Source organism: Diadema antillarum, unplaced genomic scaffold (assembly GCF_040938485.1).
Source record: "Diadema antillarum isolate AM-2024a unplaced genomic scaffold, OU_Dant_1.0 seq00000702_RagTag, whole genome shotgun sequence".
NCBI lineage: Eukaryota > Metazoa > Echinodermata > Echinoidea > Diadematoida > Diadematidae > Diadema > Diadema antillarum.
The window spans coordinates 398990-471078 of record NW_027271607.1 but is presented as its reverse complement, the minus strand read 5'-3'; the positions used below and the strand labels follow the sequence as shown (position 1 = coordinate 471078).

General features: G+C 36.9%; 2 protein-coding genes across 2 annotated transcripts in view; both read right to left on the bottom strand.

Moving 5' to 3' along the window:
• LOC139737749 (uncharacterized) overlaps positions 1 to 15471 on the bottom strand; it is a 52689-nt gene extending 37218 nt beyond the window's left edge. Inside the window, exon 1 of the mRNA XM_071648425.1 lies at positions 15253 to 15471. The gene's annotated coding sequence lies outside the window, so the exon portion shown is untranslated. The remainder of the gene's footprint in view (positions 1 to 15252) is intronic.
• A 7831-nt stretch (positions 15472 to 23302) lies between these two features.
• Positions 23303 to 71591, bottom strand: LOC139737745 (uncharacterized). Its single transcript, XM_071648421.1, has 7 exons — positions 71472 to 71591; positions 68356 to 69444; positions 62405 to 62743; positions 61123 to 61482; positions 60514 to 60843; positions 58232 to 58552; positions 23303 to 23877 (listed from the first exon to the last, which is right to left on the bottom strand). Exons 1-7 carry the CDS (start codon positions 71533 to 71535, stop codon positions 23303 to 23305), a joined length of 3078 nt encoding a protein of 1025 aa, XP_071504522.1. The 5' UTR covers positions 71536 to 71591.
• Positions 71592 to 72089: the final 498 nt, after the last annotated feature.

Here is a 72089-nt window from a genome sequence, read left to right as displayed (position 1 = left end):
AGTACCTTTACAATCTAAGCAAAATGGAAGACAACTAGACGGCTAAAGATACGTTCAGAGTGTTTGCGCTGAACATTGGCGCTCGAAAGATCATCAAATTATGTGTGACTATAGGTTTTGAAGGTACAGTCGAGGTGCACTATCACACCTCACGAAACACACCACCAACGGCCTATACCTGTCAAAGATAAGGCAGGATACAGTACACGGGGTGGGAGGTGGTGTCGTAGTGTGTCAGTATAGGTCGCACAAAATCAACGCAGATAAGTTCGGGTTGTAATTGCGTTGGTAAAGCCAGGCTGACACTTGCACGATTTTGTGACACGCATTGGCACGACTCGAGTCGTGCCAGTGCGCAAACTAGTCGTAAACTGGCGTGAAGTGTGCGTAAAACCCGTCGTGACTGCGTGCCATGTCGGGACGAGAATTTTGAAATGTTCAAAATTTTGGTCACGACTTGCCACGACAAAATCGTGGCCAAAAGTCGTGCAAGTGTCAGCCTGGCTCAACAGATGAGCGTAGCATCTGAACATGTCTTTACAGACCTCTTTTTCTTACCGTCAACTTGAATGAACTTTAGTTGTAAAGGAGTTTGGGTTTGTGCAATATTAAAGCATAATATAACAACACAGCAGCAATTCATTCCGTAATAGTTTTTTCTCTTTTCCATCGCTAGAATTAAAATGTTCAGAATGAATACTGTTTAGAGGCCGTTGTCCAAGTCAAGCATTTTGCTTATTGATAACGGTCTCCCCCACCTGTATACACTTAAAGATTTGTACAATACAATTCATGTATTATTTCACGCAAAGATACTTGTAATGTCAAATCTTGTTTATAATGTTCATGATTTGTGAAAAAATATGTTTGATATTGTTATACTTATTTTCTGTTATGTACAAGTGGAAAAATAAAACTTACTGAAACTGAAATTGAAACAAAGAATAACCATCCATGCAAGAATTGAGCCTGCTTAACTTATGTTAAAGAGAAAGAGAGACAGACAGAAAGGATAGAGGTATAGAGAGATAGATAGATAGAGAGAGAGAGAGAGAGGGGGGGGGGGAGAAGGCTGAGTTCACATAATACAAGCTCGAGCACTATTTCGGCAAACCAGATTTCGTGAGCGGGATACAATTACACGCTTTACTGCTTCGGCGTGACAAAGGCGCTGCAAAATCATAACGGCTTTCACACTTCGCTGTGATTCCATCGTGGTTTCATCGTGGGTCTGTCACCGCCTTGAAGAATGATAGAGGGCGCTAGATTGAACGTCACGCAGAATTTATTATTATTATTATTTTTTTTTTTTTTTTTTGCTTGTCAGCTGAAGAAATCCGGAAGTGGCACCCGAAGTTGCGCTGAAGGCCTTTTTTTTTCTCTTGTTAGCTCATATAAACCTGAAAGTGCCCCCCCCCCACTTTTGAAACGTTCCGCCGGCAGTGAATACATTGTCCTCCCGCGATGACGACTATGATTATACGGTTATAACGAAATTCTACCTCACACCCCGGCTATAACTAAATTTTGATATAACGAAAGAAATCTGCCGGAGTAGCAGTGTAAATCTGCCGGAGTAGCAGTTTAAAGCGCCTCCCTCAAGCTGAAAGTACGCCTTTGCCCTTGATGGACCCCCCCCCCCCCCCCCCCCCGGAGTAAACTGCCTCCCTTCAGAACACTCCTTTTCAGGAAGTGCATAAAAATATTTGAAAACCTATTTAGAAAGGACATTCAGAGCAGACTTTGTAGAGATCAGTAGATATTTTATTGAGAAGAAAGAAAAATGATAATTGCAAACAGTATAATGTGGATTACGAACGACGTTGATAATGACGAGATTACCACAGTGCGCTTTCTATGTCGATCATCGATAGCCTGTGGAGTGATCAATGTTAGAGACCCTGAGAGAATACGAAAAAAGACACCCCCATAAACAAACAAACAAACAAACAAACAAACAAACAAACAAAAACTCGAACGAGGCTGGTATAAGGGAACTCGCGTTGCGTTCTGCACTGATCTCTGCTACACAGAGATCTGTGCTCGCAAGGCTTTATGGAATTACTCGTATGAAGAGTATAGATAGCAACGCATCGGCTACATTTTACTTACGATACGAGATTTGTCGATGGATATCCGTAAGAATCAGGTCGATCATGTGTGCCAACGTGCACGTTTTACAGGGCGAATGGACCAACGGAAAAGCAAAACCACTATACGCAAGAATGGTGGGTGCGGTCCACACAGAAGCATAACCATGGGGCAAGCAGTAAAGACGACCATTGATCTTCGGTGAAGATAGAATCGAGATGAAGGATATCCCTTTATACGTTTTAGGGGAAAGCACTCATTCCTGCCTGACCCAGTCTGAGGGGAGGCAACTTCCCCTGAAAACTCTAGGTGGTGATGGCTCGGGAGGCGAGTATTGGCACTTAATCCACATTACGGGGACAGTGTCTATAGTAACCACAAAGTTTGAGCTATAGCAAATTGAAATCTGGAAGAAATACGTCCAGGGAAAAGAGAGCTCTTGCCGAATAAACACAGTCATGTCAATTGGCATCAACTCGAAAGAAAATGGACTGCCTAAGAGATAATACGGAAAATGGTCAAAGTTTACAAAGGTATCTTCATTGTATATTTTCACGATTATGACGTCATCAAATCAAGAAACCATAACATAAACCCGGTAGACAATTAAATACATGTAGCTTACAACATACTAAAATCTGGTTAATTATCGGTCAAGGATATTAGTTAGATACGCTCGAATGAGTCTGAAATCTGATGATGTCATTACGAAATTTCATAGTTTTTTTTTTTCATGCAGGATTTTGATAACATAAGCTCTTATTTTACCAGCCTTCAAGATCAGTAAAATGCTGAAATTATCAGAATCGTCTGAAACGTATGCAAATTGATTTCTAGTTCGATTGGAGCATTTTGAAAATTTGACTCGCGCGTATGCTTTGTATACAAATAGACCATTACATGAAATAATGTACGCGCCAAACTTCATTGCTGACTACACTTAAAAATACATGTACAAGTGTTTCTTTCTTTTCTACTGACGTCATAATGATTTCGCAGTTGAGCGATCACATACACACAAAAAAGTTATTTCATCCTGGACTCATGACACATACAACTGCTGTGAATTTCAAGAGCTTTAAATAGGGGTTAATTAGAGATAATCGATACACAGGATTTGTACAGAAGTAAACAGAGATACAAAGAAATAGAGAGTTCTATCAGAAACAGAGGGTGATCCGTTAGCTTTCAGCTATCACCTAACAAAATAGACAAACATACCAAAGATTCGAGGTTTTACAACACGCTCTTAGACCCTAAATTTTGAATTATTACTATTATTATTATCAATACAGACAGATTTGTATAGCGAAGCTACTATGTAAATATCTACTGCGCTGTGATGTAACAGAGCTCGGCCGTAATAAGGCAAAACAACGTAACTCAGAATATCATGTTCTGAGAAAAACGACTTTGAAAATTCAATTGGTTCCCATTTTTCCGTCATAGGAGCAAAACACTTTTGAAGCAGCGAAGTTTCTTAGGCATTAATAAAGAATATCTCGGGAAAATTTCAGTAAAATAGGACTTCCCGTTTTAGAGTAATTGCCATGTTTAGAATAGATACAGCATTTTACCGAATCACAGCACTGTGCTGATGAGTAATTCTAGTTTGCCAAAAGAGCGTATCCTTACTTACGTTGTGCGAGAATCCTCACGCGGCAACATATCAATTAGGCAAAAGAACGTATCCTGACTTACGGCGCGTAAGCATTCTCCCGCGAAGCTACTTCAGTATGCCAAAACAACGTATCTTGACTTACAAATATCTGCGCCTCAACCCTTTCATCAATGTAATTAGGCAGAATGACGTATCCCAACTCTATGGCAACAATCTCTATGATTTATTTACTTTGACAATTTTGTTAACTGGATGATAAAAGTCCCGTTATGTCTTTTTAAATATACATAAGGAATAGTAAAACACGTTAGCTTGCAAAATGATCGATGCAATTGAACATTTTCGGTTTTTTTTTCTGAAAACTTACCGAGTATGTACTAAAATGTAATTAGTTGTTATCTACCAATTACCGTATATTTTTGTTTTACTTCATTTGCATACACAGTTTATAGTTTGAGATGTCCATTCTTTTTCATTATCTTTAAGTGTATGTTTTTTATCTCTTGATGTAAGATTTTTTTCATTGGGAGCATAATTATATGTGGTTTATCATTCATGTTGTTTTAACAAAAGCATTGATTTGGATTAATATTGACAACTAAAGTACGAGTTTGGGTAAAGTCTGAAAATGGATTTCATTACACTTCTTATGCCATGTGCTACAATTAAGATGAACTTGAAATATGTATATTTTTTAGTATGAAAATGCATGAGTGGTAACTATTATGACTGTATGGGAACTGGCAAAAAAAAACTAAAATAAAATGGGTATAAAAAAGAACTGTATAGACATCTGCACATACACTTCGTTTCAAAGACACATACACGCATGTGTTAATATTGAGACTCCTGTTTTAATTTCTACCTTTTCTTCGATTTATTTAACGATTTCCATTGAGATGAAAGGATTTGAACAGACAGAATAATATTAAGTACTTTGTTTATCGTTATAAGTTGTTGATGTTTGGTTGATTGCATGAATTGTATCCGGAAGGTTAAAATGCCTCAATTCTTTGAACAACAACAATAATAACAATGATTTATCAGGTAAGTATGAATCCAGGTTTTAATGTTTTTAGGTGTAACTTGACCACACACACACACACACACACACACACACGCACACACACAACCAAGCAAGTACAACACACACACACACACACACACACACACACATCTCAGACTTGTCAGAGGTGCAAACATTCTCTCAGTTGAATAACTTTGAGATAGACATGACAAACGTAGATGCAGAGACTGATTTACATTTTCTTAAAGGTTTATAGGGGAAAACATGTGTGTACATCTGTTTCTCAAAGACAACAGCATTACAGAAATCATTCGATTATTTGCAAGTCTTAACAATATGAAATAGGTATCTACGCTTTCTTCTTACAATCTAAGATAGAGTTTAATATGCCATTATGCTTTTATCACATTGAAAGCAAATCAGCAGCAACTATAAACATTATCATGATGGTAACAGAAATAGAAAAAAAAGTAATTTACTTCCCGAGTAAAGTAGCCTTTATTATTACGTACCACAGTTGAACAGAACCATGGGAGCAAAATTTTCAATTTCAATAGAACAGAACATTTTTTTTTTCTGGAGATTAGTTATACTTAGTTATATATTACCATATCAGACCTTTGCATCAATTTTTACCTTGGAAGATCAGAACATCTACAAATTACAAATTATGAATAGCACACAATGTATTTTTAATCCTTACTGTTGTTGAAGATCAAGTGTAGTAAGAAGTAAATACTTGGGTAAAGAACAATTATCAGGCAGCTGAAACGAAGGGAGAATTTGCAACAGTATTCACTTTAAACACATTTCAATAAACGTCTTATCACAACAGCGATTTGCTGTGCTGCAATACATCTGCGTTGTCTGAGAGCTCCCGGAGAGATTAGGCTCAAAATAAATCAAAATTATGCAGGAAATAAAGGTTACTATTTCCCTGGTTTTCTGAAATATGTTGACAAGTTTCAATCAACATGATATTGATTTTGCGGGCAAGCATTTACAACAATATTTACTATGAACAAGTGATAATTTTACCTAAAGTTCATAATCATCATTTCAAAGGGCAATAAGCCCTCATCATATTTTTTTTTGAAATAGAATCTTTAGTTTCATATCAATATAAAAAAAGAAATCTTTCTTGTGCCTTAATAACGTAAGAATAGTCATTAACATTTCACAGTTGAGTTTTGCGAGTTCTTAATTTAACTGTGAAAGATTTACTTGATCCTATATAAACAATCCGAGTGTTATTATTTTTCTTTTAAAGTTGACTGATCTAGTGCACAATCCACTCCATCTTTCATGAGATTCTGACGGGCGTGCAGAGCTGTTCTGAAATTTGTATAGTTGCTCCTTTCTCTGCTTTCGAACTGCTCGGTAGACCACTGCAGGAAAATAAAAAAAAGAAACGCAAGAGAATAATTAACACAAAATAAAATGAGGCACTCTGTATTTTCCATAAAAGAAAGCTAGTGAATTTCAATTCTGCTTTAGTTATGTGATTAGATTCTTCATTAGACATGGTTGTTTGTAACAAATCCTCTCTCACAGACCCCCCCCCCCCTCCTAAAAAAAGCAAAGAATATGAGAATGAGTATTTATGAAGAGTTTGTTCGCAAAACCGATAAGTCCGTTTTTGAAGATTTTGAAGTACAGTCTCTCTCATAAAGTACAATATGATATCTTTTAAATTATATACTGGTCAGTCCATAAAATCGAACATTTTTGAAGTTGTGGTCAAAAGAAGCAAACAATTTCGTATTATTCTCTTTATTTTTCTTGACCCTTAATCGCAAATATCTCCATTTAGCAAATATGGACTTATCGTATTTTGCAAACAAACTCTTCAAATAATGAAATACACTCACAGTATCTATTATTCAACATCATACAAATACCCCTTGAGGATGCACACGGCTGTGTGTTTGTTTTGAGACAGAATATGGTTACCATTTCATCAGTTTTCATTTAATATTATAATTTTTTATCGCTAAGGAATGAACTGTGAAATGTGGTATTCTCAAATTATCAGAAAGTCATCATCATGGATTCTGCCTTCTTTTCTTTTTTTTTTTATATTTTTTTCCAAATGCCGGCTTGTGTCGCTAGTGATAATGACAAAGGTGGGATTAATTTCTGCCCCCTTCTCCTAATACTTTTTTGTATGAACTAATAGGTGATTATTCAACGTGTACCTTTCATTGTACTTGATACACTGCATTCCTTTTCTGTGCTGGTCTAGGCTGGCGGTTGGTGTGGACACTGAAAAGAGAGACAAGCAAAAAGTTCAACACGAATGTTAATATCACCTAAAGTAGACGATTGGGTCTGAATATTTGAACTTTACATAGTATTTAAAACCATCTAACTTGATGATAAATATTCGAATTCCATAAGCTTTTGCCCTCAACATTTTTATGGGGAGGGGTGGAACGTATTAGCATGTATAGGATCTACCATGGCAACAATGCATTATATCGTATCGAAATGAAAAAAAAATGTTTTAAAGAATATGTACAGCTGACTAAAATTGCACAAAGAATTAAAAAGAAAATAAATCAGGCCTCCATAGTTATAGCAGGTAAAGAGTACCATTAAATATTACCTTATTTTTTAGGTTAATTTTAAGTGAGTAAATTCCTGTATGTATGAAAACACCACAATCACATTCTTCATCCTTTCAAGAAATAACAAACAAGATCTAAGACTACTTATGTTTCGCCAAAGATGTAGACCAAACATTCCATTTTATCCCTACTTTTCTTGCCAAAGTAATGCTGTTAATGTCATTATTAGAACATATTGTGTGCCATCAGTTCATGTAGCCACTAAAGACTAAATGGAATTCATCAGTATCAAGCTTTATTGTCATTTGCTTGAAGTCGAGTCTACTGTTTACTATAAAGCTGTTACTTTACAAAACTGAATTTGAGGTAGAAGACCTCAAGTCGAATGTCGATGATCATAACAGTATATTGGGGTCCACTTCCTTTGCGCATAGGTAAATTTCTTTTGACAGTCACTACTTGATCTACTAGACCACTAGTAGTAGTACAAGTATCCTACATTTACATAGGCCTTTAATAGTAGAACCACAACCACACCAATGAGCCACGTTTTGCCAAGCCCACCGACAGGAAAGGCTGTCATACTCATAGATCTATGTTTGCTCTTTATTTTCGTAGCTTGCTGTGTTTTTTGTTTATTTGTTTTTTACTCATTGTTTTCTTAAATCTAAGTGAAAACTATAATTGAAAGTACTGGACCCTACTACTAGCATAGCGTACTGTCGTCCACTATGTACAGCCCAATCGCCGTACTTCGCACGGCGTCTGGTCGGGCTGGATCAAACTTAGACCTGACAAAAACAAAATAAAACTTACCGGTGTTACCGCTGATTTTCTCTTTGTGGTAGCATTAACTGGTCAGGAGAATATCCATTCCATGACTGCAAAACAGAACAACTGGCATGACTTCATAGTTCACACTGCAGCAAAGCTTGCCTGCCAGTCAACCAGTACTCTGCTACAGCACTGCTGCAGGCTGTTGTGGCAAGCGGCCCGGCATCAGCGGCGGCACTACACTCACTGCCGCGGCTGAAATGGATCTGCAGCACGTAGCCGTATGTCTTGCACATAGAGTTAATATGCAGTGTAGCGTGTGTTGTGATGGCCACGATGTTGATACGTTGTTTTGCCGTGCTGACTGTAGCGCGCATGGCCCTGATTTTATACAGCAAAGCGCAGTATGATGACATACGTTCTTTTGCCGTGCTGACTGTAGCGCGCATGGCCCTGATTTTATACAGCAAAGCGCTGTATGATGACATACGTTCTTTTGGCGTCGCAATTTCCTTCTTTTTTCTTGAGAAACCACCATGAAAAAACAGTGTATGTAAAGATACGTTCATTTGCCGTAACAGCGAAAATGCTTTCTTTGTCATTTCTATACGTATCTCAGCTTACGTTGTTTTGCCTAGCTGGAAACGGCAACGTTGTGAAAAAGGTGTGTGAGATACGCTTTTTATCTCTGAAATGGTAAACATTTGGGAATTGAGACATTCACCATTAAAAAGAGCACATTTTATTTAGGAGCCATATGCTCATAACTCAAAATGCCCAAATTTTGAGTTACGTTCCTTTGCCTTATCACGGCCGAGCTCCTGACGTTGTCACTGATTAGACACACGAAAAATAGATAACAAATTAATCAAAGGCTTCTGAAAAAAAGGTAAGTCTTCAATAAAGATTTGAAGACAGCAAGTGATGATGCCTTCCTCAGTTTCTCAGGTAATTGATTCCAAAGTGAAGGAGGAGGACTCAAGATATTCGAATTTGTGTTACTGAATTGTTAAAAGACATAAGCATTTTTTTGTTTGTTTTCAGCACCTATCAATGTCTACTTTGCAGTGAAATTATTTGCTTGTTTCTTCTTATTATTACTTTTTCCCCTATATTGTGGAGAGCAAAAAAGTATACTCGCACATTTATGGTAGGCTCTCATGCGTAACAAACTAAAGATATAAAAAGTGCAGAAAATTATATATACATACATGTTTCTGAAAAGATCTTTACATTTTAAAATCACTTGGTTTTTGTCCCCACGACTTCTTTGATATGGTATATCACATTATATCATCACGATCTTTTAGATGAAATAAGCAGCACACAAAGACATTCAAACATTACAAAAACAGAGCTTTTGCACAGTCCAGTCTTTTAAAGGATTACAAAAGGAGATGGGAAATAAAAAAGAGAAAGAAATTGAAGAGTTTGAAAAGAAAGACTGATATATTAACTTTCATCAACTTGGGATATTTAGAATAAAACAAGGAAAATAATCAGAACATACAATGAATTTGAGCCAAAAAAGTTAATAAATTTGCTCATTTGAGATACATGTATATGCAATTTAAGCTGCTAGAATAGAAAGACTATAATAAAAAGAATATGAGATCTTTCAATCATAAATTAAATGACATTATTTGTAAGGACACAAAAGAATGAGATATCAATGGAAAGGTTTTACTTTGTTCCATCTGATGATGGACTTACTTTAAGATGATCAAAAGTAGAGGTCTTGAACTTAAACTTGTCGTTCTTTTTTTTTTGAGATTTTCAACATTTTTCAAAGTGAATATCATGCATATAGGCTTCTGACCTTATTTTGTTTATATCATATTTCGATATAATTATGTACAATATCTATTATGTGCTTTTTTTTGGCATAATGTGATGTACATACTTATATTCTTTGCTGATGTGAAAACGAATAAATGAAATGAATATAATCATTCAAATAACCTGTTTTGCAAAAAAAAATTTCATGTCAATGATCATCTTTATGAAAAAAAAAATCTTGTCATTTAGTGACTTAAAGACTGTATATATTTCCAGTAGATTATGCTACTTTGATATAAAAAGAAAAGACAAGTGCGTTTATCTTTTTTATTTTTTTGCTTTCAAACTCTTCGAATATATATTTGGAAACTGAGAAGATGACTTGTGCTGATTTTAAGTAAATTGGGTGACATCAATATAACTTGTTGCGTTTGAACGTTTGCTCGACGGTTTATTTTTGTCTGAATCTTAAGTGCAAATGTAAAGGACTTTACGCCAGAAAGTCTTTCACCTGCGTGGAGCTGGAGCCGCATTATGTCAATAATACTGCAGCCCGCCTCATGTCCCGCCTGTGCATTTATCTGAACTAAGCAGATCGATTGCGGTAAACATGCCACCTATTTGGGTGGAAGTGCGATGAAACGAGATCAGCAGTAGACCCGATTCCAATGCCCTCTGAAATTGGTTTCTTTCAATATTGAATCAATTAGTTTTACTTTGTTACACACTGCCGTGTGCGCAGGCGATTGAGAAAAAGAGGAAGAAGAAGAAGAAGAAGAGTGAAGTACACATACATAAAAATAGGGTGAGTTTGGCAGCACATTTCTGTTTAAATGTTATCCTTGTTCTGCTTCAGATAAGCGTTCAGAAATCCTATCCAAAATCGAAGTTACAAACCTATCCGGATTAAAAAAAAAGAAGAAGATAAATTTGTCCGTTTTACTGTCTTGTGCTTACGATCTTCAATTCTGTGCTTCATGTTTTTTTAACGTCAATGTTGACTATTTACGTCCTTTAATCAGTGTTATATCCACAAATTTCTTCATACATCTAGTCAACAAGAAACATTTGGTATCTACCTGCTTGATTCTTAATTGTCGTGCAATAATTGTTGCATTTATCCATTTATTCACTCATAAAGTTAGATGAAAATGGACATGTGAGTGATTGACAAAATATTCCGCCACAGTTACTCATGCAATCTATGAGCTTTTGATGCACGAGATATTGTTAAAATGTATTCACATTATAATATATGAGGATGTAAATAAATTCATAATGTTTGTGAAGATATTCATATATCAGGTATCTATCGCCCTCTGTATACATATATATATATATATATATATATATATATATATATATGAAGAGCTTGTTCGGAAAAACCGATAAGTCCATATTTGCCAAATGGAGATATTTGCGATTAAAGGTCAAGAAAAATAAAGAGAATAATAATATTTATTTTTGCTTCTTTTGACCATAACTTCAAAAATGTACCTTTATGTGTAGTGACCAATTTTTAATTTAAAAGGTATTATTTTGTACTTTACGACAGAGACCGTACTTCAAAATCTAAAAAATGGACTTATCGGTTTTTGCGAAAAAAACTCTTCATATATATGTATATATATGCGTACAAGGAGTCTTTAGAATCAAAAACACTTATTTCCATATCTAAATAATACATTTACAAAGGTAATCTGCTGAAAAAATAAGTGATATATATATTTGATAAATCTAAGGAAATCTTCAAACACACTATTTTTTATGTATTTATGCGCAGTATCTATGACAAGACTTTATTTTTCTCTCTTTGATGATGACCTCACGAAAAAATTGAAAACGCCTGGCTCTGCATTAACATTCATCATAGGAAGGCGAGGAAAATCTGTGTTAAGTGGGCCAGTAGAGTAATCATTCAGATACCAACATTAGACATGCAATCACGAAGTAATTATTGCTCTCAGAATATCTTGTCCTCTTTTGCCTTCGGTAATGTCATTCGTCATTAAAAGAAAAGAAAGAAATGTGTGTCCTACAGTGAGTTTTAGAGGCATGGATTCTTGCAATGCATTATTCTTCCACAATAAAAAAAAATGTATTATGACCGATACTACTGCACAATGTTCTAGAAGCAGATGCTGTTTTCCTGTCTTTTATTGAAATAAATTGGAGGAAACGGAATGGAAGGAGAACAGTAGGCGTCTGTATAAGTTGGAAGAAGGCAAATGAGATAAATCTATTCTCACGAACCGTTGTGAATGCAAATTAGTGAAGTTATTCGTCAGTCTCAATTAAAACATGTCTTCGAATTGAGATAAATGATCAGATATTTTTTAAATAAGCGAGGATGGCTGTTAAAGGCCATTTTATACGAAGCTAAGGCGATCTCAGGGAAAGCCATCACTCCATCCCACCCCATTCCAATTGAGAAGATATTAATGGATCCCGACGTATATTAAGGGCCGTCAGTTCTGATACTCAAAATTGAGATGAATCTTTCCAGAAGTGGACTAATTATCTCGCGGTAGGGGTGCAAATTTGCACGCAGAGAAGGTACTATGCCCGGTGTAAGATCCGTGTTTTACGAGTGAGCACAGTCATGGGACGTTTATTGCCCTGTGAAAAGGCCTTTGCCTGCAGCACAAACAGTTCAGCATCGCTTATAGCTTCATATTCTATGAAGCAGGGCCTATAATTTTGTTTGCGACGAAAAAAAAATGTATTAGAAAAAAATGATGAGGTTCTTCCTTTTCTTATTTGTCTTCGTTTATATTTTTCTTTATACAGACACCACGATGTAATGACTTCTGCTATGGTATGGCTGCCATATCGATTGTTCGTCATCATTATCATGCTACCACATCTGTCAATTCTTTTCGTACTCCTTCCTTTTCGTCATTTTGCTGTCTTCTCTGGGTCTCATGCCCCTTCTTCTTGCATGTCACATTTGCTTTCAACCCCATAATGATTATTGTAATCGCAGAAGGCTTAATGCTTGCATGCTCATTAAACGACACGACTAACAATAACACTCCACAGACTGTCCTTGATGAAGGAAAACAACAGATCTCACACTGATGTCGCGAACAGGTATAATACTACCGGTGACAGCTAACATTAGGAAATAAGCTGGAAGAACAGAGTCGACATTTTGCATTAGCATTAAAAATGAAAATTTTGAGTCTCACAACATTTGATATGTATGATTTTAATATATATAAATCATAATAATTGTTAATGAAATGTAAACATCTCAGTATTCAATCCTTTCTCCACCATGCCTAGGACTTTGAACAAAGTTTAGGACGCTATGGTGTTTTCTCTTCCAATTTTCACTCAAAGCACACTAGGGGCTCAGTAAAGAGGAGGCAAGAATCGCTAAATGTCACTATCCTTGATAACAATTTGTAAAAATAGAAAACTAATATCAGAATCAAAGTATATAAGAATAACAATTCGTCAATCGAAATGTGCCTACATCGAAATAATGATACTTACCTCAAAAACATAACATAACTACAAAACACACACACACACATAAAGACAAAGTCGGAAACAACGACAATTAAGTGACAGGCTTTCCTTCGGGTGTCTCTACATAGAATAAATATGTTGGGGGAAGGGGTGGTATTGAAACCTCGGCAAACTTAATACGGAGCAAAATTGATTACATTCAGCAATGTCTTGAGAGAGATTGCTCTGAGCCAGACAGTTTGCTTTCTTAGATGACGTCATCAAACTCATAGACAAAAAAAAAAGAAAACACGGCACAGCAACATGTTCATCGTTTCACACTATCCTGCAGTATGGACACTTTTAAAGGAGTACATTCATTTTACCTGCGTTCTATTCTATTGGACAAAGAAGAAAACAAAACAACAACTGACAAACTGGGCTTTTCGGGGGGGGGGGGGAGTGGTCAGGATGGCTGAAGGTTTGGGTGCAGGTTGCATGCAGCCACTGAAAACAATTTTGAAAGCCATTTAACTTAAAACATGCCCTGTATGCCTGCAATTCACAGCTAGCCTACAATTTGCAAGGACAAAATATTGTAATAACACAGCAATCTTTTTATGGACTGTGCATATTCAAAATAACACAGACATTGTCACCCCCCAAAACACACACACACACACACACAAAAACAAGAATCATTGCTACTGTCACCTCAGGGAAGACACCCTTTTACATTTTGAAAGTCATTCGACGACCTCCGAATCATTGGGCTTCCGTTAATACTGTGTGAACTTTCCCTGTTGGAAAGAACACAGTGTGAAGCACACTGTAAACACATAGTGAACACAGTGTTACATTATAATTCATCAATCCACAGTGTGAAACAGAACATCAATGTGTGAACTCTTTGTGAAAACCACACCACAGTGTGACATCATATTCACAACTGTTAAAATTCGAGTGTTTTCACATAGTCAACGATTCGTACACACTGTGAACACACTGTGACACACTGTGCTCGTTCCACCGGGGTTACGACACGAGATCTAAATAGCCTTGAGGTAGAATGATTACTAATGTACACTCAAGTTGTCTTCTGTGGGGACCTCTATGTGTGTGATTGCTTACTTTTACCGTTTTATGCATTGAATAGGAATGAAGGTGTTTCGCAATTATGGCACTACCTGTTAACTGAAGAATTAAATGAATATTAATTGCAGTATGAACTTAAAGATTGTGTATTAATTACTATCGTTGTGATTTGATCAATGCGGAAAAGAAAATCCTCTGAAGTGGGAAACTTTATCAAGGAACCTACGCGCAAAATGACCTAATCAATTATCTATCATTCGTCCTGCATAAAGCACCATGTATAGTGAAATGTCATTTCCCTGTAACTATTACTCTTTTAGCAAAGTATGTAGATGGATTATTAACTCATTACTATCAACCCACAAACAAGCACACACGTATTATACAAGCATAAGTTCGTATGTGTATAATCTGAGCATATATTGTGCTCAAATCAAAATCAACTTCAGTTTGGAAAGTAAAAGCAAAAATAAAGTGAGTGAACATAATTCTTTCTCTTGTCCGAGGAATATTATTTCCTCCATCACTATTAATCCACACACACACACACACACACACACACACACAAACACGCAGATATATACAGATACGAACATAAACAATCGTAGTGTAGTGTACTGACATCGAGATCACCTTCAAATTGGGAGGTACAAACAAAAATGATTCAAAGAAAGTAAAGATAATTCTTCCGATTGTCCTGTAGGAACAAGCCGAGGAATCCGGTTTACACAAGAGCGAGATGGACGCAGTGTGCATTGTCTGCGCTCATCTCACTCACAACGCAAATAGAGTATAAAACTGAGATGAAGAGTAGGAAGTGAATTCCCACACGGACTCACCCGACGTGGACCCCAACTTTGCCGGCGGGGGAAGTAAGAAAAAAAACCAAGAATCGAGCCACCAGCAGTGCTGCTCGCAGTTAAGATGTTTGGAAGCCGCGGAAAGCCCGGGTAGGCAGCCAATTTATTAGTAACTTTCGCTCGTTCCTCCCTTTGTCAATTCTTTTGTCCAGCTTTCTTTCCGACTCTCTGTGCCTCCGTCGGGAACTCCGCGTTACATTCGCCTCTCAGTTGAAAATGGACGATTGGCGCCAGTAAGAGAACCTTTTAAAGGAATCATATTAGTGTCACGTGACGCGTGTGTTCGGGCATGCGCACTATACGTACCCCACTTCAGTTGTACACGGAATTTGCACAGTGAACGGGAAGGAAGGAGCCAGCTCACGACCATGAGGTGAAAGTTGTTGGTCTTCGCGATGTTTCAATCAAGAAAGTTCATCGTCGATCCCCCTCCACTTCCTATGTGGTTGAATCTTTTAATGTCATCAGTTATCCTGAGGGGACGCAATATACGGCATCCGCTGTGCTTATGGAATCGCTTTCTACGAAAGCCCCGCATGTTTAATTTGGACTCACTGATCTAATACCTTCATGACGCCAGTGGATTTTTATTAAAGATGAAAACACATGTATTCTCATTCGGTTGACAAATCACTTTTGTGCGAGTTTTATTCTGTACCGTTTTAATGGGTATTTCGTCGTAATCACGGCTGCTCTATGTGTTTCCAGTGATTTCCGACGTGTTGTGACTACGTTGGTGATTGCAGCAGAGCACCTCGGCCTCTGTATCTCCCCTTTTACTCAATTGTCTCCGACTGCCACACAATTGTTTGTCTTTCCCTGTGGATTGTTTTCACTACATCGAACAACAATGTGCAGATGACGCAAACGTTTGATGGGTACCACTCGTAATTATAACGTAATTGCAATTTTCATTCGGTCTCTATGCCGTTCTGATAGGCAGCGAAGTACTGTTCATACGTGAAATTGCTTACAGCTGTAATGGCTCATCATGTGCATTTTTGCGCATTCTTACAGTTACGTAACTGTGTTGCTCGGGTGACAAGGAGTCTTGTATTTCGCTATGCTTTCGTATATTTTATTCCTTTCTTTTGCTCTTTTTGCTCTCTTTTCTTTTACGTCCCTTTCCTTCCTTTCATAGTTTTCTTTACTAGGTTGTTTAAGAAGACCAACACTTTCATAATTATTATATACAGGGACCTATACATTACAAGCTTTGCTTTTTAGTAGGTCCCCACATTTCATGTTTGTTAAATTGTCTTCTCTTGTATTCTTTGTAATTACGACGCTATGTTCAATCTTATGTTCAATCGATCGTATCATGTTTGATGTTTTGAAATGTGGAACAATAAAATCAAATCAAATCAAATCAAATCAAATCAAATCAAACGGAAAAATCCAGAGAACAGCACCTGACTGCTGCCTGAGGATGGGATGTGTCTTGCGGTACTCCTTGGATTCCCCTCTTTTTAACAGCTACATATCTGATCGGATACACCGTCATATTTGAATAGATCGAAGTTAAAAGGGGATGGAAAATATGAATATCTTGTGTACTAGTTGTTGTTGTTGTTTTTTTTTTCAATCTAATGGTTATGCAGGATATTTTTGTATTCTCTTCCATTTGTGTTTTTGTGTCTAAACAAAGATTTTGATTTTGTGCGTGTGTGTGTATGTTCACATCGTTAGTGCTTTAACACAAAGGAAACTCGTTTGATTGTTACTTTGATAGCGCACCACTTCATAAAGCTGTGCCTATAAATCATAATTAGTCATAATTAGTCATAATTGTTATGCAAGTATAACGGCGTCTACCTCGTGAACAATCACGCTGGAGAGATGACTTGCAATCGTCCTGCGATAAACTTTAAGGAGTGGTATAGGCCTAGCTCCCATTTTGCGAAAAGCCATTATCTAATGAATGCTGGATGAGATCAACGCAGGAAATTTCATGTGAGGGACAGAGTTACTCTCTCATTAACCATATGCCTAAAGATTTCGCTATGTCGTATTCTTTTATTCAAAGTGCCACTATTTTGATTGTTTACTATGTTTATAGTATAATCATACATGTAACCTACATTGACATTTAATTTCGAGCGTGTTCAATATTTGACTCAGAAACAGCTATTATCTGAGAAAGAGATTCTTATGAATAAAGGAAAGGAAGTGAAGGTAATTATCTGGTGCATTGCTACATTCTTTCACTAAAATATATGAAAATTATTTTTGACATGTCTATGGTATCTGATTCATTTCATTTCACACATGCATGTTCACATGCATGTTTTTTTTTATTTTCATTTCCAATCAAACACAGGTAATACACTTTGACATGATTACATATATTGGAACATAATAATACATATTGGTTCTTAAAAGAACTTCATGGAAATGGAAATTGAGGGGCTGCTAAAAAGCGAACTTGTAGATTGCAGTCCCCTCACTTACGTTACATTACTACAATACATTAATTATATATGACTTTATAACACAATACAACGATACATGTACCGTACAAGCTAATCATTGAAAGTATACAGTTTTCATTCAATCAAATCGGATGGTTACATGAAGTACAGTGTATACGCTTTCACATGTATACACATACACATAGACATAGACATAGACATAGACATACACATACACATACACATACACACACACACACACATACACATACACACAAGCACACAGACGTACCCACATACACATATGCACACACACGCACGTACACACACATGTATGCATCCACATACATTGTGCACACACAGAAGAGAGTAGGGAAAGAGAGGGCGGGAGGGGGAGAGGGGGAGTAGAGAGAGCGAAGGGCAGGTCAACATTCTCGATACAGGGTGAAGAAAAAGAACAACAATTCCAAACAGTCAAACTAATCATGGGGTACATATGAGCTAATCAAATATTTCTTTAAATTACTAGAGAATGATTTCAAACTAATGGAATCTTTTATATTTTTCTCAAGGGAATTCCAAAATTTTGGGCCACTGTAGATAAACGTGGATTTTGTAAATAGAGTTCGGGTAAGGGGCAAATGATATTCATCTGTTTGACGAGTGGGGTATTTATGAATATTTTTATTCTTATTAAACATATTCTCAAAAACTGAAGGAAGTGACTTATTATACAAACTGTACATAAATTGACCAAGGTAATAATAATACAAATCCCTTACTTTTAAAACCTTATTCTCCACAAATAATCCGTCAGTATGAGAATATTTGGAGGTATTACATATTACTCGAAGTGCTTTTTTTTGTAACAATAATAATTTATCCAAGTAAGTTGAATGTGTATTTCCCCATACTATAATTCCATACGTTAAATGAGGTAAAATTAACGTTGAATATAACATTAGCAACTTTTTAACAGAAAAACAAAACTTTACTTTATTAATTACACCTATGTTACTGGAAATAGTGCGGCATATACAATCTATATGCTGTTTCCAAGAAAGCTTACTATCTACAGTTACACCAAGAAATCTAACAGAATAAACCTGTTTTATCACTTCATTTTCAAAAATTATATCATGTGGCAATTTATCAAGGGTATTACTAAACAACATCACATTTGTTTTCTGCAAATTAAGCGATAATCTATTTGCTCTTAGCCATTGCATTATCTTGTTCAATTCTATATTCATGACATCAACTAATGTATGAGGATTTGAATGAGAAAAGAAAAGATTAGAATCATCTGCAAATAATATAAAAGAAAGAACATTTGAAGATTTGGGAAAATCATTGATGTAGATAATAAAAAGTAACGGCCCTAGTATACTTCCTTGTGGAACTCCACAATCAACTGAGCGCAAAGAAGATTTTTCATTGTTTATACAAACAAATTGTTTTCTGTCTTTCAAATAACTTCTGAACCACTCCAAGGCCTTCCCACGTATACCATAATGATTAAGTTTATAAAGAAGAATGTCGTGGTTAATCGTGTCGAAGGCCTTGGAGAGGTCCAGGAAGATTCCTGCAGTATGTTGAAACTTATCAATTGCTCGAGATACTTTTTCAGTGAAAGATAATATTGCATGTGCTGTGCTATGTTTCTTGCGAAATCCAAATTGATATTTTGACAAAATGTCATTTCTATTAAAAAAATCTATAACTCGAGAATATATTATCTTTTCTAATATTTTAGATATATTAGGCAAAAGAGAAATAGGTCTGTAATTATTCAATTCTTCCCTATTACCCTTTTTAAAAATTGGAACTATTTTTGATATTTTCATAACATCTGGTACCTGCCCTTGTGATATTGATAGATTAAAAATGTGAAACAAAGGATCAACAATATAAGGTATTATATTTTTTAACAGTATATTATCAATATCATCATAACCAGAACTTCTTTTAGAAGGTAAATTATGAACAATATCTAAAATCTCATATACTGTTACAGGGGAAAAAAAGATTGAATTTTGATTACCTACATCCAGATAATCATAAAATTCTTTAGTAGACAACGGAATATTTGCACAAAGATTCTGGCCAACAGTTGAAAAATGTGAATTAAATATTTCTGCTATCATACGTAAATCTTTTATTTCAAATCCATCATTCTTAATTTTAGAAATAACATTTCTTTCCTTATGCTTATTCAATGTTTCATTTATCAATTTCCAAGTATTGCGCATATCATTTTTAAACAAATCTAATTTTCTCATATAATAATTCCTTTTTTCTTTACGCAATACCATAGTGAGAGTATTTTTATATGCAGTATACTTATCACGAGATTGCTGTGTTTTTTTAGCCTTACTTACATAATACAAATTATTTTTACGATTAATTGAACGTAATAATGACTTTGACACCCATGGCAATCTTGGATCACGTTTATAACTACCCAACTTCTTTTTAACTAATGGAATATGTGTATCTAACAAAATAACAATCTTATTTATAAAAATTTCATAAGCTACATTCGTATCTTGCACCACATATAAGTCAGACCAGTCAATTTCCATCAAAGATTCCTGAAACTGGGCTATATTCTGAGGTGTAAACTTACGCCTTCTTTCATAATTCTGAGGTATTTTCGTCTTTAACTGTAAAGATGAACACATATAAATAGCATAATGATCAGATATATCCGTAAGTATAATAGCAGAATCAGGAAAAGGGTTTACATTACAAAAAATATTATCTATTAAAGTGGCAGATTGTTCTGTTACACGGGTTGGTTTTGAAATCAAGGGTGAGAAATATGCAGAGAGCATAATATTGAGAAATTCCTCGGGATAATAAGAATCATTACATTTACTTAAATCAATATTAAAGTCACCCATTAAATAACATTCCTTATTCAAAACTGAATATTCTTGTAATAATTCATTAAAATAATCAAAAAATAATTTTATATTAGCATCAGGGGGCCTGTATATTACGCCTAATAAAATATCTTTCCGATTAGGCACTTTGATTTCTATAAATAAGGATTCAACAAAACTTTCCATTCGACAGATATCTTTTCGAATGAAAAAATCATAATTGGATTTAACATAGAAGGCAACACCCCCACCACTTCTATTATATCTGTCGTTATTTATCAAATGATATCCTGGGAGATTAAATAAAGAGGCAGTATTATCAGTGAGCCATGTTTCTGTAAGCCCAATTACAGAAAAAAATGAGTCTGTAAAATTATCTAAAAAAATACGCAAATTTTCAAAGTTTTTATTTAAACTTCTTATATTCATATGCATCAGGGAGAACTTTTCGCTAACATCTTTGGACTTTAATTGATTAACAGTGACATATGGCGAAGAAATATCTTGAAATTTATCATTAAAAATATCATTTGTATGAAAATTAATATCTTTGGATATTAGGTTGTCAAATGACAGTGAAGCAGTAGCATTCTGATTATTTGAATCAAATACAAATAAATCATGAAAATCCTGTTCATTCAAACGACTGAAGTCAAAATCAAATATCGAATCAGCCATTAAATCGATTCAATGCTGGAAGACCCTGACGGTCGTAACAAAACCACCGCACGTCCTGTAATGAGAAATCTACTGACCTGTTGAAAGAAGAGGGAATGAAAAGAAAGAGTGTACATACATACACACACATGGTACATACAAACACATGCATACAAACACATACACAAACATACACTCAAACACACACACACACGTTCATATACAGACGCACACACATACAATGTACTCATACACATCAACGTCATAAGGGGACTTACACATCTATCAATTTAAGGAGTCACATCGGTCTCTCCAAAGGAGCACAGGAGTAAAATAACCTTATGTTCAAACTACAATCTTAGAATTTGTACCGTTCACTAATTTCATTGGTACTTTCATTACCTATCAATAACTATCACACACACACACACAAAAAAAAAAAATTAATGTACCATTATTACGTACAATTATTAATAACAGATCTTTCCTGGAAGCAACGAAAAGAAGAAAAATGTTGAAAAAAAAGTTTGTAATTAAATCTCATAAAATCAAAATTATTATGGGACAGAGAAAAAAGGATATTAAAAAAAGAAAAAATAATAATAATAATGTTTCTTACTAAATCAATCATAACTATATCCTAATCTTTTATTGCCTAAGAGGCATATTATGAAAATGTCCTAATCTATTACAAACAGAAAAATTAAAATAAACACAGGATTTATGTGTAATGTCAGGGTTACTGCATATTTCCAATCTATTAACATTACAACTATATTTAAAAAAACACAAAAAAATAAAACAAATCTCAATAACAGTACAGACTTAATAAATCGGTTAATTCATACAAAAAAATTAAAAAAATATAACACTATTCTATACTTTAATAAACCAATTTCAATATCTAGACAATAAAAGAAAAAAAAATTTACAACAAAATAACGGTATTCACGTCTCATTAAAAAAAAGAAACATTAGCTAGATATTTTACAATCAATGACACGTTAAGGTTTCGATAATAACATTAAATCATGATCGGTTGCAAATCAGAACGTGGTTACTGAGTAACCCTTAACTTGATTAATACATCGAGCCATACGATTAAAAAACAAAAAATCCACAATCGATTGCAAGTCAAGGTATTAATAAAGATATCGAGCATGGTCGTTTATATATCAGAGCGTGGTTACTGAGCAACTCTTTAAATTGATGAGTAAATTGGGCCATAAGATAAGATATAAAGGAAATAACATTTTGCAAAAAGACAAGAAAAGAACAAAATCAAACTTCGACCGTAAGAAAAAACAAAAACGGAAAAGATATTCCGATCTCACAGCATAGTTGCGACATAATATTCCTTGATCGATTTTAATTCGAAGTGTAACAGTGCCTATCGATTCTTACCATTAGGATACATTATTCAAATACCTGATTTACTTATGGGGGACGATTACAATCAGATTTGTTTAACCTATCCAAAACTAAACAATACAAAACACTCAATCATTCAATGTAATACCTTAGAAAAAATCATTCGGAGATACATCATTATGATGTATCAAATTAGGTTGAGAGAAAAAAAGCTACACTCAACATCATAAACAATGAGCGAACGATCATGATCGAATTGGAACGTTCTCAACTATCGGGGGAGACTGCAGTATTCATTATGCTTGAAACAAAAACAGAAAAAAAGAAAAAAAGAAAATAATCTATACTTATCAAAACACCAAATTTCAGATTTCAATACAACCCTTTACCTAGATCAATTCAAATAAATATAAATTTAGTATATTCATACCGTAAGAGGAAAAAAGAAAGAATGTCAATCCATAAAAAGGGAAAAATCAAAAATATAAAAATAATTATATGTTATTCTTAAAGGTGGGATAATGTGTCAAACATTAATATAATCAGAGCGGGGCAATATAAACACAATAAGTAGAATATTTAAAGTAATATCAAATATCCAGTATCATAATAATTTATACAAACTTTGCATCAATATCAATTTCAAATAATAATATATTCAGTACATTTATCGGATATCAATCAGAAAAAAATACAGAACGTTTACTCAAATACATACGGGGCGCCACCGAGCTGGCGCCACTTCCCGGCGTAGAAGCGGAGTTTTGTTCCCGAACTGTAGAGCTGTTGGACCTGCTTTGACCACCTCTTTTTTTCCGCGAGATCGACTGCTGTTAGATCATCGATGATGAAGTAGTTTTCGTTGTTCAACACATTTCTGCAGCTGCGCATCACATCCACTTTGTCCCGGTAGGACAACAGCTTCACTAGGATGTGACGTGGACGGTCCTTCGATTTAAGACCGTCACGATGAGCGCGTTCCACTTTGGCTGTGATGTTGAATTTGTCGCGAAGGATCTTTTCCGAAGCCTGGATGCAGTCCTCTCGCTCGTCTCCTGGTGGAGCTTCGGGAATCCCGACGATTCTCACGTTGTTTCTCCTCAGGAAACGCTCACTCTTGTTGACGGCGGCTTCGCAGATGACGGTCCGGGCTCGAAGGTCATCTGTCTCCTTCCTCAGCTCGTCGATTGTCGTTTTCATCTCCGCCTGCTGTTTCTCGAGGGTGTCGATCCGCTTCCTCTTGATTAAGACGCTTCGAGACACAATGACTGGATAATCTGACTTTAATAGATACAGATGATATATATCATTAAAATCATTCAGAAAAAAAAATACATGGGGGCTGCATTCACAGTTCACTTATAAATGTGACCGTGAACCACAACGAACAAAATATCGCACCCATCATTTTTACGTGAGGTCTCAAAAAAGGTGAAACAGATCAACCAAGTCAATCTTGAGTTTTTATGTTTTCTGGAAGAACTGTTCTTCTTCTACATTATTACTAAGTTTGGGATCATAAAATGAATGGGAAAGTATATTTTTAGCAGTTTTTCTACAACTTTTTTTTTGCTTGTAGAGTAGTGAGATCAGGTATGTCTTAGATGCCCCTTTCAATTTCCGGAAAATCCTTTGCACACTCTAATAACTGTTGCAAGGATAACGCTACCACTTTGAAAGTTGGCATTAATCATGGACAGAATGCATGTGTAAATGAAGCATGATAATCCCTTCATTGTTGTTGTTCCAGTGGTTAACATCCTATTTTTTTGTCCAATTCATTACACAGCTTGCGCGGTTTGGTAAAGATCAAGCGCTTGAACAGACCATGTACTTCAAAGCCTCTTTTCTCAGTTCACAATTTCCAGAGTGTGTGCTTTCTTTTCAATATTTATGTAGGTTCGGAGAGTCCATATGAATGGAGTTATACATCATTTTAAAGCTTAGAGTCCGCCCTTTCAGAATCTGCTCTCTACTAAAAATCCATATCTGGCGACTTTTTGTCGGTTTTGTGATGCAGGGTCACAAAAACAGGCATGATTTAAATATTTCTAACGCTGAATATGTCATTGGGTGGACTTTTGGCATCCTATTTTACCACTTATTCTGTTGGTATATTTTGCAGATCTTAAAATTTTTGTGAAGGGGATTTGTCAATAAAGTGAAGAAAAAACAACAGCTGCAATTACATCATGTTCTCGGATGTAAATTGTAACCATCCTGTTTTGGTACTGATAATGCGACAATGAGTGCATGAAAAACATCGATGTTTAAACGCGCGACACAAACATTATCTGCATATTAAACTAAAATTATTGGAAACTTCATTAGGCATTATCTTAAACACTGAGAAATAAAGAATTGCACGGGACAACAAAATTGTTTTATCTTTTCTTATTTTCAATAAATAGCATTAACCTAGAAAACATGTTTAACTATTGACTTATGAAAGTATATTTCTAGACCAATTTCAGACAAATTTCATTCAAATTCGTGACATCGTATCTTTCAAATTTGCGACATATTCATGCTACTTTGCGGAACAATACCCTCTAATTCTAAGTTAGCATAAGTGGAGTCCAGGGAATGATAAAGTCATTCAAAAAGAGTTCAATTTGGTTTTTAAGAGTGCCAAGTTCTGATCTCCAGCAAACAAGTGCGTGCAACATTGCCAAAATCCAGCCCTTTTCTTTTAACTTCTTAGTTTTTGTTGTTGTTTTTAATTCTGATTATTCGTTTTATCAACATTTTTTTTTTGTTCACAGCACATGCTCATTGTTATATATGATACCATATATCACTTTTTTGTTATATTATCATTGTGTTAGAGGTATAAGTTTGGCAAAACCACTGATGTACGTGTACTTCATATAATCATCTTTGTAATCGTTATAATTATGTCGCATTCACACTATCACTCCCATGTCAAAATTGCTATTAGAACAACTGCTTGTGTGCAATATGTGGTTACTTGTTCTCATTTTATCATACATATAAATTTATGTGAGAAGAATCTTTTGTACCCCGTGTATCAATAGTCGTTCTATTTTGTTTATCCTTTAGTTTGGTCTTTAGCTGTACCGGTGCTCCTCATCCTGTTCTCCACACTTAGCTTTTGTTGGGACCTTTAACACTCAACAATCCTTGCTTTTTAATAGGTTCCATCGTATTTCTCCATGCATTCTTTACTTTGATTAAAAATGACACATCTACCGCTATGTACCATGTTTGTATTCTTATTTTCTTTTGTATATATCCAAGCTGGACATTCTGTATTATTACATTTTGTTATATTTTATGCATTTCCATCGAGAAATACGAAAATAGAATTGAAAACTAAAAATTTAAATAATGGAGAGGGATGCAATATTGCTTTCATCTTGTTTAACTTTTTTATTTTGAGAAGTCTCTTCTTCCATTCAATTCTTAGGAATCTCGGCAGTATTGTATGTGTGTGATTGATTAAAACATAAGAAATACATAAGTTGGTCAAATTTATTTTTCATTTTCATCATATAAACAGAGAAATCATATGTGGCCGTGCATCACAAAACCAACAAAAAGTCGCAAGCACTGATTTTGTGTTAGGACTAAAACATAGGTGAAATGGGTCAACCCAGCCAGTCTTGAGTATATTAATTTCTGAAAGAGCAAGTCTTCTTCTGCAATATACTTAACTTTGGGATCATAAAATGAATAGAAAATTGGGTCTTTAACATTATTCCCGAAAACTTTTTGGTAGAATAGTGTGATTAGGTGTTTATCATAGAGTCCTCTTTTCATTTCTTAAAAACCCTGCCCATACTCCTCACTTTCAACTCTAATAACCTTACAAAGAATGATGCTACTGCTTTGGAAGTTAGTATTAATCTACAGAATGTGTTAAAAAGTATGCCTAATTTAAGCTTAATCTGATAATCTCTTCATTGTTGGTGCTCCAGTGGTTAACATCTTGCTTTTTGTCCAATTCATCGCGCAGCTAGCACGGCTGGGTAAAGATTAAGCGTTTGAATAGACCCTATACTTCAGAGCCCCTTTTCTCAGTTCACACTTTCCAGACTGTGTGCTTTCTTTCCAATATTATTATAGGTTAGGAGAGTTCATTTGAATTGACTTACACATCATTTCAAATCTTAAAGTTTTCTCTTTTAGAATCTGCTCTAAACTAAAGATCCATGTCTGGCGACTTTTTGTAGGTTTTGTGATGCAGGGTCCTATATGCAGTGTATAAACCGAACATATTTGTAATAATTGCAAAAACATGCATTAACCGGCTGCATTCGCTGCCCTTGCAGGTATAAGTTCAATTCCCTAATATCAAACTATTAAATTTTCCCATTTTAACGTATTGGGATAAACTTTCCTCACATTCGTCTAGTCTATTGACTGTGTGTATGTGTGTGTGTGTGTGTGTGTGTGTGTGTGTGTGTTTTCAAGATTAATGTTGTTTGTCATTCAGTTATATTCTATGACTACCGTAGACAGTGAAACGGTGCCCACCACTGGCCGCTATAGGTATGTTCTAATTTTCCTCCCTAAAAGTCATAGTGATTGCTATGTATACAGGTTTGATTTTGATAATTGTATAGTTCGCATAGTCATGAATACTGATTTGTTGGAACTACTAGTGTACATTCCTGCCGCTAGTAATTACAAAATCAATACCCAAACACAATTCCCAAGCATTGGGAATTTCAGTGGTTTATGATGAGTTAGTAAAAAGAAAACGAAGAAGAAGAAAAGCACTGCGTATCCTCCAGTTTGACCGAAAGCTGAGGCATGACTAAGGGGATGAACCTAGGCTGAGAAAGCCACGGGGGGAATGCAGTACGCTCACTCCTCGTGACCGACCTTCCCACGTGCTATCTGCCCGAGCGAAAGCCGACTGATGCGCTCCGAGGTTCTGCATGGAAAAGTCGTTGGCCTCACTTTATACGTTCGTGTACACGTGAAATTCAAGTATTGGTGAAGTACGCCGGTGCTCGATATCCACAATTCCATGGCAGCCCAACTGGGAAATTACCGCCTGATCAGACGCTGCCCTGGAGCATATCGCGATCAACGTATTTTAAAGACTGTCAAGGTTTCCCCACTGCTTACAGTAAACTCGCTGCATTGATGACGGGAGGGAAGTAATAAGTGGATCATCCGAGCATGCCATTCGTTTATCTTTACGAACTTAAGTGATATCTTTCTTTCGTGTCTGCAACAAATCCTCAGGTACTCGCAAATGACAACTGCTTATTTTACCCCTTGTTGTTAACCTGGATTTTTTATTTTTTCTTTATTCGTAAGCTTCTGGGAGAGAGTCATACGCTTTTCTTACCATTGTTTATTGATCCAACAAATAATTAGATTCTGATCCTACCTTCCTCTAGATGCACTGTCTTGTTAATTGAAGTTTTTGCGATAAAAAGAAAAAAAAAATCCTTAATATGTCTGCAAAATCTGGTTCATTTCAGCGCTTGCGTCTGAACTATTTGTAATATCTTCAGAAAATGACAATTCCATATCTAACCTGCCTGTTAAAGGCAATATTTACCACTTGCAGGTGGAGCAAAACCCAGCTTTAGGGCTTCAGAATAGTTATAGAATGTAAGTTGTATAGGGATAGAAACAATCATTGTAAAAATGTTTATCAGTGTAATAAATGCTAATTATTAAAGTATTGTTGGATATTACAAAATATAAACAATAGTCATATAAATATAATTGTCTCTATAATAAACCATCTTCACTTATGGTTTGTGAGAAAAATAGTAATATCTCCTTATATTTTAGGCTTTATTGCGAACTGTTTATAATTATGGTAGGATGTTTAGTGACGCCACTGACCTACACACATGCAAATGTAATAACTCGAACATAAAAAAAATCACTGCTCCCAATGGTAAACGATGGCTAACGCCCACAAAAAAGAGGAAAAAATAATAAACACACACACACACACACACACACACACAAAATGACTGATGCAGATCTTCTATTTATAAACTTGTTTGTTTGTTTCCTTTTTCTGATGACATGATTTCATACATAAATCAAGATTCTTTTCAGAAATATTGCATAAAATATCAGTATACAGATGACAATATTCATGAATCGAGGAAGGAAAATAAATATGTAAATTAATTCCATTGAACATATTTATCGTATTACCAAATTTCGCATGTTTCTTACACGCGAAACCATGCATAAAAGCCGCTATGTGACGTTCGAAGCCATAACGGCATTCATAAATGTTTAACTTTTGAATATGTTTCATGATGGAGGTAACTCGTTGACCATGGTTGACTTTGAATTCAAAGTCTTATATAATTATAATCATCTCTCTCTCTCTCTCTCTCTCTCTCTATATATATATATATATATACATATATATATATATATATATATATATATATATATATATATATATATACATATATGAAGAGTTTGTTCGCAAAAACCGAAAAGTCCTCTTTTGAAGATTTTGAAGTGTGGTCTCTGTCATAAAGTACAAAATAATACCTTTCAAATGATATATTGGTCACTACATATAAAGGTATATTTTTGAAGTTATGTTCAAAACAACCAATATTATTCTTTTTACTTTTCTTGACTTTTAATCGCAAATATCTCCATTTGGCAAATATGGACTTATCGGTTTTTGCAAACCAACTCTTTATATATATATATATATATATATATATATATATATATATATATATATATAAATAAATATATATATATATATATATATATATATATATATATATGTGACCGTGCACCTCAAAACGAACATAAAGTCGCACACACTGATTTTGCGTGAGGACTGAAAACAAGTGAAATGGGTCAACCTAGCCGAACTTGACTTTTTCATATTTTCTAAAAGAGCAGGTCTTCTTTTACATTATGCTAAAATTTGGTATCATACAACGGGCAGGAAAGTGTGTTTTTTAGCAGTTTATCTCGAACATTTTTGATAGAATAGTGTGATTAGGTATGTCTTCAGAATCCCTTTTTCATTTCTGAAAAACCTTGTCCACACTCTTCACTTTCAACTCTAATAACTTTTGCAAGGATAGTGCTACTGCTTTGAAAGTTGGCATTAATTATGGAAAGAATGTGTTAATGAGACATGCTTAATTTCAGTTTTATCTGATAATCCCTTCACTGTTGTTACTCCAGTGGTTTACTTCCTGTTTTTTGTCCCATTCATCGCACAGCCAGCACGGTTTGGTAAAGATTAAGCGCTTGAATAGACACTGTACTTCAGAGCCTCTTTTCTCAGTTCACACTTTTTCTGAGGTTGTGCTTTCTTTCCAATATTTAGATAGGTTAGGAGAGTCCATTTGCTTTGAGTTATACATCATTTTAAAGCTTAAAGTCTGCTCTTTCAGAATATGGTCTTAACTAAAAATTCATGTCTGGCGACTTTTTGTTTGTTTTGAGGTGCACTGTCACATATATATATATATGTATATATATGGGTGAAAACGTTGAACGATGTACAATTGGGCAAATCAGGGGTCAAAATTTAAAAACGTGACTCACTGATATAAATATATCTCAGTCAAATGTCATTGATATCAGCTTTCTTGCAAACCCAATTATACTGGGATATCTCCAAGGGTGTTGTTTTTATTCAAGGTTAGATAGAACTGTGACATATTGGCGAACGTCTCTGACTAAAATAAACATTGTTTTAGTGAAAATTCAAATGAAGGGTAGAAAAACATTCAAATGAATATATTTTTATCTGGTTCATGCTTTTGAAGACTATGTTAATTTGTTTCTAAAATATTGTTTACCTCCTGTGAAGTTTACAAAAGCTAATACACACGGAAGTTAAAGTAAAAGTGGAGTTTTTGTCATTTAAGCAGAGATTTTTATATTCTTATCTTCACTTTCATCTCATTTGAACAAAACATATAGCAAGGGTCTCATTTGTTTAAATGTTAATGTTCAGTAGATACTAATAATGAATTTAGTGCATTTCGTTTGGTCAAATCACCGTAAAAGCCATTTACAGATGCTGAAAGTAAGCCATGTTTTGATCAGAGACGTTCAGGTTTCACTCATAGACGTTCCTCAGACATAGACAATAAAAACGATGTCCTTTGATAGTCCAGGCTAGAAGGCACCCAACCTTGTCTTGTGATATATACAATGTTTTTTGATGGTTTCTTGTCAATTCGAGGGTGCTGATTCCAAATCCGATTGATGCCACTCGTGTAACCTTGAGCATTTTCGGCAAAATGCAAAAATCCAAAATGGCCGCCAGATATACTAATTCGGCCGTGATAAACATAATAATGTGCATTATATGACAAATTATTCCACCAAACTTTGTACATTTCTGTTCCTAGAGTTACTCCATCTGCATTTGCAAGAGAATTTTCATTTCATATAGGCCAATTTAGTATTTAAAGCTCATTTTTTATTCAAAATGGCCGCCATTCCTATGCTTATGTACTATATGAATGGCAAAACATAATGCATGGAATATAGAACAAATTTACTGTATTTCCAGTCCCGTACCTACGCTGTCATAAAGTGTTGCATATGTAATACAAATATGTTGGGTGTCACTTACAATATAGAGGGCCTACATGTATATTTAAGCATTTAATATTCATAAACCTTACTATGTTTAACACAATTTCTTGTCTATTTCATTTTGTCTCAACAGCGAATAATTATAAGTTCACCAAACGTCTCGCAAGAAATCAATATACGATCATATTCTACATGCAGGTTGAATATAAAAATGTAATACCAACACAATATATAAAGAAGCCTAGATGCATGGTATTTATCAAATAATGTTGAAAATGGAGGGGAAGCTAGAAAGTCAATCTTTATACATTCCCCTAAAACCATTATAACAAAGTACAGAAAAATCCTATACAGGAAGTGCAGAGATACATAGTTGCAGACAAAAACATACCGGACATTAATGACACAACTAAAAACCCTTTACATTGTAGATTTTTTTTTTCCAGCAAGGAGTTGGGGGGGGGGGGGGGGGGCGACGAGTTTGAAATGGATCATAACCTCCATCACTTTGATATGATATAATTTAGAAGTACCGCCTTGATATTATAGAGCAAACTTGATTTTCTTCTTGAATTAAAACAACGACAAAAACTGGTAAAGGCATAAACGAAACTGTCTAAACACAATACCGTATTCATTAAACATCAACCAAGGAGCAATGTGAGATACCTCTTTCAGTTCTCTCACAGTTCCCAGGTGTTCATAATATCAGGGAGGTGTCACCTCCCTGATAATATACACTTTGACATCATGATCTCATTCAGTCTTGTCTTAAAACTAAAACTGTCATTTTAATTGTCTTTAAAGAATCCTTTAATTGGATGTTTGGCAGCAGGTGACATCAGCCCCAACTTTGCAGAATTCTCAGGCTAAAGATGCATATTAGTCCTGCATTTCTTTTAAATGCAACCACATCTGGTGATGTTCAGCACTTCCTCAGGGGTCAGAGGGCGATTATTTGCCATAGAAACAGAATGAAGACATGAAGACTTGCTTGATCACCACCAGTTGAAGCACTATGGCTTTGTTGCAAGGCCAGAGACAGTGTTGTAGGTAACTTAGATGGTGTAAGAGATGACATCAGACCAGCATCTTCACCAACCGGTTTTGGGATCAAAGCTTTCAAGTTACGGGAGGGAAATCTATAGGCTTGAGGGATTTCAGACGCATTGATGGCAGATTGTTCAAGGGGGCATTTCATGAAGCGTTTTGTCAGATCTTTTCTCTTTGACTAACTGTTATAAGCTACAAAAATCCTTGCATCTGATTAGCTGAGAGCAAATTTGTCAGACAAAATTGTCAGACAAAACGCTTCATGAAATGCCCCCATTCTATCGCGTTTGGAAGGTCAGGGTATGCGTTGACAGCACTGGTGACACTTGCCATCCTTTCCTTCCAGCGTGAGGGAGAGTGATCGAGTTCCAGTGAAGGAGGGTAGACTTCCTTAGCCTATGCTTGGAAGGCTTGCCACAGAGGGCTACCTTGAACATAGCATTGGCAAGGTGGTTACTAAGATGGAAGGCATGAGTCGGATGATAATCTTATAAAGGTTGGGCCAAAGTTTCCAGAACGTGAAGAACTCCTCTATTGTCTTGAGATGGGTCAGTACTAGGCTCATGCCATCCAAGGACTTTCTATGAGACGCAAAGGCAAGATCATCTGGAAACTTCCTACGTGAAGGGAATGTTATGTCACCATGTCTATGGTAAAAAGAGCTCTAGTGGAGTTTGTTTACAGCCACCATTAAGGAGGCCATCATTCAGAGTCCTAACACTGCTGGTCTGGTTACCTAGGTTAGAGCAATCCTGAATCTGCAAGTGCTCAGAGACTCCAACCCCAAGTACCTTCTGATCTGGAGATTCTCCCGCCTGAAACCCCTAGCAAATGGGAGACTCCAACTTGATGTGCGCGAAGCGCATATCACGAGCGCGAAGTTCCCTGCGGCCGCGGGGTCCAGGGCCCGCTTGAGCTCTGAAATCTCTGATAGGGTTCTTAATGTTCTCTTGTGCTATCTAAGGCTTATTTTTCAACATATACGAACACACAAAGTAAGAAATCATTTCAAGTGGGAGACACAGAGCCAGGGCAGGAGAAATTAAATCTCAAGAGGGAGAACGGAAGATTTTGCAAAACGGGGGCGGGACATCTCCCGTCGAAAGCTGGAGAGTTGGAGTCTCTGAGTGCTGAAGATTAAAGACAAGCAGTGTGAAGTTGTTATAACACTGCTTTCAGAATGAGGCAGCACTGTACAGATCTCAGAGTCTCTCTTGACATCATACGCAAACACATTCACTCAGAAAAATAAAATGGTAGTAGAATTCATCTACCATATATAGTTCATCTGGGTTAACATGAAAAACTTTTGGGCATTGTTTTCATTTTAGATATTTGACAACAGGAAGTGAGGTGGTCCTTTTTTCCACTTTCCCCTTCTTCATGTTCTTTCTCGGGTGAGGGGACTGAAAAGTTTGTATAATATCGCTTTTAGATAATGTAGAACAGGACAGGTAATTGGAAATCTCATTGTGTCATCATCTAGGATTCAGCTTTTTAATTCAGTAAATCATCGTGAATAATATGATATTGAACACTCAAGGCAAGTAAGTATCAAATTGTTCATGTCTAATAATTCCTGATAAACGATCTTGATGTTGGCGTCAATTCAAGCTTTGGTGGGTTTTTCCAGATTTCTTGGGAGAAATTCAGATTGAGGTAGCAAATCTGGATATTCGCATCAAGAAAAAAAAACAGCTTTTGTTAGTAACAATCCTCTCATTCATAATCAGCACACAAATTGATAAACAGTGTACCTGGGTGACAGAAAAAAAAGGAAATTTGTTGTTTTTTCCATGTACACTTTGCCGCTCATATTGTGCTGGGGTATATGAGTGGCTTCCATTTTGAAGTTTTGTATTAAGAAGAATATAATAAACCTAAAAACAATACATTTTCTGTTTGTCTACTTGTTTGTTGGCTTGTTTTGCTAGTGGCACTCATCAGATTTGCATGGCACATGCAAAATTTGATAAAAGCGTAGGTATTTGACTGAAAATTCGTCTTCTATTTCTATGCATATTTTTTGCCATTCATATAGTACATGAGTATAGGAGTGGCGGCCATTTTGGATTGAAAATAAGGTTAATATACTAAATGTACCTCTTCAAATGAAAAATTTCTTGCAAGTGCAAGTAAAATTACTCAAGGAACAAAAATTAAAAAAACTTTGATGGAATAATTGTTCATAAAATTGACATAACTCGGATTATCATGGCCAAATTAGCATATCTGGCGGCCATTTTGGATTTTTGCATTTTGCCGAAAATGCTTAAGGTTACGCGAGTGGCATCATTCGGATTTGGAATCAGCACCCTCGAATTGACAAGAAACCATCAAAAAACATTGTATATATCAAAAAACAAGGTTAGGTGCACTTTCTATGGAGCCTAGCCTGGACTATTGATCCATAATTACGAGGTTTGTGAACAAACAACATTATTCTTTTATTAAACACATGTTTATCCTTTGTGAACAATTCAGAATGGTAATTTCAACTTGAATTATTTTTCATATTAACCGATTGCAACTACAAACCTCAAAATTGTAAGAGGAATTTCGATTTCTACACCAAAAATCAACAACAGACCTGTCCTTGTTGTATTATTCATATCTTACAACACTTTTGAATGACAGACAAATAAAAATTACATGAAATACTTGCAATTCTGACTACCTTACCTAAATTATTTGTTTATATCAGAGACATTTGCTTTTCCATCACGGACTTTTCGGCTGTAAGTTATCACTAGAAATAAACACCAAAATCCCTATTTTAAAAGACGTTCGTAACTCAACATTCCACATTCATGGAGAAATCATTTACCTAGGCATATTATGTCGAGAATTGTTTTTGTTTATGATGACCACTACTTTGTATTTCACCTTCCGGTGTATACGAAGGTGTGCCCACATGCTGTCAATATTGTATATGTTTTCTTTCAAAATGTAGTCCAAATCTATAACAAAGGTAAACACGAATTTACTAATACTATTTTAATTTGACCACTATACCTCAAATATGATTGTATGTGTATGTCAGGCCAGTTCGGATTTTTATTAGGGACCGTACCTGGGCCACTGTTATGATGTCGTCTCAGAAAGCTGTAATTAACCTATACTCATCCTAGAAGCATCAAATTCCGCTGTGCTTTTTATATACTATGGCAGATATAAATTGTAAACGCCAAACTCAAAGGAATATCAACGGTGTGGTACAGCAAACGTTTGACCAAAAACGAACTGAAAACCTCTTTTGAAGAGGTTGACAATGATAACATTACAATATCACATTTTACCGTTCACATCGGTAGGGGATTATCAATCCTTCTCTCTACCCGAAGGCGATACATAAGTAGTGTTGTAGAGGAAACTAAGTAAAGGGACATTCTTAATAGACAATTTCTTGTTTCATCACAGATGTTGGTACTTTTCCTTTTCTCATGTATTTGGCTTACAAACCTCAAAAATAATACACTGTACCACTAGAATATCTCACCTTACTTTTAAGAGAAAAAGAGTCATTACAGGGGAAATTCAGCCCAAATATGAGCTAGCCGCTGATAAGAAAGAATAAAATCTTTGGAAGTTTCGCCAATTTTTCAGGAAACAGTTTTTGAACGGTCATTATGAATATGCAAATGGCAAATTGAGCTTGTCATTCCCTCACAACTTGCCATAATGTTTGCACATAAACATTTTGAAATTTTCAGTTTTTCATTCAAACATAATTATGCCCGAGGCTTAAATCCGGGTATATCTAACTGATCACTATTCTAAAGGTAATCAACCAGGAATAGCATCATGTTTCAGATTTCAAAAACAGAAAAATTGAATTTTAGTTATATTTTGTACACGATCAATGGAAAATTGTGAGGTTATGATATGGTTAGCTCACTCATTTGCATATTCTTATCAACTGTACGAGAACTTGTTTGCAGAAATTAGCAAAACTTCAAAAAGGCAGTTAATTAAGGGTGCAAGTATGCACCGCAGGTGTGCCGCTATTGTTACAAATTAGGTGCATATTTGGACATTTATTTCTTAGCGTGTAAGCCTCAGATTTTACAGGCTCAAAAGCAAACGTAGTGATGTGCATTAAAAACAGAGTCCGCATTATAACATTGAATTGTATTTCCCCTCCACTTGGTATTCCATGTCCTCAATCAGTGCATGGTACCGACTGCGTTGCTTGCTACCTGAAACAGGGGTTGGGATAGTCATTATTTTGTAAACAGATGGCACCTCCAAGATGTCCGTCCGGTCTTGCCAGTACCACGGCCGTTGTCTGGAACTTGTAGGCTCCATGAACATGACTGAGCCTAAAGATTCTGAGCAGGACGAAATTCTCATATTCGGAGCATTTAAAATCCATCCGGTCTTCCCATCTTGCTGTAAGAAAAAAAGATGATATTAAAATAAATTTATCATGCACTTGAAGAACAATGTGCGCACAAATGAACGTCTCTGATCAAAATTATGAAATCAACATTGTTTTTAGATTGCGTAAATTACCTAGAACAATGTATGTATACGAGGGCCATATACCGTGGAATAATAGATCTACTGCTTATTGTAGTAGTTGAAAATATGTAAAACGTTCAGTGTAACGTCTCTGACGTAAACATCTTTGCTTATCAGTACTTAATGGGTTCGATTTTTACAAGATATTGGCATTATATTTGGATTGAGGAACCCATGTGCTACAAACATAGGCACCAATTGGCCATGATGGGTCATTGATATTGGTTTGAGAGCAGATCCTATTTGTTCAGAGAACGTCTCTGACCTAAACCTGTTTTTCTTACATTTCTGCCTCTCTCACAAAAAAATACGTAAACTAAAGTGACTACTACATAATAATCATAGACTATTGACCTATTACTAGTCATAAAACATAGTTTCTGTCCTGGCAATGTGTTTACACCTGCTCAATCAACAGAAAATCTTTAATTTGAAACTCTTTTACATATTTTCAACATCTTTCAGGAAGCTTCATTTTTCTTAATATTATAACACGCCCGTGTTAACTTGGTTCTACTTGTTCCTATTATACTAACTGAGCCCATCCAGACATAAATTTACTTTCATGTTCTCATAATTTGTATAGTGGATGTCTTTATTCTAACAGTAATTTTCAGATACGTTTTTTCATTTTGCTCAGAGACGTGCGGTCTTTGATCTTCGTGCAGATTCTTACATATTTACTGTCTATCCTTTTTTTTAATTTACCTCTAATCCAAAGATTAAAATACATAATTTCACAAGTGACACTGATTGGCAAATCTACGGAATAATAATTCTAATAAATCGGCACAAACACCAGGAAAGTTTTTGTTATTACTCACATTTTCAAGATTTGTGGGCATATCTGTCGTTGAACTGTGCTGACTCGATTCCAGGATGGCTCGTCAGTGCGTAAAATAAGAACGCAAATAAAGTATCATGCAGTGCGAAAGTGTCAGATGAGGGAATATCCCTTCAGAGACTTTCAATCAGGGACATTCGTTTTGATCAGAGACATTCGCCAATTCGACTTTTCAACCAGAACTCACTTTCGTGGACAGTATGCTACTAAAGTTGCCAATCATCATAGTCGCCTGGCTCACACTGACATACTGATAACCACTTTTTATCTCAAGCATAATCCACTTTCATTAATGACACCATTAAACAACTGATGGTTATTCAGTATAATTTTCTTTAATGAGCCACCACACGATTATTTCACACCGCTCACTCACAAATTTTGATGGAATGGTAGTATGGATAAGACGCTAAATAAATATGGCCCTCCATAGTCATCCTGAATTTTTTGCGTCAAGGAAAAGATAATTCATTCAGAGACGTTCTTTTTCAGACATAAGTGAATTCAACATTTCCTGATAAGATAAATAATACACACGTTCATGGCAGAAGTACTTGATTAAATAGTTGAAGTGTGTGGGCTTACTCACAAGGAAAAACAAAGCTGTAGAATTGCATTAGAACAAAAATTAAGACGTGTGATTCTGGGATTTTTTCGCAAAATATGCATTTTTGTCAATTTTTTTCAGCTTCAAGGCATTTTTTTTTTTGAAGAAAATGCAGGAAGAACCCTACAAAGTATATATTTTCTGAAAGGTACAATCCTCCCCTACCAAATGATACCTAAAACTATGAAAAACACCCCCAGGTGACAATTTTACAACGGTTTGAATATCGGAAAGCTCGAAAATGGCCAATTGTACATCGTTCAACGTTTTCACCCATATACATATATTGATATAAATATATCTATATATCTTTACATACGCACACCCGCACACACACACATATATATACATATATATGCATATATATATATATATATATATATATATATATATACACGCACACATTATAACCTCTCAACGCCCAATTTCGTAAATGGGGATTCTTTTTTACACTGGAACTTTCTCCTTGATATTCCCACCTATGCCACGCCATGCCTCGTTACCGAAATAGACCGTCGTCGCCCGAGTCGACGAGATGAGGATAGTTCAGTAGTCAGCTGTTAATAGGCATTCCAAATACCTCCCAAGAATTGAATAAGACTAATCTTAAAATGTCTTCAGACTTGCCCCAGTTGAAAAGAAACGGTATCTCTTTCGGTATCTCCGTAAGAAGTGGCGACCGATTGCATTATGACCTGAGGTAATAACGTTTTATCTTTTAGGAGGGACCAAACTCGCCCACTGCCACGCGCGGCGGGTTGTGGACACCATTGTGGACACGGCAGTGGCTGGGATTCGATGGCATTCCCCTGATCAATTACCGACTTTTCGAGTAAACGAGGGCGATTAAGACAACGATATTTGACCGCATGTGACCCGGTTTCCATCTCGAACGCTCGATGAGGAGGAGATATTTAACTCTCCACACCGCTGCTCAGGTCTACATACTTTCATTTCATGGGCAGGCAAACAACCCTTTTTGTCCCTGTGTTTAAGAGTCTTTTTTTCTTTTTTAACCTTTGAGGCTCTTTCCAGGGCGAGACAAGGGGGGGGGGGGGGGTTGAGAGATCTGGGGGTGGGGATGATGATGGGGTGGGGGAGGGGTAAGCGTGTCCATTCAAACACCTGTCAAGCAGCTACTAATGATGGACAACCGATATGACTTTGGGAGAGAAACATACCTCAATGTGGTAAGAAAAATATTAAAAAAAAAAACACTTCTATTTTCATTCTTCTTGGGGGGGGGGGCGGATTGCTAAGTAAAAGAAAACAAACACAATAACACGAAATGGTGACGTTATTACAGACGTCACGGCAAACTATCTTGAAAGCGATAATTGCACTGACGTAATAACAGTTCCAATTAGATAAATCAATCACATGTGTAATCGTCTCCAATTCTATACTCAGTTGGAAATTACCACCTTAAATTAACCCTTTGCAAGCTTCAATGGATTCAACAGGCACTCTTTCCTCAATTAGTTCATGGTGGATACTTCTGAAAGTTGGGCTTTTCCCACACTTTGTCCTCTTTGACATACAGTGTATTACTTTATCTCTTCTGTCGAGGGCCTAGGTGATTTCCCTCTTTCACTTACCATCCTAGTGCAATTATTATGTTTGTTAAAGAGTGCTATATGACAAAAACAATCAATGTCAACTGTAGAAAATAACACCTTCAAGTCAGTTCTTAGGGAAATTATGGTAGCTGTGAAAGTAAACAAAATAAAAGAGGTCATGTCTATGCTACCTTGAAGCTGTAACCCTATTACGGCTCTCCTAAGTTCAGACAAACGATGCTGTTTCAGTAGGCATCGCATCCTAGTTTTTCTTTTCTGATTATTCCCTTCCTTCCATCCTATGCCGCCATCTTGAGAGCGTTCCTCTAATGAATATATTACTAAAATCCATCGAAAATTCACGAATTCAGGGCCCACGAGAAGAACAGTAGTCTTACGAGTGGGTAAGTGATTTTGGAGTGTTTTGCAAGCGTCGATGAAGTCAGGCAAACATAGGAATATAGCGAATTTCGTCACTTACTTCATAGATGTAATTTGTGTTTTTCTCTATATCTCCTTTTTCAAACTTGTTTGTACTCACCAACAACACATCGACAAAAACAATTCAAATTATTGGAAAAGCACTCTGTCCTCAAAAAAAAAAGGGGGAGGGGAATTCTACAGCTTTCTATTTTCTTAACTCCAATTTAAATGATACCAAAGCGTTGAACATGCTTGTGGCATGGGTCATAAGTGGTAAGATATACACAAATCCATACAAATTAATATAGTAAACAATATTGAAAATGCAACAACATCAGACACATGTACTACAACGTTCACGTTGACATAATTTATGAATAAATCAATGCATTCCGTCACTTTGGATGCAAAATGAGATGAGCACGCATCGAACCATATATTGATCTATTGGTAGGCGATATTTGTGATCTAATCCTTTCCCTCGTCAGTGGTATGGTATGTATGGTTGATACCTTTTACTGACCAATTTTTAGTCACCTGCATGGACCGAACCATGGGGAATCGTCATCATTCGCGTTGTTTGTTTGTTTGTTTGTTTGTGAGTGTGTGTGTGTGTTTTTTTTTTTGTTCTCTCATGTGGGTAGGGGGGGGGGTGAGGGAGAGGGAACTTCCAGTGATAGACTGGTAGCCCAACAAGCAGAATAAACAGACAAACAAACAGACGAACCCCCAAAACAACAACAATTCTGTCTTTGAAGGAAGCAGAATGGTTCATGAAATATTCAAGTAGTCAAACAAAGAGACAACACCGTCATCAAAAAATTGTTCGATTGCGTCACCAATAGCCAACCTTGGTTTCCTTTTCACATCTTTTTTTTAAATCTCTGCAAACCGATCAGACTTTCGATCTAATCACAACCTTGCATAATCACTCATGAAGTAGGCATACATGTAATCCTCCCACCAACAATATACATAGCAAATTATAATGAAATGTGGACTGCAAAAACAAGAATTCTGTAAGTATTCTAGACACCCGAGATTTCGGTGTCTCCAACAAGAAATTTCTACGGCTTTATGTAGCCAGAGCAAAAGTTCTGCGACCGTCAAATTTGCGAACCCAATGAGATTGATTCGGGTTCATTAGCTTAAGGAGATGTATCCGGGTGATTTGTTAAAGTGAACAGATGGTAAAAGGAGAAAGAGAGAGAAAGGGGGCGGGGGAGGGGGGAGAGAAAGGCTTTGGACTACTGGTTGACGACATATATGAAACAACAACACCAAACGATGGTATAGAAAAACCCTGCTTAGCAACAGGGTTGAGGAATCACAAAGCCGCGGAGCGTTCGGGAACACATTAGCAGTCGCCTAGCGCGGTGTTTACCCAGCCATTACGCTCTCAGTCCCGCTGGGCGCGCTCTACACTCGCAAAAACTCGCACTTCCTTCCGTTTTGCTTGTTACGCCACACTTTGTCGCCATTTCCGTCTTCATTTTTCTTCTCCTCCCCCATTTTCACCTCCTTTCGCGTAGAGCCGTCGAGATGTATTCGTTGCTCACTCCACTCGCTCCACTGAAATACATTTTCAAAAACAAAAAGAAATGCAACCACCTAATCGATTTGCTCCTCTTTTAACACACTGTGACGACACTGCGAAATCCATATTTCTGTGAGCAATCAGTGCGAAAAATAAAAAGAAAGTGAAAATCGAACGCTACTACAGGAGAACAGTTCTATTGCCGTTACCGTTTGCGTTTTCTATCATTTTGTTTCTGTTCTTGTTGCTGCTCACGTAGATTTTTTTTTTTGCCTTCATGAGTAAAATCGAGGACATACTCAGAAACTTGACCAGAACGGACAAAGGGCAGCGGCCATTGTTACGTAATCTGCTTGGAAAGGAGAGTAGCCTTCGTATTATTTCTTTTGTAATGATATGGTTCGGCATAGTATGATGAATAAGACAGTATAAGGATTATGTTTCTCTGTTTTCTGTCTCTCTTAGCCTAATCGTGTGTGTATGTGTGTGTGTGTGTGTGTGTGTGTGTGTGTATGTGTGTGTGTGTGTGTGTGTGTGTGTGTATGTGTGTGTGTGTGTGTGTGTGTGTGTGTGTGTGTGTGTGTGTGTGTGTGTGTTTGGGGGTGTTGGGGTTGTTGTGACCTGCGTGTACACCTTACAGGAGGGTTTAAAAGGATGGTACAGTATTGGTGGAGATGAGAATTGGGCTTTTAACTTTTTGCGAGATACCAAGAAAACACTTATGATATAGTACAGAGCATACCATTTAAAGAGGAATTCAAAGTATATTTGATAAAAATCGGGTTCGGAATGACTGAAACATCCAAAAACAAAGTAAAGCAAAACGATCGTAATAAAGTGTGGGTCCCACACTTTATTAGAATCGCTCTTTTTTGGATATCTCAGCCATTTCAAAACCAATTTTCATCAAATAAACGTTGCATTCCTCATAGAATTACATGTTCTTTCATATTTCATAAGAGGTTTCTCATTATCTCACCAAAAAACGTTAGAAACCTGAAATTAGGTCTCAACCAAAACTATACGATCCCTTTAAAGAAGAAATCCGGACCAGGTGAACGTCCGTCTGAAAAGAAAGAGTAAACTTTTCTGAGCGTTAATTTTCACGCAGCATTTCTTGAACAGTCGATTTGAATATGCAAATACAGTGAATTAATGATGGCATCCTCTCACAACCTGTGCCACTGGTTCCTATTTTTCCGACATAGATTTACAGATCAGCAGTTGCGATCTTAACAAATTTGATTTGTAGCGTTAGACAAACTGAAGAAACTCATACCTGAACCTTCACCCCTCTGAATAATATCTTTCTTTCATTTATGTTTTGTTCTATTGTTAAACTAGATATATCGCTACGGCTACTGATATGCCTCCGCCATAATGCATGGTTCTCCTAATAGGTCTATAGTACAATGTCTTGACAATGTGTGATTACAATTTCACACAATTGACAAAATATTAAGATAACAGGTTTGCCACAAATGTGCTGAATGTTCACTTTCCTAGAACTAGGTTCAATTGGATGAATGATTAAAATGTCAGAGTGCAGGTACAATGTATTTGGGGAACTGATGATTTTTACTTGACTTTTGACCCTTTTATAATTTTATGCATTGAGTAATTTTCAAGGTATTGAGAAAAAGTATAATTGCAGTATCAAATGGGAAAATAGTATTATCTAAACCTGGCCTTTGACCTTTGACCTCACAGTTCCAAAGAGAATCTCTGTTAGGTTGAACATGCATAAATATGTAAGTTTCATGATGATACCTTGAGACACTTTTGAGATATGGAGGAAAAATTAAAATTCAACACTTTCACTTGACCTTTGACCTTTTGGCAAGAAACTTCCCACAGAATATATATCCGGTAATACATGCATACATCAAGTAAAAAAAAAAAACTTCAGGCATTGCATAAATATAAGGAAAGTAGTGACATTTTGGGGAGTTGACCTGGACCTTTGACCCCTCGACCTTTGAACCATGACCCCCAACTTCCCTAGATATTCACTGCCCATTGGAACAAGCATGTATACTAAGTTCAATAAAGATACCTTGAACCATTTGCGAGATATGGAGAAAAAACATGAATTTTCAACCTTTTTTCAAAAAATAACCTGTGACCTTTGACCTTTGACCCCGTGACCCTAAAATCCAAACAAAGTATTATCCCCCCAGGATATACCCTCATACCAAGTTTGATGTAAAGCCACCACACGGTTCTTGAGATATCGACAAAAACAAAGCGGGACGGACGTACGTACGGACGGACGGACGGACGGACGGACGGACGGACGGACGGACGGACGGACGGACGGACGGACGGACGACCCGAAAACATAATGCCTCCGGCCACTTCGTTGGCGGAGGCATAAAAAAAAATGATCTGCATTCATTTCGTTTCAATATTCAAAGACACATTGTACTCTATTATTTGTGTAACATGCAAAAGTCATAATGACTATTGTATTGTATTATTTTGTCGGAAATTAAGTAAAATGAAATCCTGATATATTTGATCATTATTTTTTAGTTATAGAACCAAGAAATGCATTGTATTTTACACTTTCATAGCAGAAAAATGGAACTTCTGACAATTTTTTTTTTGACAAGACCAAGAAAGGCTTGTCAGGTGATTCCATCATCAGGTAACTCATTTAAATATTCATATCAGCTGTTTGATATGTGCGAATCTTTGAAATTTCATAACTTTGATTACTCAAATTTTCACTGCTGTGCTTGTCGTATTTCACGCTTTCTTGTCACACTAATGTATATCTGGATAGAAATTTTGGAGGCCGGAATCAGAATGCCTCCCATTATGTAATGTCCCTCTCAGTGTACACTGTTACATTTACATAAATACATGACTAAGAGCCTGTCAAGGGCAGTTTCTTTGTTTCTCTTTTCACTAAAATATTCTAAAAATTTCTTCGTCGTACTTCCAAAGTAACTAGTTTCGTTTTCTTGAAAAAAAAAAAGAAATTTCTCCTGAAAAGTGGATAATTATTGTAATGACATTGGAAAGTCCTGCTCGTTAGCAACGATGAGGTACAACTGAACATAGAATCCTTGTCTTAAGAGGCAAAAAACAAAAACAAAAACCCAATATCTTTATCTGAAGGGTGTATATACTGTACTTAGCAAAAACCTGCCGACTTTTTATAGTGGGCATTTGACCCTATATTGGGAAGTACAAGGCTCTTTAAATAAATCCCGGAGGTCTATTGCATTCTAATCCATTTAAGACGTAACTTAGGAGGGAAGGGTGAACGGTCAAAAGAAACGGAAATGCCTACCCAGCCACGGCACATAAGAATTGGCAATAATTACTTTCAGCCTCTCAGATTGAGGATCACAGCCATCCATCATGAACGGCAATTGTGACGTCATCAGTCTATAAATAGTGGAGTTAGGGGAATTTCGGGAGAAGGTCATTTAGTAGGAGTACGTTCTGTACGGTACAAGACAAGTCGAGCGATTCCTGATATCCTACAATTACTCTGGATTAATCCACACTTAATTTAAGAGGAGTGGAGACCAGAATCACGTGATCTTTTATGTACTGTAGTCTCTTTTCCGGTTATGTTATTCCCTTTTTCCCTCCATATCTGCATCGCTGACGTGCGTATATAGGTGGTGAACTTGTGGTCGTATAGACGCGGATTCCTTATACGTAAGCTCCCGGCAAGGCTTCAATAACGTCAACTGTTAGACATTTTAAAGCACTTCTGCAAAATGACCATGAGCTCATTACGTGCGCTATGATTCTTGTTTCCATAAATCCAAAGAATGACAAGCTTAGATAAAGAGTACATAATATTATAGACTTTCCAGCCGTCCAAACAAGTCATAGGTACACTGTACCATAGCGACTTTGCATCACAAACAACCAAAAAGTTGCCAGGCGTTGGCCTACAATTTTAGTTAAGGATAGATTCTAACGGTTGAATATTCTATGTTTCTAAATGATGTATAACTAAATACAAATGGACTTCCCTAACCCCTCTGAATAATGAAAAGAATGCACACACTCTGGACAATGCTGGATAAGTGTTTGTTGATGAGAAAAGAGCCCTCGAAGTTTAGGGTTTAGTAAAGTGCGTAATCTCACCAACCTGTGGTCTAAAAAGACAGAAACAAACGCACACACACACACACACACACACACACACACATGATGTGAAACTCCATAATAGATTATAGAGATCACAACGAAAGGATAGTAATATTAAACTGAAATTGTGTACACTCTATTATCACAAACATAATTATTATAATCATGACTGATACCAACTGTCAAACAGGAGGGCCATGCCTTCAAAAGTTATTAGAGTTGCTAGTGGAGATTGTGTAGAGAGTTTTTGAGAAGTGAAAAGGGATCTCTTAAGACATACCTAATGACAATATTCTACAAAAACAAAGGCGTTCTAGAAAATCTGGAAAAACACAATTTCCTCTTCGATTTGTCATGCCAAACTTATACAAAATGTAAGGGAAAAATGCTCTTTTAGGGGCAAAAATAAAGATTGACTAAGTTAAACCATTTCACCTGTTTTGAGCCCTCACGTAATACGACTTATTGTTGGCTTTGTGGTGCACGGTCACATAATACCGTATAATTATTATGACACTTTACTATGACAAAGTGAGCATAACAAACATAAAGTGTAATTTCATACATATCACTGTTACTGATGCTATTTGCTCTTTGTGCATTGTGAGTCATGGCTATTAATGTTACCCCCCTGTGTTGAGTGTTTAGCCGCGTTGAGTGGCCCATATTATGTGAGTGCAGAGCTCTCTCATAAAGCCGGAGCTCTCAATGAATAGGTTTAAAATGTACGTAATTCAACTGATGGAACCCCCCAAAAAAGCAACCAAACAAGAAAACAAACCAAAATAACAACTACAGCAGCAGCAGCAGCAGCAGCAACAACAACAACAACAAACCGAAGCTAGAATTCATTAATTTGAATGAATGTTCATAATGTTTTGTTTGAGTTTACAAAGAAGCCAAAAATATACATACGCATTATGAACATATACGGCACTGCATATTATGAACTTATGGATTTGTATGCATTACAGATAATTTGAGTGTGTGTATCTGTTATTATTATTTTTTTGTATACGTATTTACCCGAGAGTCGTTATGACAAGAGTATACAGCAACACATAGATATACTTGCTCTAGTTACTGTCTTAAAATCGTCTACACAGGTTATAATAGATTAGCGGATAATATTACTTCAGTTCGACCATCTACTTTGCGGGTGGTTGCTTGGGGTGGGTAGGGGATGGTGGTGTTTATATATTATAGGTTGTTCGCATCATTTCAAGTAGATAGAGACACGTACGTATCATAACAGTAATTGCAAGTATCGCTTTTTAGTCCGCATCCTCTGGGATTCATTAAGGCTAAAGACCTCACATAAAGGGGAAATACCTAAATCATCTTTTCTTCCATAAACTGGGAAGGAATATCAAGCACAATGTAAAAAAGAGAGATATAGATACAGCGATGTATATCAGATGTATATTTGCAAAGAGAGTTTTAAAGGAGAGTATCCTTAAATGGCGGTTTGGAATTGAACATCATCATCCCCAAATTTGCTTTGTTTGGGCATGCATGAGGAGTAAGACTGAAAATAACATACTACCTTTCGAGCGAGGCAACACGATTGTATACATTACAATTATCAAAGTTATACTTAGTGTGTATAAACCTTTCTCGTCTTGCAGATGATCTTTACCAAATGAACCATCGCAGAATGCCATCTATTCGCCTACTTTGGCTGGACGTTTAATTGAGCCTGTGTTTATTCAAGAGAATGAATGCAAATCTACACAAAATGTAATAATAGACAATAGCAACATCAGTCAGGTTAGATGCAGCGAGTACCCAAGTTGAAAGGGGGTATGGAAATTCAAATCGTTATGTATACACCTTCATGGTCATTTTAAGCCTGTCATATTAAGCAGACTAAACACTGACAAAAAGCTGCATAATCTTTTAAGAAATAAATGGTCAGTGACAAAAAAAAGAAGCAAACATCATGTCCCTGTTTTAACCTTGGTTACACACACACACGCGCGCGCGCGCGCACACGCACCGACACACACCCACAAACACACAAATGAACACATTCATTCATGCATTAATCATTTGAAATTGAATACAGTGTCAAAACGGACTTTGTACAAAATTGACGTATATGGTGTGTACTACAAGCGTACATGCATTAATGTCATATGCATCTATCTTTAGCAACAGATTCATGTACACATGAATTATCGTTACAATACATAAGGTACACATTTTCATGAATTAAAAACATTGCAATATCTGTTACAATTCTTTTCTTGAAATTTGAAGTGTTTTTATCAAACTAAAGGTAAGTATACGCTAGAAGGTAAGTATCAGTGTCGAACACTCCCTACTTAACTTCTTCAGCTCAGTGCCTTCTACCTACTTTACCTAAGATGTGCTGATTCCATTCGGAGTGCAATAAATTACTCGAAACCAATTTCACTTAGTATTCGCTTTGTCGTGAATTCAGTCTGGGCCGTCGTTAAGATATGTGCATTTTAGATTCTTCGATTTTTTTGTTCCCGGTTAATTGGCGAGAAAATAAGCTCGTTTAGCTATTTCGGCATTGTTCGGTGCGCAATATTACACCGACTAACGACGCTAGTCTAATATAGCAGATTATGTCTGGGATAAGAAGCAATAGCTTCTCGAAGCTGAGCAGGATCAATGCAATGAGAAGCCACCCTGTGTTTGAAATGTCTCGGGCAAATTGAGCAAAATTGATCAAGTAGAATGTAAACAAATGTATACATATCAAATTAACTCACTGTGCAGAATTTAGAATGTTCCTTCTAAATTTGATATTCATGTCGTACATTGGTTGTTGCGATTTATGGCGGAGCAAATGGACGACCTACATAAAATGTTTCCCTCATTTTAATTTCCATGTTTTGTTTTTGTATTTTTTTTTCTATATTGACGGAGTTTATTGCTGTCAAAAAGCATGACCAAATTTGAACTCCTACGACTTTCTAATGCTACTTCAGGAATACACAAAAACTGTTGTGATGGTTTCGCTTTGTGTTATTCTTCGAAATTAACTACTTAGGCAGAGAGAGGGAGTCTATTTTTTTTTAATTCTTCTTCATGAGGCTACGTGGAAGAGTTCCAATGACACACATTCATTAGTTTTGTCACGATTACAAGTGAACATATGGCACACACACACAAAAAGAAGAGTTCGGAGAAGAACTATGACACACACTGGGAAAATTTCATATTGAATTTTATAATAGATCGACCCTTGAAATCAGACTAGGAGAAGATCCATCTCTTCAACTTAAGACAACACATACCTTAATTCTTCTTGGAAACTGGAACTCGGAGGGGTTCCTATTTCTTGACACCTGACAAGAAGTGACATGTCAGTCGTGACGAGTTTGAGGGGATGGAGTGGGTGAGAGAACGAGACTTTCATTCCAACTTGAAATATGGTAGGGCGGGACACACATCGGCATAATTATCATTATATCTATCTACACACATCGGCACATATCTGTATCTATTCTTTTTGTTCTTCTTGTTGCTTTTGATTTTTTTTTTTTTTTTTTGCTCTGTCTGTGGTCGGTGTGGGAATATACACCAGCAGAGCGTAAACAGCTAGACTGAAGATTATGCACGAACGATATACGAACAAACATGGACACCCACATTAAGAGCTTCTTTTTTAATCTGTCGGTCGAATTCGTCCCACGTATAATGTTGCCAACTGAAAAAAAAAAATAAAAACTTGAAACTGCACTAAACTTTTATGCGTGTCATCGGAAGCAAAGATTGTTGCTTTCGTCCACCGACTGAAGCGTATCGGATCGCAGTCTGATGGATCAGACCTGGTTGGTCGACTATCAGGTGTTATACAACACCCCCCCCCCCAAAAAAAAAAAAAAAACCAACAACAACAACAACAACAACAACAAACAAAACAAAACAAAACCAAAAAAAAACAAAACAAAACAAAACAAAACAAAACAAAACAAAACGAAACAAACCAAAAACAAAAATAAAACAAAAAGCAAGAACGTAGCTTTCCAATTGGTCGATTGCCCATCACGTGACATTTATTTATTTGAAAGTTCCATCGCACGCCATGGCTGTCAACCGTGAAATGTTATTCAAGCAAAAAAAAAAAATAAAAATAAAAAATAAAACAAAACAAAACCATCCAAACAAAACAAAAATCTGTTTGAACCACAAAACTGTTGACGTTCGAGGTGTTGTATAAAACAAATATGTATGGTCTTTACTCGTGCAATGGGACAAGATTTCGCACTCGGTAAAAGATGAGGCGCACTATTCAAGAAGACTCAGCTTCGCCATGTTGAACAGAGCGCCTCTATCTTTCACCTGGTGCGAAATCTTGTTCCATCGCACTCGTGACCATTCACTATTAGTATAAGACGCGTGATCCTCATCGGACGAACTTGCCTCATCGGAGCACCCCGACATGTCTGACACTGTCCTGATAGTCGACCAATACGAGTCGGCCCTTGGACTGCGATTCACTACATTTCGGTGGGTGGCGTGCTTTTGGATAAGGCTTCCGCTGCCTTGAATATAGACTATAAAGCATGCCCACCTGAGATGGCGTTCGTAACAGGCGTTTGTTGTTGTATCGCGATTAGTCTAAATTCAGAATCAAAGGAGATATACGTCCAGACAGCATTCGCTAAAGGCTAGTGGGTGACCAGAAGCGATAATGTTAGCTTCTCATGAGTGACCGATGAGAGAAAATTTCTATAGAATGGTGGTAAACTTTGAATCTTGAAAGCTGCAGCTGCTTCTTACAGTTCGCGGCAGAACCGTCGGTGAAAATAATACCACAATATGGATAAATCAAGCAATTCTTCAGCGAAAGTGATTACTATAGATCATATTTTGAGCTTTTTTGGCGATGTAGGGCCTTGTTTATAGTCTATACTAAACAATATCTCGTCGTTGCAAAGAAATGATTATGTAACTTTGCTTGGATTCATGTCATGTTATTCGGCATGTTCATGTAAGTGACATTATTTTACTACAACAATTTATACGAAAATATCTATGCATATTTTACTTTCGAACGCACACTCGTATACATGTTACAACCTAAAGTGAGAGTTACCAAAGAGACGCTTATTAGCCAGAAAACTTATCCCTTCTTTTCTGAATGACATCCATACGCAATAGAATTTAATTTAATGAGCATTTCAGTGAAATTCGTGGTCGCTTACATACAATCATGCCATGGATTCCTTTTTTTTTACCTTAGGTAGTGTTTATGATACTGCTAGGAATCATGACTGATAAAATTATAAATTAAAAAAAAAATAACGCAGAAGGGAAATGTTGGTGTAGTATCATTCAGAAAAATATCGAAGTTTTCCTCCGTGGTCTAAAGAAAGAAGGAAGTATCACAGTATAACCTGTCGACCGCATTTTATGACTAACCCCCCCCCCCCCCACACACACACACACATTCATTCACACAGAACAATTAAACACATATACTGAATCACACTATCATACGGATACACTTAATTAAGCACAGTCAGTCCAGTCCTCTTCAGTTTTATTTTATTTTTGTATCACTTTTATTTGTTTTTTCCAGTCCTCCCCTGGTCTCGCCCATGTAAAAGCCCGGTCACATAGCGCTTTACGGCTTAATCACGGCCAAAAGACGTCAAAAAGTGGTCTCCCGTGAAGCAGACGATGTTGTTCGCGTTGATGTCGAGTTTAAGACGAGCTACGGTCGATTTATAGACGTGGCAGGACGCGGGGAAAAATCGGAACGGCGTCGGACGCGGTAAACAATTTTGAACTGGTCAAAATTTTATTCCGCGGACAACCACACGTGAATCACACGTGATAATCCGTGTTCCGGTTGTGATTAAAACTTCGGGAGACGCGGTAAGACGTGGGTAAGACGCAAAAGTTTAGCGGTCTGTCATGGGCAGAGCATGGTCATTCTGACGCGTGCTACGCATTGGTATCACGGGAAATAGCGTGTGTTTAGCGGCTTATTACTGACAATGGAATTTTTCGCGTACATACACGTGGCTGGACGTGGTTAGCCGTGCTTAGGCAGTGCTTTAGCAGTGGAACAACCGCCAACGGCCATACCCCGTACAAAGCACGGCCAAACCAAAATTTGCCAAAAAGTTACCACTTACGACCGCGTCCACCAGATTTTCATAACTTTTTGTACATGATTTAGACATGGAGTGCTGTGTGACCGGGGCTTAAGATTCATTGTAGCAGTTTTGCTTGTGGATGACGACTGGAATAGTTTGCGTAATTAAACAAAGTACGCTATATCAGTAAGGTTTGAAATATCATTTAAATTGTTTATAAGTTCGAGAACATTTTAAATCTTTCCCGTTAGAATTTGTTCGTTTACTTTTCACAACTGAAGCCAACGTCACTGATATTATAATTGATATGCAAAGTACTTGAAAAAGAATCATGTATATCACCGATAACGATCGACTTTCAGTGGAAAACATTTTTGCGCACTTAAATTTATTAACAGCATGTTATTCCAAAGGATCGTTTGTCCAAAGATTCGTCATTCCGAAAAAGAAATCAGATTCTTTGCCCTAAAGTTTTTTTTTTTTTTTTTTTGGAAGATTCGTTTATCCAAAATTGGGAACAAACAACTACTCGTTCCAAAGTCTTGTCAAACCGAAAACGAAACAACGGTCTTAAGTCAGGTCTGTTTGTAGGTACTTTCTTTAAAAAAAGATTCGTATTATTTCATCTTATTTATTTGTTATGCAAGGACAAACGAGTTTATAGCAAATTCAGAGACTCGGGGGGACGGTACCTGATTGCTCTTTGAATCCAAACCACGTTGATCATATTTCTTTGTGTATTATAGTGTGAAATAAAAAACAAGATAATTTAAAAGTATTTTCGTAGAGAACAATAATAGACTTGGGTCGATTAGGTTCTTTCTCCTTTAGTCATATTCTTTCGAAATGGGATCTTCTTTGTTTTGATATCTAAAGGATACAAAATATGTAGACTTTGAGTAGTTCCTACACAACTATATTTATATGAAAAATGGGGTTGGGCAGAAGTGTGATTTCATTCGTTCATTTATATGTACCAGCGGGAATGGATACGAGTTCTTCCAACACCAAACAGCGTCATGTTTTTCTTTGCACTTTTAGTTCTAGACGGGTTTTTTTTCCGCTCCGAAATCATGTCGACTTCCCACACGGAGGCTGAGCCACGGACTGGTTATTGTCGCGGTAGTGATAATCGCAAAAGCTCTGCGCTAATCCTTCCGCGCATCGTGCTAATTGCGAACGTGGTCTTCGGAGAAAACAGCGCATGGGGTCGTCAACTCAATTATCACACGGATTTACCCTAAAAATCTGCGAAAGGTTATGCAAGAAATAGCGGAATGGAAATGGTGACAAGTTTTGTTCTGGCTTGTTTTGTTTCATGTTATTTTTTTTTTTCAGTCAACCATATGGCGGAAGAGTTTTGAATGAACACGATTTCGATGGAAACATTTTGCTGTTATTTCAGAAAGGAAGTAAAAAAATTCAGCTAGTTGAAGACAGCGTATCTCTCTGACAACATCATCATTAACAACAACAAATGCATTCTGTATTTCTGTAACTCTGCATTTGTATGTGTGTGTGTGTGTGTGTGTGTTTGTGTGTGTGTGTCTGTGTGTGTGTGTGTGTTTGTGTGTGTGTGTGTGTGTTTGTGTGTGTATGTTTACGTAAGTGTGTGTGTGTGTGTGTGTGTGTGTGTGTGTTTGTGATAAGAAAATAAAATGTGTCAACTGCAAACTTTGTATGGATGGCCTGGTCATTTAATGGCTATTAGAGGGGAGATTATAAACCACGGAATAATAGCAATGCATTTCCAACCGCAAGGCTTATCATACCCTCATAAATTCGAACCACGAACATCTTTGTAAACCCATTGTTATATCATTGCACACAAATAATCATGTTCATTGTAAGATTATCTCAAATACTTTACAGTCCGTAGTTGCCATCGTGGTCATGTGTTTTCCTTTAATATCTTTTACTATAGTCACACTCTGATATGTTTTACTTCTTTTTATTCAAACTCAAATCAGTCGTATAGGATGGGCTCAGGACAAGATAGCGCCATTTAAAACCCCAATAATTTTGCCCTTTTAGCATAAAAGTTCGTATTTCTTGTAATTCATTCAACATTGCCAAGATACACGTTCCCCTCCTCCTTTTCTCTCTACTTCTTGACTGATTTTCTATTCTAATTGTGTTTTAGATCCTATTTTCAGAGGTAATTCTCATTCAAATTCAAATCATGCATTATCTACACAATTATATTAATTTTGACACTCTTCAGCAAACTCAATGATTATAACATCATTGCAAGCTTTGCCTTAGTGTTAAAGTTAAATAAACATGGTTACTTGAACTCGTAATCTTGAGTTGGGATTTGGACGAATAGTAATGTTTGCATCTTGACGTCAAAGATGTATGTATATTTGTTTGTTTGTTTGTTAGTTAGCAAGTTTGTTTGGTTGTTTGTTCTTCTTGAAAAATCATACTCGCTTCATTTGTTAATTTTCTCTGGCGTGCTAGGCATGTGGGCAGGACATTCTGGGAGTGCTTAGGTAACCGCACCTGCACTTCCTGATGTATATGAAATTCAATTCCTATTAGATACGAAACATATTTTCCTCTCGGCGTATGAGGATGTCAGAACGCCTTTAACCTGGAAACAAGGGTATACCGTATACATTTCACCTTTTACTGTTACACTCTCAAATGACAAACTGAAAAAAAAAAACAGTTTAACCTTAGATTTAGATAAAATGTCTACGAATGTTTTTATTTTGTATTTTTCTGTCGTTAGAATTTACCCCAAAGTACAGGAAATGTTTGGTATTTTAGTGGAAGTGCGAAGTTGGCTGGGAAAACCCCTTTTTTCGGACACATATATTTATAAATCTAAATGGTTAATCTATAAAAATTTCAATGGTGCTTTTCATTCATTGACGTCACCCACGCTTTATCTTTCGTTTTGATGACAATTTGACTCCATGTTAGAGCAAACAAAAATAATCTACTGCTGAAAGGGGAAATAACTTTATGATTGATGTTATCATTGTTTATGTGTTATCATATTTGTGTACACATATAGACAGAATGTCAGCACGAACCCACAAACACAAACACACACAAACACACACACACACAAACACACACACACACACACACATACACGCACAACTACACATGGACATCTCTATGCTTATGAAGTAACTAATGTCATATCGACATGATATGCCAAGAAAGGAGGATAAATCACCGTATGTGAATTATCACATCAACACATTCTGTGAAGTATACGACGTGGAAGAGTACTTTATTAAAAGCCCGCAAACCCAAACCAAATCTAAGGGACATCCCGAATTTTATAACAACAACAATGACAAGAACAGACACATTTCCACAAAGGCCAGTGAAAACAACGCAAAGGCACAAAATAACCAGGACAGGCTATTCATTACTTAGGAATTGACTACAAAGTTCATCAACGTCCCATCGTGGTGGCTCAGGGAAGCAAAGCCGTCCTGGGATATTGTGACTCGATTGGTATTTTTCCCCAGAAATAAAAGTGTCTTCTAAAAGTATCTTGAGGAGAAAGTACGGAAGCACAGAATCAATTTTAATATACATACAAAAAGAGTAAAAGCCTGCTACCATACATAAACTATAATCGAATTATAATCCTGAGATGCATGATTGATCTGGGTAATACAACTCTTCAGGTCCCTATAGTACATCCCATTCCAAATGACTTGGGGACAACATAAAGCCGTCGTTTTTGTGGGAATGATCTGATTTCTTTGAACCTACTGCCTTTTGTGTCATGCTCGACATCACTTCGATAACAGCACAGTGTCCGCCAAGAAGGCATTATTTTTATGTGATATCTAACGTGATTTGTAAAAAAAAAAAACAACAAACACACACACACACACACACACACACAAAACGTTCGATGGTATTCAGTAAATTGACTTGTACCACTGAATGCACTTATCCAGTCAATGTGTATTTGATGAGGATATGGCGTGCCGCCCTCAGTTGACGAAAGCAGTCACACTCACCCATGGCAGAAAGAATAATAATGGAATCGTGCTTAGTTAAATTTCGCAAGTCTCTTTTTAAAACTGATATCGTAACTAGTACTTGACTTCATCGGGTTCTCCCTTCCGTGTATTGACCGATTCTGTGACGCGCTATGTGTATTTTTGGCATGGGCAGCGCCATACTGGGTGTATCATCCGACCCCCCCTCCGCACTCCCCCACCCCTCTCCCTACATTAGCACGCGCGCAGAATGAAAAACTGCTTTAGCCAATGGGCGTCTCGTACTGAGTGCGCGAATGCTTGCTAGTGCGCGAACCTTTGTTACAAGTGCGTGATAAACATGTTGCCCGGGGGTGGGGGAGAGCAGGGGGGGGGGGGGGGGGTCGGCTGATACACACCGATACACCCACTATGGCTGCGCCCTGTGCCGTAAAATGTCTGCTGCCCTCAACGAACCCGAATCGGTCAATAGAATCAAAGCTAGTAATCCAATATCGAGTTTATTCAACGGGAAACTTAATGCATGACTCCCTGCAACTTGAAAGGATGGAAATGTAATACCTCGAAAACAATCATTCGCAACTTGAATGTCACGATTATGCACTATGTTTGTTTGAAATAGCTTTTGATACAACATGAAATAATATGAGAGGTCTTTATGGAAACGGTTCACTGTCTGAGAATTGTCAGCGGGGTGTACAGTAATAGAGTCGGGAGCCAGTTCAACGTACTATCTGGATTGGTAGTGTCCATAAGGGTTCATCAAACTGTAAAGAAAAAAAAAACATAAAAATGATATTGATAAAGACGGACATAATAATCTCATTAGCGACAGCTGAGACAGTGGATACATCGGTAAATTCATAATCATTTTGCATATTTCTTTTTTCAAAAATCGCATACCGCTTATTTCATTTTGATCACTTGAGCATGCACAACAAGGATTCAGTATGGCTGTTCTCTTCACATTTAATGTTGAAGGCTTTAGCAACATAGTGTGTTTTCCTGTGTTGCCATAAACACAATGCATTTTAAAACATAAGCTCTGAGTTCTAATCCAATTCAAGAGACACAACATTGCACAAACGGTATAAGAATCAATGTCCACCTCTAGAAAAACATACAATACATATCTGACAAAACATTATAAATGTCTTTAGTATTTTTCTTTTTCTTTTCCTCCTTCAAGATGCGCCTCGGCACGATAAAATGCGCATTATAATTGTTTTGCATTATTATTCTTATATCTAGTACATATAAGTACTGTCATTGTTATGACTATAATTATTCTTATTTGATACCCACATATGAAGACAAGCAGGAACCTGTAATGATAATTATTATAGAACCGTGCTTATCATAAACATTATAACCCCTTAATGTTCTATCCCAGACGTTTTCACCCTGTCTGCCAGTGGTGCCTAACCAATTAAGGCGTTATTCGCAATGAGTGTTAACCATGAAAGTGGTATGATTATACGCAAGGCTCTTAGTTGATTTTAAGGAAGAAATCCACTTTAACATTGTATCATTTTATAAGATAGAGAATAAAAATCCCTGCTGATCAGTGCAATATATTATCCATAGTGCAATATATATATATATATATATATATATATATATATATATATGAAGAGTTTGTTCGCAAAAACCGATAAGTCCATTTTTGAAGACTTTGAAGTACGATCTCTGTCATAAAGTACAAAATAATACTTTTTAAATGATATATTGGTCACTACGTATGAAGGTATATTTTTGAAGTTATGGTCAAAAGAAGCAAAAATTTTCTTATTATTCTCTGTATTTTTCTGGACCTTTAATCGCAAATATCTCCATTTGGCAAATATGGACTTGTCGGTTTTTGCAAACAAACTCTTCATATATATATATATATATATATATATATGTATATATATATATATTATGTATATATATATATATATATTCACAAATATATATATATGTGACAAAAGATATCCCATGTTTCAGGTGTATTAATATTACACCTGCCTTAAAATCATCCAAAATTAGAAAAAAGAGCAAGAGTTAACTGTGATATACCTTGGCTCGGAAACATGCTTTTACTTTTATTAGCTAAAACAAAAATTTCCTGAATTTTATTATGATATACAAGAAAAAATTCAAGGGTATGACATCAACTCGTTCATCTGAACATTTATAAGGACTGGTCAAGAAAAGTTTTCGGAAAAGTTGAAATTTCGTAATGAAGTATCTTCCTTACCTTTTTTACCCAATTTTTGTCATTTTTTTGTATCTTTTACAGGGAGTATTTTCTCTTTCCTTCAAAATCTTATTTGATTTTGGGTTAAATTTCCTCTTTGAAGGAAAACAGCTTACCACAACGCACGCCGACGTCTTGGCTATGATCGCAGTCCTGCAGCCAAGTGTCGTTGGAGATGCAGTCGGCTATGTCATCTTCGTCGCCCAGGCAACTCACGTCTGTCAAGAGGATAGGCCCAGTCCCACTACCATAGAATGCGTAAGCCTTGACGCTGGAGGCGTGGTCGTAGCCAAGAGATCGACAGACCACGTCGCCATCGGAAATCGACCACCTGTTGCCGCAAATGGTTCCCCACTCTCCATTGAGATACACCTCTACTCTTCCAGATCCAGGGGAGTTTCCACCGACAAGTCGGATGGGCGTGGCTGGGTCCGCTTCTGAGGGAGCAAGAGAAGATTAGGCAGAGAAAGAAAAAAAAAAGGGGGGATGTAGAAGCGGAGAAGAAAGAGGGGACACATTTCAGTTGTTGTTGTTGTTTTTAATTCGTAGTGATTATTATAGTAAATGATACTCATATTAATGTGTTTGGGTAGCCTTATTTGAGAGCTGAACATCGATATTTTCCTCATACTCCAGCATTGCCTGACTACTGTTCTAGCGGGACATTGTGGACGACGTATTTTGTTCAAGCATGAACGTCCCGAGTAAGGTTCAAGCCCCGGAGACAGCCTCTTTACAATTATCATACAACTTAATTCAGTACAACTTAAATTAAAGATCTGCCCCTAGGTGCACAGTAAAACGTGCTGTTTTGGACATATACCTGGACAGAATGTTTGGGACACTAGTCAGGATGCTTCAGCCGCACATACTATGTCCTCTTGGGAGCAAGAGTGTATACCTGCTCACCGTTTCATGAAAATTTCCAGCCATGAAAATTTGTCAAATTGCAAAAAGTAACTGTCATTAATCTAAGCTTCTCAGTCAATCAAGAGCAAGGATTTGCTATAGTGGTCAGGGCGATAACTCTAACGAAATGGTGCCTTGGAAGAAGAGCCAGATGTATTCAGTGGGAATGGTTTTGTTTGATAATTGCATAAACTTACAAATTTATTGGGCTGCAAATATCGCTATTTCGCTTTTATGCTTTCCAGTTTTTGTTTTTTATTTTTACATAACAGCTTTATGTCGCTGAGCGTTGACCAAAACATAATTAGCACTGTAACTAATTTTCGTTAGATGTGTGAGACCCCACATTCTTCGCACGAAAAACAAGATAATTTTTGGTCTCTCTAAAAAAATCAGGGAAACACATATTTGAAATGGAAATAGGACAAATGAATATGAAACTATACACTGTAGCCTGTGAGGTATGTCGTGAAGGTATGCATATACTTGGACATGACAATGCTTAAAAGTAAGTAATGTGGAGTATTTTTTTTTTCGGGACAATGTGCTGGGATGGTAACAGCGTTGAACTAGGTGGGTGTGCCGGTGATCATTTTAGTCACTGTACCTGATAATCGAATGGGATCACGCCTGTACAGCCGACCCATCATCGCATTAACCGAATCTTCCCCCTATGAGCCCATAGATTGATGAATTTTAGAAATACTGTATGAGTCCGCTTGGCAGAATACATTACTGCATACCTCACTACTACTGACATCGTACAAATCACCTTTTCAATCTTCTTTTGTTTCTACAGGGAGATAATGATATCAGTGTTTCATCAAAGTCCCTTTCTTACGACGTGTAGATGTCTTTGTAACTAGTACAAAATATGTGACTGAAAAGATAAGTTGTTAGATAAAATAAATGCTTTGTTTAAAAAAAATGACGTGTATGTACCTGCTGCGATACATGTTTTAAGAAAGCGTATTTTTTTAAGTGTATTTTACTTGAAAGGTAATATTCTGGAAGTTATCAATATCATTCTGGATTACTAAGAGATTAGCATAATAGGGGTGTGTTTGTGAAAATGGCATCTTGTGCATTGTAAATGTGTTGTCGTATGTTTTGTTTGTGTATGCGGGTGTGTGTGTGTGGGTGTGGGTGCGTGTTTGCCGACGTTTTTGTTACTTATGGTTTTATAGAAAGAAGAGATATACCGCTGTATTTACTTTTCCGAGGTTAGTTTTAAATAAGGTCCATTGCCTTCTCACTAAACCCTCACTTGATATCTTTGTTTGTTTGTTTGTTTTTGTTTTGTCACGTTGTAATGTTATACTTGTCATACCATTTTTTAATGTATGCATGTTTTATGAAGTGAAAATAAATGGAATGGGAAATGAAGAAAAAAAGTATAAAAGCAAGAGTTTGCTAATGTCGTCATTATACGTCTATGTCACTATGAAAGAATGCATGGGTGAGTGTGTCTGTGAATTCATTGTTATACCCGGTGGATTGCAAACGACTCCGGCATCCTCGCTGGGTGAGCAGTTATGCTCGCCCAGGGGCCGGTGCTGACAGTCAAGTAGACTGGGTTCGTCTCCTGTGCACCGGACGTCGTCCAGTAGAATGGTGCCGTCGCCAGGCCCGTAGAATGCGCAGCAACGCCACTTTCTGGCGCCAGGATAGCCAAGCATGTTGCACACCACTTCGGCATCGTTCAGGTCCCAGTCGTCATCACAGACCGTGCCCCACCCATCTCCGTGATTTACCTCCACTCTGCCCTCCCACGGGTAACTTCCACCGGAAAGTCGGACCGCCAGAGAGGCAGGTGGCGCTACGGAAATAAACAGTAACCAACATCAAAACAATCCTGAATGAAATTACATAATAATAATATACCATTTACTGCCCATGGCATTATACATTGATCGAAGTGAGTATCCGAAACCTCCAGTATAAGGTCAGTCAAAACATCTTGATATTCTCCAGTTTCAGGTAGGTAGAACTTCAAACGATAAAACACAGAAATATAGGAGTAACCTTAAATTTGTCCGAGGGAAAGTCAAGGAGAATATGAATATGTTGAAGTAGAAGGGGAGGCATAAAATCTTACCTGGCAAGCAAATCACGCCAGCATCGCTGGTGTGTTGGCAGGTGTTGACCCCGTTCCCCAAATATGCGCACTCTCCCAGGTTCGCCTCGTAGCCGATGCAGGCGACTTTGCTCAGGAGGACGTCACCCGGGCCCTCTCCAAACGCGCCGCAGCAGCGATACTTCTTGGCGCCGGGAAAGCCCAACATTCGGCAAACCACGTCTGCTTCCTCCATGCCCCAGCCGCGATCACACACCGTCCCCCACTCGCCGTTCCCGAATCGCACTTCAACGCGCCCCTCTTGGCTACTCGTCCCGTCTGCAAGTCTAACTTCCATACTTCCTTGCGTCGACGGGGTAGTCTCAAATAAAGCCCAGTAGGCTAATGAAAAAACAAAAACCAATGGTACATGATAATGTGTTTAGTGTTTTGTTTCCGTGACAGTACTATCAATCTTAGATACAGATCTTTCAACAGATACAAAAGGTTTGCTAGAATATATTGGTAGTGACAGAGAGCAGACAAAATATCTTTGTGACTTGCCTCATCCAGTGTCAGACATCGGAACTGATAGCATGGCAAAGAAGTCATCAATCAGATGCAATAAGAAATCATGTTCTTAATACTCTATAAAGAAATGCAATAAATCTTGTACTGGTTTCTGCAGTTATATTACCAACTAACATGAGAGCTCTTCGAGAAATCAAGCGCTTGTGATAAGCCAGATGTTTCCAATTCATATGCAATATTTAACCCACTTATTATGTTTTACACGTACGTACATTCACATGTAAGAGCCTCACAAGACCGGGACCTCTATAGAAACAGGTTAAAATTTATGGGCTACCCATAAAAGCTTTTCGATAGAACGCCAATAAGAGGAAAGGTAAAAATCAATGCATGAACGCATGCTATCATTGGACTTCTGATTGTTTGATCATAGACACAAAGGCTAGTCTAAATTTCTGAAATGCTATCATTCTTCAGCTACACAGTTGCAATTATACTGCCTTTTTTAATCATACAATTCTAAACTATATAAAGTAATGCTTTGAAGTATCAAGTAAAATGTGAAATTACAAAAGCGAAGTATACTGATGGTACATAGTATGTTAGAGACTATTGATGAGTTTATTTGTTGACCTGTTTTCATGGTACTATTATTGAACGAAAAGAACGGAAAGAACGATCGAGATCAGGATGTTGTACTACTAACCGTTGTTAACCAAAACGCGAAGAGAACAACACAGTGGCAAGAGTCATTCAGTGACTCAACCACCAGTGCGTAGGTCAATGAACTTACTATCCATGGTCGAGGAGAGAGTTGACGAGCCCGCCATGTTACACTGCACTGCGGCATCCTGTCCCCAGCCACAGGGGCTGGTTAGACGCGAGCACTGGGCGATATTCGACTCGACTCCGATGCAGGTAAGATCGCCTATCACCACTGGGATGGTGTCAGAGTGATCCACGCCCAGCGCGATGGATTCCCCGCGGTACCCCAGCGCTGAGCACACCATCTTTGCCTCCGGGCTCCTGAAAGAGTCCCCACAGACTGTTCCCCATCGACCGTCAGTATAGACCTCAACTCGCCCTTCTCCCTCGCTGGTAGATGGCTCCAGGCGAAGTGGTATAGGTGGACCTATATAAAGTGTACAATAATACATAACATTTGAAGTTCAGTTGTGACATGACTGAAGAAATAAGCTTGTAGTTGCAATCTAAGCACGGCATTTATTTCTTGTTTCATCATCACAATGGAATTTCAGAGGTACAGTCAGTCTAATATGATTTCACACACACACACACTGCACACACACACACACTCTCTCTCTCTGTGTCTCTCTCTCAACTTTATTTTGTTGCGTAACGGCAAAGAGAAATTTAAAAAGATAAACTCAGCATTTTTTTTTTCTTGACTGATGTATGCAACTAAAGGGTCCGTCAAAGATAATGTTGTGAGTATCGATCTAAATGTTCGAGATAAGTAGGTCAGTTGTATCACAAAAAAGAATCTACCATATGGAAATGCAGCAATAATAGTCCAGTCAAAATATGAAATGACCCACAACTAATTGCAACAGAAACGATTCCACTTGCATTTGACCCGGAAGAGCTATCAAAATAACATATTAAAAGTTCCCTAAAATTCGAGTGGTGGATCAGTGTCTAATTTGCATAAATTCAAGATGGCCGCCGTACAACCTATTTATGCCTATATCTGGGGATATGTAACCCACAGAAAGTAAATTCCGGTGTCTAATCCTATGTTTTTTAGGTCAAGGAATACAAATATGTTATGTATAGCAACTTTCAAACATCCTTTTATATAGTTTTTGCATATATTTGCATATAATTACATGCAAAATGGTCGCCATATTGCCTGCGCAAGCCCGTATCTTCGTATATCATTAATGTAGTACACTCAGGAATAAGTCGCTATATATCTGGACATAAAACCGCAGAAAATAAATTCTGGTGTCTAAACCTATAGATGTTTTTTAGGTCAAGGAATACAATTATGATATGAGCAGTAACTTTCAAACTTCCCTTTATACATTTTTTTGCATATATTTCCATTCAATTAAATGCAAAATGACCGCCGTAGTGCCACTACAGGCTTATATTTCTATCTGTAAAAGGTACCTAGTGATGGTGTCTGTGGTCTTAATTTTACTACTGAGAATCACTGATGTAGAATACGTTCCACTCAGCAATAGTTACCTATATTTCACTAAAAATTTGCATATATTTATACATAAATCTATTCAAATTACTACCGTGAATATGATTTCAGATATACGAATACAAGCTGCAGAAGGTTGATTGTACTGTAATGTCTCATCCAAGATATCAAGGGAAAATTGTTATACCATTTAAAACCTTGATGATTATCCTACACCTAGTGTGTATATTCTTGCATTTATTAAAAGTATTGTATTACATTGTACTCACATTTTCTTGAGATACAGCCTCAAAACAGAGAACAACTGTAAGTAGCATCGAATAGAACATATCTTTATTAACTGTAGATTCAACTTATCTTCCAAAGTGTGCTCAATAGGTACACAAATATTAAAGTCTAAAATTATGTAGTAGGAATCGTTAAAATATTTCATGATTGCATGATATCTAATGTATTATGTTTTGTAATTTGCCCTCATGTTTACTGCTTATTACTTGTGTCTATGTTGCAATTCTTTATTTCTTCTCTCTTTTTTTTTTGCCAAGGGGGGGGGGGGCATGTCATCAAGTTCATGATTATCCATAAGCTACTCTACAAAAGTTTAATGAGTTTGGACATATCTCATATAGCTTTCAAAGTGTGCTTACGGTACACAAAAATTGGTCTTAAATCATTCAGCAGGTTTTTTTTTTTTCAAACATCTTTTTTCTTACCTACGATGATTTACATCCATGTTTAGTTGATACTTGTGTCCTTTGTTGCAAAACTTTTGGTAAAGGCATGTTTATCAATGAGCAACATATGACCGTGATAATTTGTATGGAAGTGGATTTTGTCATATTTTTGCACGGTTTCACCCAGTGACTCACTGAAAATGTAAAACATTGTGATTTACAGCCAGATACAAAGAAAAAGAAAAAAAAAGGAAATGCCTTAACATTTCTATTACTAGTACTCTGGATTCATCAGTCGATCAATACAAACAGCATCCTTCTCATTGGCTTCAAGCTCATACAACACATATAAATTCTTATACGTCTTACTTTCACCATTTTTCATGTTGTATCTGCAGCTTTATTAAAAGAAATGTTTCCTATTGCATTGAGGCTTCGCACTAATAACATTTTCACCAACACACAGTTGTTGTTTTTTAGAAATGCGAGCAGCATGAAGGCTGAATTCAATTTTGCTGGCGAAAAAGCAGTCTTAAGTCAGATAAAAAACAAAATACATAACAGCATTTTCTGTTCCTAACCCTTCCAAAAGGTCCCTTCCCTCCAGCTTTTCTTCAAGTTAAACAGTGGAAGGGAAATGACATACAATCATTGGAATTTGGACGATTTTAGGAAGATGTTTAATCAAAAATATGTTCTGATCACTACAGACACAGTGCAGCTATTAAGAACTCCTGAAGAAAGTCTGATGCAACTGCAAGACAGGATGTTAGCAACTGGCAGTGTATAGTTGCAGGGCAAGCAGATTTGACTGCACACAACCCATACCAGTGTCAGATGCGGGCCATTATATATCAGACACTTGTAATGTTGTATTTCTAAAATATGTGAGGAGTGAGATTATGCTGTTCTAATTGGTGACTAGGAATAAGAAGCATTCTCGAAAGACATCGACACAGTTTACAACAAACGTGAGACTTACCACGCTTCAGTATGAAATAGAGCCAAGATCCTGTTTGCTTTAAATTAATCAACTGCAATTTCACACCATCCTAGTCCAGAATTTGTGGTAAACACATAAAACACTGTGAGTGTAAGCTATAGTTTTGTATACTCGTGTTTCTATTTTGAGAGATCACATTACATACCTTAGTATCTGTATTATCACAAGCTAGAAAATGAAAATGATGTACAGGAAACGAAAGTTTTCTTGAAATCAAGTGACTCATCTTAGCCAAAGGTTCAAGACAGCAAAAAAGATTCAAGCTAATATTGCAAATAGCCATCATTTATATTCTACTGTCCGGTCGTCGGTCATGCATACATTTTCAAAAACCATTTCCAGCTAGGTTCTCTTTAAAAAAAAACCCATGTAATGACAGATTTTCAACAAACTAGGCAAGTAGCATCCCAAGGATGATAGGCTTTCAAGGTGTTCAAATAGACACCATATTCCGAAAGGTCCCAGAACCCCGAAATTAAGGAATCTATTATAAAAAAAAAACTCCCGTCACACACACACACCCTCACACACACACACCCTCACACACACACACACACAAAAGTAGAACCAAGTGTAACAGAGCTAGGTATAATGTACAAAGTTGAATATCTTGGAGATTGCATATAGATTTAAGTTTACTTTCACAGTTTAACTTATTTTCGAAATATTACACATTATATATATATATATATATATATATATATATATATATATATATATATATATATATATTGACAGCAAATCTTGCACATATAGACGTGGCTGGTGTTGGGTAGCACCCCTTTAATCATCGAGTGTGGTCTTGTAGTGTTGTCTGTGTACAGACAACACTACAAGACCACACTCAGCACCAACACAATCCTGAAGAAGGGCTTTTCGCCTGAAAGCTCGATGATTAAAGGGGTGCTACCCAACACCAGCCACGTCTATATATGCAAGACTTGCTGTCAATAGATTTACTGTCCTTGCACCGCCCCGCCATGTTGTGGTTAAGTCCTTTGATGTCAGTATATATATATATATATATATATATATATATATATATATATATATATAATGATACTTGTAATCAATGTGTTGGTACCAGTACAGAAAGATGACGAATCAGGGTGGTAATGCATTTCAGTCCAACAGTGCTATTTAGTCAGACCAAATTTTCGACGCAAACATTCGTCTTTCTTCACAATTGTCATTGTCGATCCTGAGGAAGATGAATGTATCCGTCGAAAATTTGGTCTGAATAAATAGCACTGTTGAACTGAAATGCATTGCCACCATACTTCGTATGTATATATATATATATATATATATATATATACATATATCACGGGTACCATCTACCCCAACCCCCCCCCCCCCTCCACCCCAGGCCACAGGATGCCCAAAGGCACCTTAAATATTACCTATAGGTGCGGATGCCTTGGGGCTGGGACCAGTTATTGGGGGCCACTTTTGATTTTTGATCCTCTTTTTGAAAACATATGGTCAAATTTTCAACAAACTTAGTACTGTAGGTGCATTTATCGCTAGTGTCATGAATATATGAACATCATGCCTCCCTGGGCCATGGAGGTCCCTAAAGGCTTGTAGAAATGGCCCTTCCCAAAGTCTTCCAATTTCCTCTCTCCCAAGTAATAGTCTGTAAGAATGCATGGAAGGTGAACTTGAGATACTCGAGTGAGGGCTGGACCCCTGGGTCTTTTATTCAGAAAGTGAGTGAGTGACATGGTATCCTGATATGACAAGAACATTCTCTAAACAAATGTCCAAACTCACGAAGCTTTTGTAGAGTAGCTTATGGATATAAGCTACTCTTAATTTGAATAGATTTATGTATAAATATATGCAAATTTTTAGTGAAATATAGGTAATTATTCCTGATTGGAACGTTTTCTACAACAGTGACTTTCAGCAGTAAATTAAGACCATAGACACCACCACTGGGTACCTTTTACAGATAGAGATATAAGCCTGTAGAGGAATTATGGCGGCCATTTTGCATTTAGTGAATGCAAATATATTCCAAAAAATGTATAAAGGGAAGCTTGAAAGTTACTGCTAATATCATAATTGTATTCCCTGACCTAAAAAACATAGGTTTAGACACCAGAATATATTTTTTGTGGGTTTTATGTCCAGATATATAGCGACTTATTCCTGAGTGTACTACATTAATGGTATACGAAGATACGGGCTTGCACAGGCAATATGGCGGCCATTTTGCATGTAATTATATGCAAATATATGCAAAAACTATATAAAGGGATGCTTGAAAGTTGCTACAGATAACATAATTGTATTCCTTGACCTAAAAAACATAGGTTTAGACACCGGAATTTACTTTCTATTGGTTACGTATCCCAAGATATAGGCATAAACAGGTTGTATGGCGGCCATTTTGAATTTATGCAAATTAGACACTGATCCACCACTCGAATTTTAGGGAACTTTTAATATGTTATTTTGATAGCTCTTCCGGGTCAAATGCAAGTGGAATCGTTTCTGTTGCAATTAGTTGTGGGTTAACCCACTTTTTGTCGTATTTTGACTGGACTATAAAAAAGCCTAAAACATAAGAATATAATTTTTCTCAATAAGGCAAAACTCTAGACGGTGTAGTCTAGAAACGTTTTTATTACATCTATTGTTTAAGTTTTATAGTTAACAATACTTGACATTGATTATACTGATTCAGATTCGTACATTGGTTGTTTCTATCCCTCATTTACGTTTTGGAACTTTTGGAAGCACTCAAGTTTTTTTTTTTTTTTCATCTGCTTATGGTAAATTATGCCTTCAAATCTAAATGTATTCGATGTTTCGTCTTATTTCTCATAATTGTGTGTTTGATATCATTTCAATGATGAAAAGGGACAATCCTTCGCACGTACCTCTGAGACTGAACGAAGTGTCGATGTACCGGCAGATTTCCTCAGGACTGGAGAAACCAATTGCTAAGTTCATTGACATGATAAGTCCTACTTGGGAGAGATTCGGCACCATAATGCGAGTCACGTTCAGCGCTCCTCCAACAATCTCGGTGCAGCGGAACTCGTTGGTTAGCAGGCCGAAGAAGTATCTAACGATTCGTTGTGCGGTAGAAGTAATGAGGTCCGGAGTGGTCGCTGACGCCAGGCGATCGCAGAGTTCTTCTGAAGTGTCGTAGCCTGCTGCTACAGCCACCAGTCTAGGAACCTCCTCGAGAAGCCCCCCGATAGATGACGCGGGTAGGCCCGCTTCCATGAGAGCACTGGCTATGCTATCTAAATTAGAGCATAGACCGGCTCCGACTGGTATGAGTACCTTGGTCAGTTCGGTAGCAAATTGGATCACCATGTCTTGTTCGCTTCTCATCTGACCCAGAATGTCGTCGATCGCCGGACATACCGAATCGACGTCATACGAATCAATGCCATATAACTCTCTCTCGATCCTCTGGATTTCTGCCATGACGTCAAAGTCTTGAAGACCTGGTATGTTAAAAGGTGAAGGGTTAGAGGTCTCGTGCGCGTAAGATATAATTTCTGGCATATCCCATGACTCGGGCGTCTGGTAAGCATAGCCAGGCGTCTGGTAAGCATAACCGGGCGACGATGTTGAGAACGAATAACTCCCCGGCATGGCAGACTCCATGGCCATGCTCCAAATCAGTCTGCAAACGGCCTCGCCGTCGAAAGGTGCGTCGGTCCGCACCGAGGTTAAAATGGGATCGCAGATCATCTGAAGTACTTCCGGGCCACCAAGAAGGACCGGCAACCTTGGAGCAATCTTCATGCAGATGTGCGCCAGTCCCTCCAACTGCGTTTCGGCCGTCCAGCTTGCCCCCGCAGCATCAATTATGTTGGCAACGGTGAGAAGCGGGCTTACCTCTCCAGGAACTATCCAGGAACTGTCCTGCGTGTTCAGAGGCAGCAGACAGTCGTAGGCTTGCTGCCAGTCCACCTGCCATTCCGTAGGTAATGGACATGGCTCCAATGTTCCTAGGAAATTTCCGGGAAAGAGCATACAGCAGAACTTATACACAGACGCATACATAAACACACACAGTTCACAAAATGATAATTCATCTCATCTTTGCTGGTAACGGGAATTTATTGTGTCACCATAAAGCCCGATGCATCACTAAAGCAATCCACATCTGCACACACCCTATCATTAGGGCCTGAGCTGTCAACAAATCTTTTAGTCTACGTTAGTGGAAAAGACATGAATAAAACAGAAAATATCAGCATCCCACGCATTAAAAATCAATAACAACAATCAATAAGCTGCAATTATGCTGCTTCGGAGAAAACTGCACGAAAGTTTATAGACAGATTTTGAAGAACCATAATCTTTTCGTTCTGATATCGTGATTGGTTTTTTCCTAGTTCAATTATCACTTGATAATATTGACACATAATCGAAATGTGTTAACTGGTCATATTCATTGCCTGCAGGGTGATAAAAATCTTTGGTGCTGCAGAAATACTACAGTTTTGTCCCTTCGAGGAATCTAATTTGAACAGTTTCATTTCTTCATGTCTTTCGGTTAGTTTAACATGGGGATTAAATAAATCATTCGGTATGTCTCTTCACAATCTTTTTCTTGCGATACAAAAAGAAACATTCCTTGAATGCAATAACATCTAAATATATAACCAGCAACTGGAATGAATTGTCACTTAATGCAATGCAACAAAAAAAAAAGAAAAGAAAATAATATTCACTATTTCTTTCATCCATTAAATCCTTTTATTGTGGCGAAATACCCAAATGAAATTTTCGCAGCCATTTTTTTTTCCGAGTCTGCAATCATAACAGCTTTTGATAAAGTGAATCAACATAGATTATTTGCTTAGTTATAATTATCCTTTACCATTCGTCCTCAGTCTTTTCCGAGCCACGGGATTTGCTATACCTCAACATAGGAATCAGCCAAATTGAAAAAGCTTAGAAGGTATGCTATCTGAAAAAAAAAACATGAAAAAGAGAGGAACATATTTTAAAGACTTACAGTTAACGAATTTAGATTCTCTTTGGACTGCATATTAACGATTTAAGCAAGGTGCAGGAAGTATGAATGCTTCGACTTTTCAAGAAACTTCAATAGTCACTTAATTAATACATGTATTATGATTAGGTATTGCAGAAGTTGTTCATGCATTTTTTAAAAGACAAAAACCAATGTTTTAAGGATTATAAGAGGTTTAAAAGAAGTCGATTCTCTACACCACCAGCTAGATACCAAGTACTGCTCTGTTTACAGACATTCCATCACCTGATTGTCATATCAGGATATGGACATTTTGCCATACCGATATTGCAATACCAACGCTTGCATTTTATTTGGAACTTCATTTCTATCATTAAAAATACCCCACCCAGATCAATGGTATTCTCCCGTTATTCAAAGTTATTACTGGCATTATTATTGCAAAAGGCAACATAATAGTGTCTCAAGCATGTTTCCCTGTGTCATCCCATTCCATTTTCATGTACCCAACCTTCAAAAGATTATGATATCCGAGTAGAAAAATGGATTAATTAAACGAAATCCTAATATATTGCACCATCATCCATTTTGAAATACGGAATACAAGATACTAGATTCTGTTTATTTCACAGTTGTAAATACCAAAAATAATAATGTGCATGTTCGCTGGAGATCCCTGAAGGTATTTTGATTATAACCTTGTGGTTTCCTCTTTGTGTGTGTGTGTGTGAATTCATTATGTTTGTACGTTTGTATCTGCATGTTTTTACGAAATATCTATTTGTATGTATGTGTTTTTCTTATGAAGCGAATAAGAGTATAATGGTTATGAGAATAAACATATTAAGTCCTGATTACTTTAGATGCAGCGGTATATGCAATACCATTGAGATATAAGTCATAGGAAGACTCACAACTGGATATCATTCTAGAATGTGGAGGCTGACGGAATGAGTGCGAACTAGTAAGGAGAAACAATGCGAAACTGACTTTAAAAATCGTTAACATTACTTCCGTCAATGTGAGACTTACCAAGTGATGCCGAAGGAGCGAAGAATTGCGCTACCAGTAACGCCTGAACAATCGCGATAATCATTGCTGTACTGTCGTTGATTCCCCTACCTTCTTTGAATATTGAACCAACTCAAAGCGAAAACGCAGTATCAAAACTTTACCCTGTGGATATCACTGAGATATTTCACCACGTTACTTTACGCCTGTAATGATATTGCTCTCAGTTACAGTTCTAATATAGTAGGCCTATATTGAGAGGAAATGACAAAAATGACGTCAGATCTGGGGCAGTGGTGTTATAATGCTTTAAAGTTCTTCTACAGGGTAATCTAATCGTTCCATAGATACTTAAGTATGGGACGCCGGATTCGACGCCCAGTCGTCGCTAACAGCTAATAAAGAAATCATATTATTTTTCTAGAGTCAAAAGAGAACCAGCAAAGGTACTCAAGTGGACTCTGGTGTATGAAATCTGTAAATGCCCATCGTCAACAGGGTCAGAATAACATTTAATCTCTTCTTCATATAGCATGAGTAATTCGATTCAAGTAAACGAGCCAAACCAAGGTCATTCAACACAGCGCAAAAAAAAAATAAAAAAATAAAAATGATATAGTTGATGGTATAGTTTTGGTT

Bases quoted from the DNA above. Each gene is read 5' to 3' on its own strand.
- LOC139737745 (XM_071648421.1), bottom strand. From the start codon at position 71,535: ATGATTATCGCGATTGTTCAGGCGTTACTGGTAGCGCAATTCTTCGCT. The intron at 60,844-61,122 runs GTAAGATTTTAT...TTATTTCCGTAG, and splicing joins TGGCGTGATTTGCTTGCCAG to CGCCACCTGCCTCTCTGGCG. The intron at 58,553-60,513 runs GTATAACAATGA...TTGCTCCCTCAG, and splicing joins AGTCGTTTGCAATCCACCGG to AAGCGGACCCAGCCACGCCC.